The 55,909-nt window shown below is 65.8% G+C and overlaps 2 protein-coding genes across 2 annotated transcripts; both read left to right on the top strand.

Annotated features, from left to right (window-relative positions):
- The first annotated feature begins 744 nt into the window (after window positions 1-744).
- Window positions 745-5,231, top strand: CYB5D1 (cytochrome b5 domain containing 1). The gene is made up of 4 exons (XM_088539220.1): window positions 745-904; window positions 1,362-1,438; window positions 2,174-2,392; window positions 5,010-5,231. The coding sequence occupies exons 1-4, from the start codon at window positions 787-789 to the stop codon at window positions 5,229-5,231; spliced, it is 636 nt and encodes a 211-aa protein (XP_088395346.1). The 5' UTR covers window positions 745-786.
- Window positions 5,232-11,969: 6,738 nt separating this feature from the next.
- On the top strand, window positions 11,970-55,904 carry LOC104575054 (ATP-dependent chromatin remodeler CHD3-like; the record flags this gene model as incomplete). Its single annotated transcript, XM_088539219.1, is given in 32 exon segments — window positions 11,970-12,198; window positions 16,394-16,515; window positions 17,364-17,546; window positions 18,795-18,919; window positions 20,409-20,716; window positions 21,731-21,861; window positions 22,812-22,938; window positions 23,034-23,096; window positions 24,246-24,418; window positions 25,413-25,646; window positions 26,589-26,665; window positions 26,667-26,775; window positions 29,280-29,500; window positions 32,352-32,483; window positions 33,356-33,455; window positions 33,958-34,149; window positions 35,170-35,370; window positions 36,358-36,495; window positions 36,886-37,007; window positions 38,249-38,422; window positions 38,779-38,920; window positions 39,528-39,659; window positions 40,639-40,756; window positions 41,677-41,801; window positions 42,870-43,101; window positions 45,277-45,443; window positions 46,395-46,572; window positions 47,802-47,867; window positions 48,270-48,355; window positions 50,212-50,345; window positions 55,137-55,281; window positions 55,815-55,904. Coding segments are annotated over 32 exon segments (4,764 nt in total), but the record flags the coding sequence as incomplete, so codon positions are not given.
- Window positions 55,905-55,909: the final 5 nt, after the last annotated feature.

Below are 55,909 nucleotides of genomic sequence, written 5' to 3'. Positions count from 1 at the left end.
CCCCAACCCCCGCCGGCCCCTGAACTTCCCCCCCCCGCCCCCTCGACCCCCTGAATCTGCCCCACGCCCCCGCCCCGACACCCTCCGAGTCTCTCAATCTACCCCCCAGCCCCTGAACCTGCCCCACGGCCCCCCCGAGCCCCCCCGGTCCCTAAAGCTGCCCCCGCGCCCCCCCCCCCCACCGGAGCCCCCCGGCCTCTTTGGGCCCTCGTGGCCCCTAGACCCCCCCCCCTCCGGCCCCTCCGGCCCCCCAGCCCCTCCCCGGCGCGCAGGCCCCGCCCCTATCCCCGCCCCTCACCGCCGGGCCCCGCCCCCGCGCGCCGCCGCCGCTCTCGCCGCGCGGCTCCGGCGGCTCCGCCATCGCGCCCGGCTCTCGCGAGAGCCGCGGCTGCAGCTCCCGGCAGCCCCCGCGGCGCCGCGGGAGGGGCGGGGCTAGCGCTGTCCCGGCAGGCCCCGCGCCCGCCCCGGGGCTCCCGCCATGCCCCGCGCGCCATCATGGCGGCGGCCGGACTGCATTTCCCGTCGCGCCTCGCGCGCAGCCGCCTTTCCCGGCAGGCCCCGCGCACTGGGGCGGGGCGCGCGGCCGGGGCGTTGCCGTGGGAACGGCGCTTCCCGGCAGCCCCCGGGGGCGGCGCGTTGCCACGGGCGCCGCTCCTCCCGACAGCCCCCGCGCGCGGCGTTGCTAGGACACAGGCGCTCCCGGCAGCCCCGCGCGCGGCGTTGCTAGGACACCGGCGCTCCCGGCAGCTCCCGCGCGCGGCGTTGCCCTGGCGACGCGTCCCCGCCATGGAGCCGCGCTACTTCACGCCGCGCGAGGTGGCGGCGCATGCGCGTCCCGGGGACCTCTGGGTCAGCTGCCTGGGCCGCGTGCTCGACCTGACGGCGCTGGCGCGGGAGCACCGCGGTACGGGGACACCGAGCCGGGACAGGGACACCCGAACCGGGATAGGGACACTCGAACGGGGACAGCGACACCCGAATGGGGACAACGACACCCGAGCCGGGACAGCGACACCCGAACGGGAATAGCAACACCCGATCCGGGACTGCACCCGAGCTGGGATAACAACACCTGAACCGGGACAACACTTGAGCCGGGATAGCAACACCCGAGCCGGGACAGCAACACCCGAACGGGGAGAACAGCACCCGAACGGGGACAGCAACACCCGAACGGGGACAGCAACACCCGAACGGGGACAGCAACACCCGAACGGGGATAACAACACCCGAACGGGAATAACAACACCCGAACGGGAATAACTACACCCGAACCGGGATAGAAACACCCGAACCGAGTCACCCCCCCCGTTTCTTTTTCTTGCGGGGGGGCAGGACCGTCTCCCGTCTCCCCCCCCCAGGTGACCCCTCCCTGCGCCCCCTGCTGGAGGCGGCGGGCGGCGACATCAGCCACTGGTTCGACCGCGACAGCCACGACGTGAGGGGGCGGGGGACGCCCAGGGGGTCCCCGTGTCCCCTTAGGGCTCCCTGTGGGGGGGGGGGTCCCAGGGGACACCCAGAGGGTCCCATTGTCCCCTTAGGGCCCCCCCCGGGGGGGTCCCAGTGTCCCCTTAGGGCTCGGGGTGGGGGGGGGCGGGAGACATTCAGAGGGTCCCCGTGTCCCCTTAGGGCCCCCTGTGTGTATGAGGGGGGTCCTAGGTGACACCCAGAGGGTCCCTATGTCCCCTTAGGGCTCCCTATGTGTGTGGGGGGTCCCAGGGGACACCCAGAGGGTCCCCGTGTCCCCTTAGGGCCGCCCGGGGGGGGGGGGTTCCAGTGTCCTCTTATGGCCTCCATGTGTGTGTGTGGGGGGTCCCAGGTGACATCCAGAGGGTCCCCGTGTCCCCTTAGGGCCCCCTGTGTGTGGGGGGGGGTCCCAGGGGTCACCCAGAGGGTCCCCGTGTCCCTTAGGGCTCCGTGGGGGGGTCCCAGGTGACGTCAAGAGGGTCCTAGTGTCCCCTTAGGGCCCCCTGTGTGTGGGGGGGGTCCCAGTGTCCCCTTAGGGCTCCCTGTGTGTAGGGGGGGTCCCAGAGACACCCAGAGGGTCCCCATGTCCCCTTAGGGTCCCCATGTCCCCTTAGGGTCCCAGTGTCCCCATAAGGGTCCACCCGTGGGGGGACGGGTCACGGCAGGGGGGCGGGGGCTGTCCCCAACCCCCCCGTCCCCCCCCCAGCTGCTGCAGCGCGTGGACCCCCCCACGGGGCTGCGGGGCTACCGGGCGCCGGGGGGGCCGGTGCCGGGGGCGGCGCCGCTGTCCCCCCGCTCCGACTGGGTCCCCCCGGCCGGCCCCCCGTGGTGGCGGGACCCCCGCTACGAGGTCGGGCGCCTGAGCGCCCACGTCCGCCTGGTCCGCCTGGTCAACACCCTCACGGGACACCAGGACGTCCTCGAGGTGACGCGCGGGCGGCTGTCACCCCTGAGCGGGGGTGGGTGCGTCCCCGTCAGGCGGCGGGAGGGTTGTTGTTTGGTCCAGGGGGACGGGGGGTGTCGTCAGGCGGAGTGGGAGGCCCAGGGACTTGTCAGGCGGCGCGGGAAGAACTGGGGAGTTGTCAGGCGGTGCTGGGAGGACGGAGGTGCTGTCAGGCGGCGCGGGGAGGAGCGGGGTCCTGTAGGAGCACGAGGGTCCCATTGGCCTGTCCTGCTCACGGTGTTGTCGGTGCGGGTGTGCACAGAGGAGCTGCTGCTCCAGCGCAGCGGGGGGTGCTGCTGTCACCCCGTCACTCACGGTGTTGTTGCCAGGTGTGTGCGGAGAAGTCACCGTGCATGTTGAGGTGCTCCATGTTGCGGTGTTGTCCCCAGGTGTGCGCGCTGTCCCCCCATCTGCCGCGCTGTTGTCGGTCCATGTGTGCATGGATCAGGGTCCCCATCACTCATGGTGTTTTCTCCGGATGTGTATATGCTGTCACCCTGTCACTCGTGGTGTTGTTTGCCAGGTGTGCACGAAGGAGCTGCTGTGCACGCTGTGGCACCACGCGCTCCACGTTGCAGTGTTGTCCCCAGGTGTGCGCGCTGTCACCCCATCCGTCGCGCTGTTGTTGGTCCAGGTGTGCGCGAGTCAGGGTCTCCATCACTCACGTTGTTGTCTCCGGGTGTGCGTGTGCTGTCACTCTGTCACTCAAGGTGTTGTCCCAGGTGTGTGCGCTCCACGTCATGCCGTTGTCGCTCCAGGTGTGTGCGGGACAGGGCATCCATGTCGCACTGTTGCCCCCAGGTGTATGCGCTCCATGTTGCGCTGTGGTTGCAGGTGTGTGTGCTCTGCATTGTGCTGTTGTCCCAGTTGTGCACCCCACATCAAGCTGTTGTTCCAGGTGTGTGTGCTCCATGTCGTGCTGTTGTTGCTCTGGTTGTGCGTGGGACAGGGTGTCCATGTTGTGGTGGTGTTCCAGGTGTGCACGCTTCGTGTCGCGGTTTCCTCACTCCAGGTGTGTGCTGCATGTTGCGCTGTTGTCGCTCCAGGTGTGCGTGCTCCATGTCCCAGTGTTGTCACTCCAGCTGTGTGTGCTTTTCATTGCACTGTTGTCCCAGTTGTGCGCCCCGCATCATGCTGTTGTTCCAGGCATGCGTGCTCCACGTCGTGCTGTTGTCACTCCGGGTGCGCGCACTCCACGTTGCGCTGTTGTCCCAGGTGTGCATGCTCCTCATTGCGGTGTTGTTGCTCCACGTGTGTGTGGGACGGTGTCTATGTTGTGGTGGTGTTCCAGATGTGCGCGTTCCGTGTCGCGGTGTTGTCACTCTAGGTGTGCGTGCTCCTCGTTGTGCTCTTGCCCTAGTTGTGTGCCCCACGTAATGCTGTTATCCCAGGTGTGTGTGTTCTGTGTTGTGCTGTTGTCCCAGTTGCGCGCCCCACGCTGCACTGTTGTCTCTCTGGCTGTGCGTCCCATGTTGCACTGTTGTCCCAGTTGTGCACCACACGTCACGGTGCTGTCGCTCTGGCTGTGCGCCCCACGTCAGGCTGTTGCTCCGGCTGTGCACCCCATGTCATGCTGTTGACCCAGTTGTGCATCACACGTCACGGTGCTGTCTCTCCGGCTGTGTGCCCCGCGTCGCGCTGTCGCTCCAGCTGTGCGCCCAGCGTCGCACTGTTGTCTCTCCGGCCGTGCGCCCCGCGTCGCGCTGTCACTCCGGCTGTGCGCTGCGCATCGCGCTGTTGTCACTCCGGCTGTGCGCCCCCTGTTGTGCTGTTGTCACTCTGGCTGTGCGCCCCGTGTCGCGCTGTCGCTCCGGCTGTGCGTCCCGCGTCACGCTGTCGCTCTGGGTGTGCACCCCGTGTTGCGCTGTTCCGGCTGTGCGCCCCGCGTCACGCTGTCGCTCCAGGTGTGCGCCCCGCGTTGCGCTGTTGTCGCTCCGGCTGTGCCCCGCGTCACGCTGTCGCCGCTCCAGGTGTGTGCGGAGGAGCCGCTGTCAGCGCTGCGGCTGTGCACCCCATGCCATGCTGTCGCTCCGCGTTGCACTGTTGTCGCTCTGGGTGTGTGCCCCAAGCCGCGCTGTCGCTCCAGGTGTGCGCCCCGCGTCGCACTGTTGTCACGCTGGGTGTGCGCCCCACGTCGCGCTGTTGTCGCTCCGGCCATGCGCCCTGCGTCGCGCTGTCACTCCGGCTGTGCGCCCCCTGTTGTGCTGTTGTCACTCTGGCTGTGCGCCCCGCGTCACGCTGTCGCTCCAGGTATGTGCCCCGTGTCGTGCTGTTGTCACTCTGGCTGTGCGCCCCGCGTCGTGCTGTTCCGGCCATGCACCCCGCATCACGCTGTCACTCTGGGTGTGCGCCCCGTGTCGCGCTGTTGTCACTCCAGCTGTGCCCCGCATCGCGCTGTCTCTCCGGCTGTACGCCCCGCGTCGCACTGTTGTCACGCTGGGTGTGCGCCCCACGTTGCGCTGTTGTTGCTCCGGCTGTGTGCCCCGCATCACGCTGTTGCTCCGGGTGTGCGCCCCACGTCGCGCTGTTGTCGCTCCGGCCGTGCGCCCCGCGCTGTGCTGTCGCTCCGGCTGTGCCCCGCGTCACGCTGTCGCTCCAGGTGTGCGCGGAGGAGCCGCTGTCGGCGCTGCGGCGCCGCGCGCTCCCGCTCAACGCCCACGCCGGCTCCTACGTGTTCCGGCGCGGCGCCGCGGAGCTCCCGGCCGCGCGGCCGCTGCCGGAGCCGGACGAGGCCCCGGCCCTGCGGCGCCTGGGCCTGGAGGGGCCCCGGCTGCTCCCGGGAATCACCCTGCGCTTCGGGGACGACTTCACCGAGCGCTAGCGGTGCCGGGGGACCGGGAATGGGAATGGGAATGGGGGGAGTGGGAATGATGGGGGGAACTGGGAATGGGGGGGGACTGGGAATGATGGGGGGTGGGATGGGGGGGAATGGGAATGGGGGGACTGGGAATGGGGGAATGGGAATGATGGGGGGTGGGAATGGGGGCGACTGGGAATGATGGGGGGTGGGAATGGGGGGCCATGGGAATTGGGGGGGACTGGGAATGGGGGGAATGGGAATGATGGGGGGTGGGAATGGGGGCGACTGGGAATGATGGGGGGTGGGAATGGGGGGTCATGGGAATTGGGGGGGACTGGGAATGGGGCAACTGGGAATGGGGGGGACTGGGAATGATGGGGGGTGGGATGGGGGGGTCTGGGAATGGGGGGAATGGGATTGGGAGGGGCTGGGAATGGGGGGAATGGGAATGATGGGGGGTGGGATGGGGGGAATGGGAATGGGGGGAATGGGAATGATGGGGGTGGGATTGGGGGGACTGGGAATGGGGGAATGGGAATGATGGGGGGTGGGATTGGGGGGTCGTGGGAATTGGGGGGGACTGAGAATTGGGGGGACTGGAAATGGGGGGAATGGGAATGATGGGGGGTGGGATTGGGGGGTCATGGGAATTGGGGGGGACTGGGAATGGGGGGGACTGGGAATGGGGGGACGGGGAATGATGGGGGGTGGGATGGGGGGGTCTGGGAATGGGGGGAATGGGATTGGGGGAATGGGATTGGGAGGGGCTGGGAATGGGGGGAATGGGAATGATGGGGGGTGGGATGGGGGGACTGGGAATGATGGGGGTGGGATTGGGGGGTCATGGGAATTGGGGGGGACTGAGAATTGGGGGGGACTGGGAATGGGGGGGACTGGGAATGGGGGGACTGGGAATGGTGGGTGGTGGGATTGGGGGAGCATGGAGGGGGACTGGGAATGGGGGGATGGTTTTGGGATTGGGGGCTCCTGGGAAAGGGGGGGACTGGGAATGGGGGAGCCTGGGATTGATGGAGGGGTGGGATTGGGGGGGGGCTGGGGAATGGGGGGGCTGGGAATGGGAGGTTCCCAGGATCATGGAGGGGTGGTTTGGGGGTTGGGGGGTCTTGGGAATGGGAGGGCCGGGAATTGGGGGTGGGATTGATGGGGGGGTCCTGGGAATGGGGAAGATTGAGATTGATGGGGGTTGGGATTGAGGGGTCTTGGGAATGGGGGGGGTTCCCAGGATCATGGGGGGGTGGTTTTGGGGCTGGGGGGTTCTGGGATTGGGGGGGGTTACTGGGATCGGGGGGGGCGGGATTGGGGAGTCCTGGGAATGGGGAGGTCCCAGGATATTGGGGGGGGATCCCAGGATCCAGGGGGTGGGGCCGGGATTGGGAGGGGCCTGGAGTGGGGGGTGGGGCTGTGAGGTGGGCGGGGCCGGGAACCGGGGCGGGGGGGAGGGTCCCAGGATTAGGAGGGGTCCTGGGAGCTGGGGGGGGGGGGACCTGGGATTTGGGATTGTCCCTGGATTCGGGAGGCCTTTCCTGGGATTCGGCTTCAGGGGCTGTTTCTGGGATTTGGAGGCCTTTTCCCAGGATTTTGGGGCCTTTTCCATGGATTCCAGGGTCCTTTCTGGGATTTATGGGCCTTTTCTGGGATCAGGGGCCTTTTCCTGGGATTTGGATGCCTTTCCCACAGATTCAGGGGCCGTTTTCAGGATTCGGGGTCTTTCCCCTAGACCCGGGGCCTTTCCTGGGATTCGGGGGCCCTTTTCAGGATTCCGGGGCCTTTCCCGGGATTCGGGGCCCTTTCCATGGCTGGGGAGGACCCCGGTCCCCCCATTCCCTGCCCGGCTCCGTCACCTCCCGCCTCCTTTCCAGGCCTGCGGCTCCATCCGGCCCTTTCCCGACGGAGGATCCGTCTTTCCCAAGGGAGATCCCGGTGCGGAGCGGGGGCTCCGGCTCCTGTTGTGTTTTTGAGGAGAAATAAAGCCGGATTTGGCCTCTCCCAGGGGATCCCCACGGGATCCGGGCGCTTCCCAATGGGGAAACGGGGACGATGCTGCGGGAAGGAGGAGCCCGGAGCATTCCCAGAGCCCCATCCCAGTGGGAAGGGATTCCGGATAAGGGGCCCCTGCAGCCGTAACCCCCCCCCCAAATCCGCCCCGTTCCCCCCAAATCCAGGGGGCTCCGGACCCGCCATCCCGGTGATTTTCCTTGGGGATCGGCTCCCCCGAGCGCCTCGTCCCGAGTGTCTCTCCAAGCCGGAATCCTCATCCGGATTCAGGAAAATGGGGGGAAAGGAGCCCGAACGGGGGCGTTTCGCTGCTCCGCTCCGAACGCGGCGAGGACGGAGCCACCGGAGCATCCGCACGTGGGGTGGGAGGAGCCTTTGGGAATGACAGGGATCCTTTGGGAGCACCAAGGAGCCTTTGGGAATGACAGGGATCCTTTGGGAGCACCGAGGATCCTTTGGGAATGACAAGGACCCTTTGGGAATGACAGGGATCCTTTGGGAGTACCAAGGAGCCTTTGGGAATGCTGCGGATCCTTTGGGAGTAACAAGGATCCTTTGGGAATGACAGGGATGACAGAGATCCTTTGGGAATGACAGCGATCCTTTAGGAGCACCGTGATCCTTTGGGAGCACCAAGGAGCCTTTGGGAATGACAAGGATCCTTTGGGAGCACCATAATCCTTTGGGAATGCTGAGGATCCTTTGGGAGCTGCGTCTCTCCCGGAGCGGGTGCCTTCCCGCCGCCTTTCCCAACCCAATTCCCAAGGCTCCAGGCACAATCCCATTCCGGGAAGCGGCTCTTTGGATCTCTCCAGCAGCCGGCACAGGCGGGATCAGCTCCAGACCCCGCGGCTCCCATGCGGCTTTTCCCTAAGTTTTCCTTTATCCCGGGATTTGGGGCTGGAGCGGGAGCGCTGCTGCCGCTTCACCGGTGTCTCCTATGGGACTGACCCCATCAATCCCACGGGATAAGAAGGAGCCGGAGCTTGGCATTCCCGGCGCCTTTCCCGGAGGCCAAACGCTCCCACGGGATGCGGAGCCGCTCCGGGAGCTGGGAAGCACCAGCCGGAAAAGGGAACCCCCGGGAACGCGGAGCAGCCGCCGCTCCGGAGGGTGTTTGGAGCCGCTGGGATGGAGCAGCTGGAAGCGGCGCCACCGGGATCAATGGATAAATCCCGGGAGCGGCCGGAGCGGGGGCCGGCTCCGGACGGATTTGGGGAAGGAAAGGCGGGATTTGGCGCCGCCGGCTCCTTGGATGCGGAGCTTCCCGCAGGATCCCAGCTCCTTTGGGAATCGCGGCGGCAGATTCCCCAATGCCGGCGGGGAAGCGACCGCGCGGCAGGGGAGGGTCGGGATTCCGCTGGAAATCCAAGGCGGAAAACGCGGAGGCGCGGGCGCATCCCGCGGGATTCCTGCTCCGGAGGAGGAGCCGCGGGCAGTGTTCCCGGCGTTCCCGGCGGAGCGGGGCCGGAGCCGCCCCGGGCGGGGAATCCCGGCGCCTGGAGCGGGGCCGGGGAACGCGGCCTTCCCGAGGCCGGAACGCGATCCCGGCTCCGGACAGCCCCGCTCCTGGCTGCCATCCCAGCTCCATCCGGCTGCCATCCCGGCCGCGATCCCGGCCAGGATCCCGGCCACGACCCCGGTCACGACCCCGGCTGGGATCCCGGCTCCACCCGGCTGCAATCCTGGCTCCAATCCCGCTATGATCCCAGCTCCATGCAGCTCGGATCCCAGCTCCGTCCCAGCCGGGATCCCGGCTCCGGCTGCAATTCCAGCCACAATCCCGGCCATGATCCCGGCTCCATCCCGCTGTGGTCCCTGCTCTGTCCAACCGCAATCCCGGCCATGGTCCCAGCTCCATCCAGCTGTGATCCCGGTTCCGTCTGTCTGCAATTGCAGCCGTAATCCCATCTGCAATCCCAGCTCCGTCTGGCTGCGATCCCGGCCGCGATCCCGGCTCCGTCTGGCCGGGATCCTGGCCACGACCTGGGCCATCCATCCGTGATCCCGGCTCCATCCAGCTGCGATCCCAGCCAGGATCCCGGCTTCCATCTTGTCTCCAGCTGGCCATGACACTGCCCGTGATCCCGGCTCCATCCAATCATGATCCCAGCTCCATCCAATCATGATCCCGGCTGTATCCGGCCGTGATCCCGGCTCCATCCGGGTATGATCCCGGCTCCATCCAATCATGATCCCGGCTGTATCCGGCCGTGATCCCGGCTCCATCCAATCACAATCCTGCCTCCATCCAGCCATGATCCCGGCTCCATCCAGCCATGATCCCAGCTCCATCTGGCTGTGATCCCGGCTCCATCCGGGTATGATCCCGGCTCAATCCAATCATGATCCCGGCTCCATCCAATCATGATCCCAGCTCCATCCAGCCATGATCCCTGCTGCCATCTCAGCCCCAATCCCGACCCTTCCCAACATGATCCCGGCTGCAATCTGGGATGCATCCGGATGCCATCCGGGCCATGATCTCGGCTCTATCCGGCTGTTATCCCGGGCCGTGATCCGGGCGCCATCCGCACGGAGAAGGCCAGGAGCCGGGAAAAGGGAGGGAAAATAGGTCAAATTCATGGAAATGTGGGATAAAAAGGAATGCGGGGGGGGGAACATCTAAAAAAGGGGGGCACAAGATCCAGCGTCTCCCTCCGGTGTCCGGATCCCTGCGGAGCCTCCGCCGGGAGCCCATGGGATGCGAGGCCCCGGAGGGGGTTTTGGTGCTAAAGCGCTGGGATTTCTCTTCCTGGAGTGTCGTTTTTCCAAAAAAATGGTCTTAAAAATTTTCCGGGGGCCAAAAAAGCCCCTAAACGGCCCCAAACGGGGGGAAAAAAACTGGGCCCGGGAGGGCGAGTGGGAGCTGGGCCGGAGCCGGCGCCTTTTTGGGGGGAATTGGGTTTTTTTTGGGATTGTTCTTTTTTTTTTTGGGGGGGGGGGGACCCCCTGTGGTTCCGGCTTCGTTTGGGTCCATGGAGGGGGGTGGAAAATCCCACCCGGAAAAGGGGATTTTTGTCCCCGGAGCGGAGGGACTGGCAGGTCAGGCCTGGCCGGAGCACCAAGGCCTCGGAGAGGGCGGAATTGGGGCCATTTGAGGGGTTTTGGGGCAAAAAGCGCTGCAAAGGAGCCCCCCGGCGGCTCCTTTCCCCCCTCTCCGCTTCGGGGTGACAAAATCACCCCTTTTTCCCCAAAAAGCCGCAGTCCGGAGCGGCGCCTTCCCCCCCTCCCTGCGGCCGCAGCAGTTTTGGGGGTTTCGCTCCTTTTGGGGGATTTTCCAGGCAAGCGGGGGGAGCAGAATTCCCTATTTTTTTAAGGCATCCCGGAGGGAAACGCGCAGTTAAAGCGCTCCCGCAATTCCCGGGATTCGGAGCCGGGAATTCACCCATTCCCAAGGCTGCTCCTTTCCCCCCCTTTTCTTCTCCCCCTTTTTTTTCCCCGGCTCTTCCTTGCCCTGAAGAAAGAGCCGCAAAAAAAATCCCACCCGGCACCACTCCCTTCCCAAGTATTCCAAAGTGAGCAAGGAGGGGGGGAAACTTGGGGGGAAAAATGCAATTTTTCCTTTTTTTTTTTTCTGTTTTTTTGGGTTTTTTTTCACTCTTTTCGGCGGGGAGCAGTAAAACGAGGGGAAAAGGCGGGGAAAAAAATCCCACCGCACCCGGCGGGCGCCCTCGCGTGCGGTTACTAGTATGGAACTAGTTAACCTTTAACAATTTATGCTGATGTCATTCCGAGCAGGAGTCCTGATTAATCCAGCCTTTTTCTTGGCCCCCCCCCCGCAAAAAATATTTTTATTGAGGGGGAGCCGAAGGGGGAGGAAAAAGGGAAAAAAAAAAAAGCAATAATTTGGAGCAGCCATCTTTGTTTTATGCAGGAAAAAAAAAAATCTTTCTCTTTCGGTTCCCCCCAGCGCCGGGAATATCCAAATATTGTTCATCTCTGCCCCGCGCGCCGCCGCGGAGATTATGCCTTAAAAAAGGAGAAAAAGGGGGGAAAAAAAAGGGGGAAACGGAGGGAAATTGCAAGAGAGAAAGGGAAGAAAAGGGAGGCGGCGAGCCAAAAAAATCCGAATTATTTGATAGCGCCGGGCTCGCCAACCCGAGCAGCAGCGGCGGCGGCGACAAAAAAAAAAATAACGGGGGGGGGGGGTCAGGCTGATTTTTTGGGTTCTTTGCCTGATTTTTGAGCTTTTTTTTTTTTTTTTGGAAATTCTTTGATTTTTTTTTTTTTTTGCTTTTCTAAACCTGAAGGAGGAGGTGTGTGTTTGGGGGGGGCCAGCGGGGGGGGGTTAAAAAAAAACCCAAAGCCGGCCATTCTGTGGGTTTTTTTTTGCATTTTTTTAAAGGGGGGGATTTTTAATTTTTTTTTTCTAAAAACCCCTCCTTTGGGGAAGAAGGAGGTGGTGGGTGGGGAGGGGGGGGGCCTCGTTTTTAAAAATAATTTCGGGGCGGCCATTTTTGCTCCTCGGCTTCGCGGGGAAAATATTATCCGCGGGGGCCCCCTCCGCATCTCCGGGGGGGGGGGCTCTTTTTATAACCCCCCCCATCCCACACGCGGGGCAAGTTTATGTTTTATTTATATGTATTCTATGTGTTTTTTTTTAAGGCGGGGTGGGGAGAGGGCGGCGGGGGGAAAAGTTTTGGGGAGTTTCGGGCGTTTTGGGGTTCCGCGGGGGGGCGGGTTTTTGGCGCGTGCCGCGGGGGGGCTCCCTCCCGCGCTCACCGCCCCCCCCCGCCCCCCCCCAGCGCCGCCATGGCTTCCCCTCTGCGGGAGGACGAGGAGGAGGAGGAGGAGATGGCGGTGTCCGAGGCGGAGGGGGACGAAGAGGACGAGGAGGAAGAGGAGGAGGAGGAGGAGGACGGCGGCGGCGGCGACAACAACGGCGGCGCCGGCGACATTTTCCTGGCGGCGGCGGCGGCGCTGCCGCCCGCGCCCGCAGCAGCATCCGCGCCCGCTGAGGCGCCGCCAGGTAAACAGCGCGCGGGCCCCCCCGCCCGCCAAAATAACGGCCACGGCGCGGGGGGGGGGGGAACGGCCACCGGGGGAGGGGGGGCAACGGCTACCGGGGCGGGGAACGGTAATGGGGGGAGCGGCTACCGGGGGCGTTGAGGGCTATAGGGGGTGTTGAGGGTATAGGGGGTGTTAACGGCGCGGGGGGGGGGCCGTGTTTGTAAACAAGCGCCGAGGGGCCGAACCGCCCGCCCCCCCCCCCCCCTCGGCCGCCGCCAACGGCCGCGCGCGCTGCCCAACGGTCGCCGGGAGGGGGGGCGGTTTCCAGGCCCCCCCCCGCCACTAACGGCCGCCGGGAGGGGGGGCGGTTTCCAGGCCCCCCCCCGCCACTAACGGCCGCCGGGAGGGGGGGCGGTTTCCAGGCCCCCCCCCCCGCCACTAACGGTCGCCGGGAGGGGGGGCGGTTTCCAGGCCCCCCCCCCCGTTCCGGTCCGTTCGGGCGGGGGGGGGCGGTTTCCAGGCCCCCCCTTCCCCGCGGTCTCCCGCGTTAACGCGCCCTCCTCGGCGGTGAGTGGATGGGGGGGGCGGTTCGGCCTCCCCCCCCCCGCCCCCAACGACGGTTTTAACGGTTCTGTGCGGGGGGGGGCACCGTCCTGGCCTCCCCCCGCGACGGATTTTTTTTTTTTTGGGGCGGGGGGGGCGGTTCCCCGCCGGTTTTAACGGTTCTGTGTGTGGGGGGGTGGCACCGTCCGGGCCTTCCTCCCCCGGCCCGGCTCTTCCTTCTCCTCAGCGGCTCCGGGTTGGGTTTTTTTCGGGGGGGGGGGCTCTAGGCCTCTTTCCACCCCCCGCGGCCATCGGTTTCGTGTGTGTGGGGGGGCCCTTAGAACCGCCCCCCCCCGTTTTAACGGTTTTTTTTTTTTGGGGGGGGGGGGGGGCACCGTCCCGGCCTTCCTCCCTCCTCCCTGGCTCTTCCTCCTCGCCTCGTTGTGGGGGGGGGCGCTTCTTTTCCCACTCTCCCCTCCCATTTTAACCGTTATTGGGGGGGGACGCTCTGAGTTCCCCCCCTCCATTTTAACGGTTATGGGGGGGGGGGGGGGGAGGGGGAAGGCCTGAGCTTCCCCCCTCCATTTTAACGGTTACGGGGGGGGGGCACGGTCTGAGCTCCTCCCCCCTCCCATTTTAACGGTCATTGGGGGGGGCCCGTGACGTTTTGCCCCCCCCTTCCCCTCTAAACGCGGGAGTTTCCGCCCCTCCCCCCCCCCCGCCGCCGTTAGCCCTGCGGGGGGGGAGGGGCGAGGGGGGAGGGGAAGGGCGCCCCTCCCCCACCCCGGGGGGCCCGGCCCCGCCCTGCGCGGGGGGGCGGGGGAGGGAGGGGGCTGCTGGCTCCTATAGGTGCCACATAGTGGGTCTATAGGTGCATCAGGTCCCATAGGTGCCTTATGGGGGATCTATGTGTCCTTCCGGGTCCTATAGGTGCCCCATAGCGGGTCTATAGGTGCCCCATAGTGGGTCTATAGGTGCATCAGGTCCCATAGGTGCCCCAGAGGAAATTTATATGTCCTCCTGGGTCCTATAGGTGCCTCATAGAGGGTCTATAGCTGCTTCAGGTCCCATAGGTGCCCCAGAGGGAATCTGTGTGTCCTCCTGGGTCCTATAGGTGCCTCATAGTGGGTCTATAGGTGCATCAGGTCCCATAGGTGCCCCAGAGGGAATTTATCTGTCCTCCTGGGTCCTATAGGTGCCCCATAGTGGGTCTATAGGTGCATCAGGTCCCATAGGTGTTCTATGGGGGATCTGTGTGTTCTCCCAGGTCCTATAGGTGCCCCATAGTGGGTCTATAGGTGCCTCAGGTCCATAGCTGCCCCAGAGGAAATTTATGTGTCCTCCTGGGTCCTATAGGTGCCTCATAGTGGGTCTATAGGTGCCTCAGGTCCCATAGGTGCCCCAGAGGGAATCTGTGTGTCCTCCTGCGTCCTATAGGTGCCCCATGGTGGGGGTCTGTAAGTGGCCTTGTGATCTATGGGTGCCTCAGGTCCTATAGGTACCCCATAATGAGTCTGTAGGTGCGTCAGCTCTTATATGTGGTTCATGGGGAGAGTATAAATTGTCTCAGGGCCTATAGGTGCCTCATGGGGGGAGGTCTGTAAGTGGCCTTGGGGCGTATGGGTGCCCCACGGGGGTCTGTGGGTGCCCCGAGTCCTATGGGTGCCCCATGGAGGGTTCCTAAGTGCCACTGAGCCCTATAGGTGCCCTGTAGTGGGTCTGTAGGTGCCCTGTAGTGGGTCTATAGGTGCATCAGGTCCCATAGGTGCCCGGGGGGGATTTATGTGTCCTCCCGGGTCCTATAGGTGCCCCGGGTCCTATGGGTGCCCCATGGAGAATCCCTAAGTGCCACTGAGCCCTATAGGTGCCCTGTAGTGGGTCTATAGGTGCCCTGTAGTGGGTCTATAGGTGCATCAGGTCCCATAGGTGCCCGGGGGGGATTTATGTGTCCTCCCGGGTCCTATAGGTGCCCCATGGGGGGGGGTCTGTAAGTAGCCTTGGGACCTATGGGTGCCCCATGGGGAGTCTGCGAGTGCCTCAGGTCCTGTAGGTACCCTATAGTGAGTCTATAGGTGTGTCAGTTCTTATATGTGGTTCATGGGGAGTATATAAGTGGTCTCAGGTCCCATAGGTGCTTCATGGCGGGGTCTGTAAGTGGCCTTGGGGTGTATAGGTGTCCCATGGGGGTGTCTGTGTTTGTCTGAAGTCCTATAGGTGCCGCATGAGGGATTCCATACGTAGCCTTGGGTCCTATGGACGCCCCATGGGGGTCTGTGGGTGCCCTGGGTCCTATGGGCGCCCCATGGAGGGTCCCTAAGTGTCACTGAGCCCTATAGGTGCCCCATGGCGGGTCTATATGTGCAGCAGGTGCTATAGGTGGCCCTGCGCCCGCGGGGATGTGGCACGCGTGCCCATCCCCCCATGTCCCTCCTGTGTCCCCCCAGGTGTCCCCCATGTCCCCCTGTGTCTCCCGTGTCCCTCTTGTTCCTCCCTGTCCCCCATGTCCCCTCATGTCCCCCCCATGTCCTCTCTGTCCCTCTCATCTCCGTGTTTCCTCCTGTCCCCCCATCCCTGTCCCCAGCGCTGAGGGTCCCCCCCGCTGTTGCACCCCGGGCTTTACTTTTTTTTTTTGACGCTTTTTCTCCGGTTTTGCCCCCAAAGCGCCGCTGCGTTGTCCAATTTGAGGCTGTTTACCCCCATTTTATCCCTTCTTTTTTTCTTTTCCCCGCGTTTTTTTCATTTTGTCAGAAATAAAATGGAGGCGGGGGGGGGGTCCCGAATCCGTGGAAACAGGGAGGGAGGGAGATTTATGATGGGGGGGGGGGAAATTCCAGCCTGTGGGAATGGGAAAAGAGTAGGGAAGGGAGTGGAAAGAGCAGGGGAAGGGAGCGGGAAGGGATTGGGAAGGGAGCGGAAAGGGAACAGGAAGTGAGCAGGAAGGAAGTGGGAAGAGATGCTCAAGGAAGCCGGAAGGGCCTGGGAAGCGCTTGGGAAGCGCTCGTGCTGCCAGCAGGGATTGGGATGGGATTGGGATGGGATGGGGACGGGATTGGGAAGCACTGCGGATGGGAGTGGGAGCGGGCCGGGCTCGGGAAGGGCTTGGAAAGCGTGGGGGGTGGGCTGGGAGCGGGAAGGGATTGGGATGGGAGGGTGCTGGGATTGGGAATTGTGGCTGGGATGGGATGGGGTCTGGGTGGGGAATGATGGGATGGAATCGGGAGTGGCGGGATGGGCTGGGAATGGTGGGATGGGCTGGGAATGGTGGGCTGGGAATGGCGGGACGGGCTGGGAATGGCGGGACGGGCTGGGAATGGTGGGATGGGCTGGGAATGGCGGGATGGGCTGGGTAAGCTGGGATGGGAATGGCAGGATGAGCTGGGAATGGTGGGATGGTAACGGCGGAACGGGCTGGGAATGGCGGGATGGGAATGGCGGGACGGGTGGGGAATGGTGGGATGGGCTGGGAATGGCGGGATGGGCTGGGAATGGTGGGATGGGAATGGTGGGACGGGCTGGGAATGGTGGGACGGGCTGGGAACGGCGGGCTGGGAATGGCGGGCCGGGCTGGGAATGGCGGGATGGGCTGGGAATGGCGGACGGGGAATGGCGGGGCGGGCTGGGAACGGCGGGGCGGGCTGGGAACGGGCTGGTAACGGCGGCGCTGGCGGCAGCTCCGTGTCCCCCAGCAGCCCAGGGGCTCCCCGCGGTGCTCGGCGGCCCCAGGAAGAAACGGGGACCCCGGCGGCAGCGGGAGCCCAAGGCCGGGAAGCCCCCGCGGAAGAGGAAGCAGCTGGTGAGCGCCCGGATCCGGGGAACGGGAATGGGAGCACCCGGGGAACGGGAATGGGGGCGCCCGGGGAACGGGAATGGGAATGGGGGCACCCGGGGAACGGGAATGGGGGCACCCGGGGAATGGGAACGGGGGCGCCCGGGGAACGGGAACGGGAATGGGGGTGCCTGGGGAACGGGAACGGGAAAGGTGGCGCCCAGACCTGGGGAACGGGAACGGGGGCAGCCGGGGAACGGGAATGGGGGCACCCGGGGAACGGGAATGGGGGTGCCTGGGGAACGGGAATGGGGGCACCCGGGGAACAGGAACGGGAACGGGGGTGCATGGGTCCAGGGAATGGGAACAGGAATGGGGGCACCCGGACCTGGGGAATGGGAGCGGGAATGGGGGTGCCCAGAGCTGGGGAATGGGAGTGGGGGCGCCTGGGGAACGGGAACAGGAAGGGGAGTGCCCGGATATGGGGAATGGGAATGGGAATGGGGGAGAGCGGGAATGGGGGTGCCCGGACCTGGGGAACAGGAATGGGGGTGCCTGGATCTGGGGAACAGGAGTGGGGGCACCGAAGCCTGGGGAACGGGAACGGGAATAGGGGCGCTTGGGCCCAGGGAATGGGAATGGGGGCGCCCGGACCTGGGGAACGGGAACGGGAATGGGGGCGCCCGGATCCAGGGAATGGGAACAGGAATGGAAGCACCCGGACCTGGGTAATGGGGGTGGGGGTGCCTGGGCCTGGGGAATGGGAGCGGGAATGGGCGTGTCTGGGCCCAGGGAATGGGAATGGGGGCACCTGGACCCGGGAGGCAGGAGCGGGAACGGGGGTGCCCGGGCGCGCGGTGACGCGGGCGCCGCAGGGCAGCGAGGATGAGCTGGAGTCGGAGCGCGAGGAGCCGCGGGAGAAGTCGGAGAGCGGCGGGAGCGACTGCGGCGCCGCCGCCCCCAAGAGGCGCCGCAAGCACCGCGAGCGCAAGGACAAGGACAAGGAGAAGAGCCGGCGGCGGCGGCGCCCCGACGACGATGGTGCCGGACGGGCCAAGGTACCGGGACCGGTGCGGGGACGGCAACCGAACCGGGGGGGACAGCAACCGAACCGAGACAGTGCCTGAACCAGGGGGACAGCGCCTGAACGGGGGCCCTGGGGGTCCCTGGCACCCAGACCGGGGTTCTGGGTGTCCCTGGCACCCACGTGGGGGCTCTTGGGTGTCCCACACACCGTGTTGGGTCTCCCGGCGGCTCCTGGGTGTCCCCCGCATCTCCGTGGGGTTCTCCCGGGGGTCCACGTGGGGGTTCCTGGGTGCTCCATCCCCACGCTGGGGACGCTGCTGTCACCCGGGGACGGGCTGGTGGCGCCTGTGGCTGCCACTGATGTCACGGTGTGTCCCTGTCCCCCTGTCCCCGCCCTCCCCCTGTCCCTGTGTCTCTCTGTCCCCACGTTTTTGCCTTCCCCTATCCCTGTGTCTCTCTTGTCTCCTTGTGCTCGTGTCCCTGCATCCCCGTGTCCCCATCACCCCTGTTCCACTGCCCGTGTCCCCGTGTCCCTGTGTCCCTGCATCCATGTGTCCCTGCATCCCTGTGTGCCCGTGTCCCTGTCCCCCTTGCCCCCTTGTCCCTCCCTGTCCCCCCATTCCCCTCGCTTTTCTCTCCCTGCCCATCCCTCCCTGTCCCCCCGTGTCCTCCCCGTGTCCCCCCATGTCCCTCCATGTTCCCCTGCCTGTCTCTGCCCCCCGACCGTCCCTGTCCTGCCGTGTCCCTGTCCCCCGCTGTCCTTCTCTGCTCCCTTTCTGTCCCTGTCCCCACCATGTCCCCGTCCCCCCGTCCCTCCCTGTCCCCCGTTCCGCCCTGTCCCTCCTTGTCCCCCCGTGTCCCCCCCGCCCCCTCATGCTCCCCTTCTCTACCCCCTGTCTCTCCCTGTCCCCCGTTCCCCCTGCCCCTCTATGCCCCCCTGCCCCTCTTTGCCCCCCGTCCGTCCCTGTCCCACCATGTCCCCGTCCCCCGCTGTCCCTCTCTGCTCCCCCTCTGTCCCTGTCCCCACCATGTCCCTGTCCCCCCTTTCCCTCCCTGTCCCCCGTCCCCCCTGTCCCTTCCTGTCCCCCCCGTCCCCCCTTCCCTCCCTGTCCCCGTCCCCCCTTTCCCTCCCTGTCTCCCCCCATGTCCCCGTCCCCCCTGTCCCTCCCTGTCCCCCCCGTCCCCCCGTCCCTCCCTGTCCCCCGTCCCCTGTTTCCCTCCCTGTCCCCCCCCATGTCCCCGTCCCCCCCGTCCCTCCCTGTCCCCGTCCCCCCGCGCAGCCGGTGGAGCAGAAGTCGTCGGCGCAGCTGCTGGGCGCGTGGGGGCTGGAGGACGTGGAGCACGAGTTCACGGAGCGCGACTACCACACGCTCACCAACTACAAGGCGTTCAGCCAGTTCATGAGGTGGGAGCGGGAACCGGGAACGGGAGCGGGAACCGGAGCGGGAACGGGAGCGGGAGCCAGAACGGGAGCAGGAGCCAGAGTGGGAATGGGAGCGGGAGTTGGAACGGGAGCCGGAACGGGAGCCGGAACGGGAGCCGGAGCAGGAATAGGAATGGGAGCAGGAACGGGAGCGGGAGCCAGAACGGGAGCAGGAGCCAGAGCGGGAATGGGAGCGGGAGCCAGAGTGGGAATGGCAGTGGGAGCAGGAACGGGAGCGGGAGTTGGAACGGGAGCCGGAATGGGAATGGGAGCGGGAATGAGAGCCAGAATGGGAGCGGGAGCTGGAATGGGGACAGGAGCCAGAACGGGAATGGCAGCCGGAGCCAGAGTGGGAACGGGAGCAGGAAGAGCAGGAACGGGAACAGGAATGGGAACGGGAACGGGGGGCGCCCAGGACGCAGCACAGGGACTGAGGGGCAGCCAGCACCCAGAATGGGGCGCGAGGGGTGTCTCTGGCACCTGCAGCGGGGCACGGGGGGTCCCTAGCACCCACAGCGGGCACCCAGGGCTGTCCCGGCACCCGCAACGGGGCGCGTGGGCACCCTAAAAAGCGTTCCTGGAGCTTGCGGGGGTCCCAAAGGCCTGGGCAGGGGCTCACGGGTGCCCTGAGCGCCCGTGCGGGGGGTTGTGGGTGCCCCCAGGGCCGCATGAGGGCTCCTGGGTGCCCCAGGGGGAGCACCCTTGGGGGGGGACACTTTTGGGTGACGGGGTGGACAATTTTAGGTGATGGGGGGCACCCTTGGGTGGCAGGGAGCACCCTTAGGTGATGGGGGGCACCTTTGGGTGATGGGGGGCACCCTTGGATGGGTGCGGGTTGGGGGCGACCGTTAAGTTCGGTGGTACCCTTGGCTATGGGGGCACCCTTGGGTGGGGAGGGCACCCTTGGGTGACGGGGGGGCACCTTTGGGTGACGGGGGGGGCACCCTTGGGTGGGTGTGAGTTGGGGGCAACCCTTGAGTTTGGGGGTAGCCTTGGGTATGGGGGCACCATTGGGTGGGGGGGCACCCTTGGGTGGGGGGACCCTTGGGTGGGAGGGGGCACCCTTGGGTGGGGGGGCACCGTTGGGTGATGGGGGGCATCCTTGGGGGGGCACCTTTGGGTGATGGGGGGCACCTTTGGGTGGGTGCGGGTTGGGGGGCGACCCTTGAATTCGGGGGGACCCTCGGGTATGGGGAGGGGGCACCCTTGGGTGGGGGGGTACCGTTGGGTGGCAGGGGGCACCCTTAGGTGATGGGGGGCACCTTTGGGTGACGGGGGGGCGCCCTTGGATGGGTGCGGGTTGGGGGCGACCCTTGAGTTCGGGGGTACCCTTGGGTATGGGGGCATCGTTGGGTACGGGGGACCCTTGAGTGGGAGGGGGCACCCTTGGGTGGGGGGGCACCCTCGGGTGGGGGCTGCCCCCGCCGGGGCTCCCTGCGCCCGCGGCGCCCGCAGCCCCCGCTGCCCCCAGGCCGCTGATCGCCAAGAAGAACCCCAAGATCCCCATGTCCAAGATGATGACGATCCTGGGCGCCAAGTGGCGCGAGTTCAGCGCCAACAACCCCTTCAAGGGCTCCGCCGCCGCCGTGGCCGCCGCCGCCGCTGCCGCCGCCGCCGCCGTGGCCGAGCAGGTGGCGGCCGCCGTGCAGGCCGTGGCCGCCGCCGCCCCCGCCGGAGCCGCCACCGGAGCCGGAGCCGCCGCCACCGGAGCCGCTGCCACCGGAGCCACCGCCGGAGCCCCCGCGCCGCTGCGCCGCGCCAAGACCAAGGAGGGCAAGGGTGAGCGCGGGGCACCGGGGACACCGGGGACACCGGGGACACCGCGGCCCCGCGATGGGGAGAAGAGCCCTGGGGACACCGGGGCCTGCGACAGGGAGGAGCCTGGGGACACCAGGGCCCTGTGACCGGGAGAAGAGCCCTGGGGACATTGGGGTCTGTGACGGGGGGGGAATCTGGGGACACCAGGGCCCTGTGACAGGGAGAAGAGCCCTGGGGACACCGGGGCCCTGTGACGGGGGGGGAATCTGGGGACACCAGGGCCCTGTGACAGGGAGAAGAGCCCTGGGGACACCGGGGCCCTGCGACAGGGGGGAGCCTGGGGACACTGGGGCCCTGTGATGGCAGGGAGCCTGGGGACACCACGGCCCTGTGATGGGAAGAAGAGCTGTGGGGACACTGCGGCCCTGTGACGAGGCGGAAGAGCCTTGGGGACAGGGGAGAGCCTGGGGACACAAGGGCCCCGTGATGGGGAGAAGAGCCCTGGGGACACCGGGGCCCTGCGGCACAGGGGAGCCTGGGGACACCAGGGCCCTGCATTGGGGGGAGGAGCCCTGGGGACACCGGGACCCTGTGGCAGGGGGAGTCCTGGGGACACCGGGGCCCTGTGACCGGGAGAAGAGACCTGGGGACACTGGGGCTTGTGACAGAGGGGAGCCTGGGGACATGGGGCCCCATAATGGGAGACTGGGGACGCTGCGGCGGGGGGGAGCTTGGGGACACTGGGGCCCCACAATGGGGGAAGGGAAGAGCCCTGGGGACATCAGGGCTCCGCAGCGGGGGTGACCCTGAGGACCCCGTGTCCCCAACATCTGCAGCGGGGACAGGGGTGGGAAGCGCCTGGACACTGGGGCCATGAGACCTGGGCGGGGGGAGCCCGGACGCCGGGGCCCTGCTCTGGGCAGGGGGGTGGGAAGCGCCCGGACGCCGGGGCCCCCCGCCAGGTCCCGGGGGGCTCGAGGGGCACCCGGACGCCAGGGCCCCGCTGAGGCGGCCCCGTCATGTTGTCACCGGCAGGGCCCGGGCACAAGAAGCGCAGCAAGAGCCCGCGCGGCGGAGAGCTCAAGAGGCGCCTCAAGGGCCGCAGGATGGCACCGCTCAAGATCAAACTGGGAGCGCTGGGCGCCAAGCGCAAGAAGAGCAGCTCGGTGAGCGCCCGTCCGGGAATGGGGAGAGACACCGGGAATGGGGAGAGACACCGGGAATGAGGGAGAGACACCGGGAATGAGGGAGAGAGAGAGACACCGGGAACGGGGAGAGACACCGGGAACGGGGGAGAGAGAGACACCGGGAACAGGGGAGAGACACTGGGAACGGGGAGAGTCACCGGGAACGGGAGGGAGAGACACCGGGAATGGGAGGGAGAGGGACACCCCTGGGAACGGGGAGAGACACTGGGAATGAGGGAGAGAGAGAGACACCGGGAACGGGGAGAGACACCGGGAACGGGGGAGAGAGAGACACCGGGAACGGGGAGAGACACTGGGAACGGGGGAGAGAGAGACACCGGGAACGGGGGAGAGAGACACCAGGAACGGGGGAGAGACACCGGGAACGGGAGGGAGAGACGCTGGGAATGAGGGAGAGAGACACTGGGAATGAGGGAGAGAGACACCGGGAACGGGAGGGAGAGGGACACCCCTGGGAACGGGGAGAGACACCGGGAACGGGGGAGAGAGAGACACACACCAGGAACGGGGAGAGAGACACTGGGAACAGGGAGAGAGAGAGAGAGAGACACACCGGGAACAGGGGAGAGAGAGACACCCTGGGAATGGGAGAGACACCGGGAACTGGGAGACCCCCCAGACCAGAGCCCTCCCTCCAGTGCCCATTTTCCCCCCCGGTGTCCCTGTCCCATGGATGCCCCCCACGCCCTAGTGCCCCCAATGTCCCCCTCCCCTGGTGTCCTCACCCCTCCGTGGTGTCCCCAATGTCCCCCCTGGTGTCCCTGTGCCCCCTGGTGCCCCCAGCCCCCCCCCCAGTGTCCCTGTGGTGCCCCTGTGCCCCCTGGTGCTCCATGTCCCCCAGGGTCCCCATGTCCCCCCGGTGCCCCGTCCCCCCGCAGTGTCCCCATGTCCCCGCGGTGTCCCCGCAGAGCGACGAGGCGCCGGAGGCGGAGGACGACTCGGACGGCGGCAGCGGGCAGAGCTCGGCGCGCTCCGACGCGTCCGCGCGCGCCCGCGGCCTCAAGCGGGGCCGCCCCGGCCGCAAGAGGAAGAAGGGTGCGTGTCCCCCGCCCCGGCGCGTCCCCGCCGTGTCCCCAACGTCCCCCCTGCCGCCCTGTGACCCCCGGCCCCGGCCCTGCCCTGTCTTGCAGCCCCCGGCGCCATCCTGACCCGGGAACGGGGCCCGCCGGGACCTGGCGCCGCCGCGCCGCACGGTGAGACCGGCACCCTGTCACCCCCCCGTGTCACCCCCTGTGTCACCCTGTCACCCCGTGGCACCCTGTCACCCCCCGTGTCACCCCGCGGCACCCTGTCACCCCCTGTGTCACCCTGTCACCCTGTGGCACCCTGTCGCCCCCTGTGCCACCCTGTCACTCCCCCTCGGCACCTCATCACCACTGTGTCACCCCATGTCACCCCCTGTGTCGGCCCGTCACCCCCACAGCACCTTCTCACCCCCTTGTCACCCCACCACCTCCCATGTCACCCCTGCAGTACCTCGTCACGCCTGTGTCACCCTGTCACTCACCCTGTGTCACTCCTTTGTGTCACCCCATCACCCCTGCGACACCCTGTCACCCTGTGTCACCTCCCTCTGTCACCCTGTCATCCCCCCATGTCACCCTGGCACCCTCCGATGTGTCACCCCGTGTCACCCTGTCATCCCCATGTCATCCCCACTGTCCCCCTGTGTCACCCTCTCCTCCCATGACGCCTTGTCAGCCCCATGTCACCCTGTCACCCCCCTTTGTCACCTTGTCACCCCGTCAATCCTCAACACGTCACCCTGTCACCCCCTTGCGTCACCCTGTCACCCTGCCCTCTGTCACCCCCCTGGGGGCGCTGTGGGGGACATGGGGGATCTCTGGCCCCATGGCTCCTACCCTGGGGGTCCCGGGGGATCCTGGGGGGTCCCCAGTCCCACATCCGCTCCCTTCAGGCCCCGTCCCGGGTCCATCCCTCTGTTTTTGGGGTGTCCCAACGTGGGTCCCCCCCGTCCCTTTGTTTTGGTGTGTCCCAACGTGGGTCCCCCCGTCATCCTGTTCTTGGGGTGTCCCAATGGGGGTCCCCCCCATCCCCCTGTTTTTGGGGTGCCCTAACGTGCCCCCCCCGTTTTTGGGGTGTCCCAACATGGATCTCCCCCTTCCTTTTGTTTCGGGGTGTCCCAACGTGGGTCTCCCCCTGTCCCTTGGTTTTTGGGGTGTCCCAACGCGGGTCCCCCTGTCCCTTTGTCTCAGGGTGTCCCAACATGGGTCTCCCCCATCCACCTGTTTTTGGGGTATCCCAATGTGGGTCCCCCCTGTCCCTTTGTTTCGGGGTGTCCCAACACGGGTCCCCCCTGTTCTCGGGGTGCCCCAACGCAGGCGCCGAGGCCGACGGCGACGGCTACGAGACCGACCACCAGGACTACTGCGAGGTGTGCCAGCAGGGTGGCGAGATCGTGCTGTGTGACACGTGTCCCCGCGCCTACCACCTGGTGTGCCTGGAGCCCGAGCTGGAGCGCGCGCCCCACGGCCGCTGGAGCTGCCCCCACTGCGTGAGGACACGGGGGGACACGGGGGACACGGGGGGGACACGGGGGACACGGGGGGGGACACGGGGGGTGACACGTGTCCTACCACCTGGTGTGCCTGGAGCCCGAGCTGGAGCGCGCGCCCCACGGCCGCTGGAGCTGCCCCCACTGCGTGAGGACACGGGGGGACATGGGGACACGGGGGGGACACGGGGGACACGGGGGGGGACACGTGTCCTACCACCCGGTGTGCCTGGAGCCCGAGCTGGAGCGCGCGCCCCACGGCCGCTGGAGCTGCCCCCACTGCGTGAGGACATGGGGGGACATGGGGGGGACACGGGGGGACACGGGGGACACGGGGGGTGACACGTGTCCTACCACCTGGTGTGCCTGGAGCCCGAGCTGGAGCGCGCGCCCCACGGCCGCTGGAGCTGCCCCCACTGCGTGAGGACACGGGGGGACATGGGGGGGACACGGGGGGGACACGGGGACATGGGGGGAACCACAGCAGCAGGCTCCGAGGTGCCCTCGGGCCCCGCGGGTGTTATGGGGGTTCAGGTGTCCCCGGCAGTTCGGGTGTCCCTGTCCCACAGCAGCAGGCTCCGAGGTGCCCTCGGGCCCCGCGGGTGTTGCAGAGGTTCGGGTGTCCCCAGGGTGTCCCCGGCAGTTCGGGTGTCCCCGTCCCACGACAGCAGGCTCCGAGGTGCCCTCAGGCCCCGCGGGTGTTGCAGGGGTTCGGGTGTCCCCGGCAGTTCGGGTGTCCCCGTCCCACAGCAGCAGGCTCCGAGGTGCCCTCGGGCCCCGCGGGTGTTGCAGAGGTTCGGGTGTCCCCAGGGTGTCCCCGTCCCACAGCAGCAGGCTCCAAGGTGCCCTCAGGCCCTGCGGGTGTTGCGGGGGTTCGGGTGTCCCCGGCAGTTCGGGTGTCCCCATCCCACAGCAGCAGGCTCCAAGGTGCCCTCGGGCCCCGCGGCTGTTGCGGGGGTCCCCGGGCCGCGCTGACGCCTGTCCCCGTCCCCAGGAGAAGGAGGGGGTGCAGTGGGAGGCCAAGGAGGAGGAGGAGGAGTACGAGGAAGAGCTGGAGGAGGAGGGCGACAAGGAGGAGGAGGACGACCACATGGAGTACTGCCGGGTGTGCAAGGACGGCGGCGAGCTGTTGTGCTGCGACGCCTGTATCTCCTCCTACCACATCCACTGCCTCAACCCGCCGCTGCCCGAGGTCCCCAACGGCGAGTGGCTCTGTCCCCGCTGCACGGTACGGGGACCGCGTGGGGACACGGTGTGGGGACACGGGGACATGGTGCGGGCGGGCGCCTGTAGCTCCTCCAACCACAGCCGCTCTCCGATGTCCCCATGTGCGAGTGGCTCTGTCCCCGCTGCCCATGGGGGACAAGGACAGGGATGGGACAGGGACAAGGGACAAGGTGCAGTCCTGGTGGTGACAGGGATGAGGGTGACACAGGGATATAGGGACAGGGGGAGAGTTGGGACGGAGGGACAAGAGAGGGGAGGACGGGACAGGAGATAGGGACAGGGACGAAAAGGGACAGGGACAAAGGCGTATGAAGAGAGATGGGGACAAGGAGAAATGGGGGTAGGGATGAAGGGAGATGAGGACAAAGGGGGACGGGGAGAAATCGGGGCAGGGACAAAGTGGAGTGGGGATAAAGGGGGACAGGGATAAAGATGGGGACAGGGAGAAATTGGGACAGGGAGAAATGGGGATGGGGACAAAGGGGGATGGGAATAAAAAGGGGCAAATAAATGAAAACAGGGAGAAAGGGATAGGGACTAGTGAGAACAAGGATAAAGGGGGATGAGGACAAAGGGGGACGGGGATGAAGATGGGGACAGGAATGAAGGAGGACGGGGACGAAGGGGGCTGGGGACAAAGGGGAGTGGGGATAAAGATGGGGCCGGGGACGAAAGAGGACAGGGACAAAGGGGGATGGGGTTAAAGATGGGGACAGGGATGAAGGGGGACGGGGACAAAAGGGGACGGGGATAAAAATAGGGACAGGGACGAAGGGAGATGAGGACGAAGGGAAACAGGGACAAAGGGAGATGGGGACAAAGGGGGATGGGGATGAAGATGGGGACAGGGACAAAGGGGGATGGGGACGAAGGGGGCCGGGGATAAAGATGGGGACAGGGACGAAGGGGCCAGGGGACGCGGTGGTGACGCGTGTCCCCGCAGTGCCCCGTGCTCAAGGGCCGCGTGCAGAAGATCCTGTACTGGCGCTGGGGGGAGCCCCCCGCGCCCGCGGGCGCCGCCGCCGCCCAGGGCCACCCCGGGGCGCTGGCCGGGGCGCTCCGAGCGCGAGTTCTTCGTCAAGTGGGTCGGCCTCTCCTACTGGCACTGCTCCTGGGTCAAGGAGCTGCAGGTGAGCGGGGGCGCCGGGGGGGACCGCGGGGACACCCGCTGTGCGGGGACACCCACTGCGCGGGGACACCGCGGGGACACCCGCTGTATGGAGACACCGCAGGGACACCGCGGGGACACCCGCTGCATGGGGACACCCGCTGCGCGGGGACACCGCGGGGACACCCGCTGCATGGGGACACCCACTGTGCGGGGACACTGCGGGGACACCCACTGCGCGGGGACACCGCGGGGACACCCGCTGTATGGAGACACCGCAGGGACACCGCGGGGACACCCGCTGCATGGGGACACCCGCTGCGCGGGGACACCGCGGGGACACCCGCTGCATGGGGACACCCACTGTGCGGGGACACTGCGGGGACACCCACTGCGCGGGGACACCGCGGGGACACCCGCTGTATGGAGACACCGCAGGGACACCGCGGGGACACCCGCTGCATGGGGACACCCGCTGCGCGGGGACACCGCGGGGACACCCGCTGCATGGGGACACCCACTGTGCGGGGACACTGCGGGGACACCCGCTGCGCGGGGACACCGCGGGGACACCTGCTGTATGGAGACACTGCGGGGACACTGCGGGGACACCCACTGCGTGGGGACACCCACAGCATGGGGACACCGCGGGGACACCTGCTGTATGGAGACACCGCGGGGACACCCGCTGCGCGGGACACCCACTGCGCGGGGACACCACGGGGACACCCACTGTGCGGGGACACCGTGGGGGCACCCACTGCATGGGGACACCGCGGGGACACCATGGGGACACCCGCTGCCTGGGGACACCCACTGTGCGGGGACACCCGCTGCGTGGGGACACCCGCTGCGTGGGGACACTGCAGGCACACCACGGGGACACCTGCTGTATGGAGACACCACAGGGACACCCACTGCACGGGGACACCTCAGGGACACTGCGGGGACACCCACTGCGTGGGGACACCCACAGCATGGGAACACCGCGGGGACACCCACTGCGCGGGGACACAGGGACACCGCAGGGACACCCACAGCGCGGAGACACCCACTGCATGGGGACACCACAGGGACACCTACTGCGTGGGGACACTCACTGCACGGGGACACCACGGGGGCACCTGCTGCATGGGGACACCGCGGGGACATGGGGACACCCACTGTGTGGGGACACCTGCTGTGGGGACACTGCGGGGAGACCCACCGTGCGGGGACATGTGCTTCGTGGGGACACCACGGGGACGCCTGCTGCACGGGGACACCCACTGCATGGGGACACCGCGGGGACACTGCGGGGACACGAGGACACTGTGGGGACACCGCGGGGACACCCACCGCGTGGGGACACCCAGTACATGGGGACACCCACTTCACAGGGACACCGCGGGGACACCCAGTGCGCGGGGACATGGGGACACCCACGACATGGGGACATGGGGATACCCGCTGCACGGGCACAGCATGAGGACACGGGGACACTGCGGGGACACCCACTGTATGGGGACATGGGGACACCCGCCGCATGGGGACACCGCGGGGACATGGGGACCCCAGGTTCGCAGGGACACCATGGAGACACCCACTGCATGGGGACACCGTGGGGACACCTGCTGGGCGGGAACATGGGGACACTCACTGCATGGGGACACTGCGGGGACACAGGAACACTGTGGGGGCACCCATTGTGCGGGGACACCATGGGGACACTATGGCATGGGGACACCGCGGGGACACGGGGACATTTGCGGGGGCATGGGGACGCAGGGACACCCACAGCCACGTGGGGACACAGGGACACGTGCAGTGTGGGGATGCAGGGACACGGCCGCATGGGGACACGGGGGCAGCCACAGCCGGGCCTTGGGCTTTGTCCCCAGTGTTGGGGACACTTGTGTGGCCCTGCGGACACCCAGCTGTGGGCCATGGTGTCCTGGGTGTCCCCATCCCTGGGTGACACTCGTGTGGCCCTGGGGACACCCCCATGCAGTCCATGCTCTCCCAGGTGTCCCCATCCCCAGGTGACACCCGTGTGGCCCTGGGAGTGTCCCCATTCCTGGTGACACCTGTGTGGCCCTGGGGACAACCCCCTGAAGCCCTTGCTCTCCCGGCTGTTCCCATCCCCAGGTGACATCTGTGTGGCCCTGGGGACACCCCCATCCAGCCCCTGCTCTCCCAGCTGTCCCCATTCCCGGGTGACACCCATGTGGCCCTGGGTGTGTCCCCATCCCCGGTGACACCTGTGTGACCCTGGGGGTGTCTCCATCCCTGGGTGACACCCGTGTGGCCCTGGGGACACCCCCATGCAGTCCCTGTTCTCCCAGGTGTCCCCATCCCCGGGTGACACCCATGTGGCCCTGGGGGCGTCCCCATCCCCGGTGACACCCTCACACCCGCAGGGAGCCCCTCATGGCTCCCGCTGCCCCCTGCATTACCAGTGTCAGCGTCGCGGTCACCGGTGCCGGTGTCGTTGTCACCGGCGTCGTCACCGGCGTCCTTGTGACGTCCCCGCGTCCCCTCCCGCAGCTGGAGATCTTCCACCTCGTCATGTACCGCAACTACCAGCGCAAGAACGACATGGACGAGCCGCCGCCGCTGGACTACGGCTCCGGGGACGATGACGCCAAGGGCGTCCCCAAGGGTGACCCGCGCGCGGGCGCGCGCCGCGCCGGCGCCATGGAGGAGCGCTTCTACCGCTACGGCATCAAGCCCGAGTGGATGACGGTGCACCGCATCATCAACCACAGGTGGGCACCCGCGGGTGCCGCCCGCGCGGCCTCCCCGGGTGGCTCTGGCACCGCGCGGGGTCCCCGGGTGGCTCCGTCCCCGCGCGCGGCACCGGGATGGGGGTAATTGGGGGTACCCACCGGTCCTTCCAGGGAGCCTCGGGGGCTTCCTGGCACCCGCGGGGCCTCCTGGGCACCTTTGGGTCCCTCTGGGCGCCCTTGGGGCTTCCTGGGCACCTCTGGGTGCCCTTGAGCATCTCCTGAGCACTTCTGGGTCTCCTTGGGCACCTCTGGGTGCCCTTGAGAACTTTCTGGGCACCCTTGGGGCTTCCTGGGCACCTCTGGCTGCCCCCGAGCATCTCCTGGGCACCCCTGGGGCCTCCTGGGCACCTTTGGGTCCCTCTGGGCGCCCTTGGGGCTTCCTGGGCACCTCTGGGTGCCCTTGAGAACTTTCTGGGTGCCTTTGAGAACTTTCTGGGCACCCTTGGGGCTTCCTGGACACCTCTGGCTACCCCCAAGCATCTCGGGCACCCCTGGGTCCTCCTGGGCGCCTCTGGGTCCCTTTGGGCACCCCTGGGGCTTCCTGGGCACCTTTGGGTCCCTCTGGGCGCCCTCGGGGCTTCCTGGGCACCTCTGGGTGCCCTTGAGCATCTCCTGGGCACCTCTGGGTCCTCCTGGGCGCCTCTGGGTACCCTTAACAACTTCTTAGGCACCGCTGGGGCCTCCTGGGCACCCTTGGGTCCCTCTGGGCACCCTTGGGGTTTCCTGACCACCTGTGGGTGCCCTTGAGAACTTCCTAGGCACCCCTGGGTCCCCTTGGGCACCCTTGGGGGCTTCTTGGGCATCTCTGGGGGCCGCTGAGACCCTCCTGGGTACCTGTGAGTGCCCCTGAGCATCTCCTGGGCACCCCCTGGGCACCTTTAGGGTCCCCTGGCCACCCTTGGGTGCCCCTGAGAACCTCCTGAGCACCCTTGGGTCCTTCCAGGGAGCCTTGGGGGCTTCCTGGCACCCTTGGGTCCTCCTGGGCACCCTTGGGGCTTCTTGGGCACCTCTGGGGGCCCCCGAGACCCTCCTGGGCACCTCTGGGTGCCCCTGAGCATCTCTTGGGCACCCTTGGGTCCCACCTGGACACCCTTGGGCCCCCTTGGTCCCCCTTCCAGCAGCTTTGGGGCCTCTCGAGCCGCCACGGGCACCTCTGTGTCCCCTTGTGTCCCCCTGCACCCGCCGGTGTCCCCAGGGCAGGGGCCGGGCATGCGGGGACCTCCTGGGCGCCCCTGGGGACACCCTGGGGACCCCGTAGCCCTGCGGGGCCTCCCGTGCCCAGGCGGCCCCGGTGCCACCCGCCGCCCTGTCCCCAAGTGCCCCCGGCTCCCGCCGGGCTGTCCCTGTCCCCGAGTGACCCCGGCTCCTGGCCGACTGTCCCTAGCGGTGGCTCTTGGTCTCTGTCCCCAAGTGACCCCCGGGCCTGACCGAGTTCCACTGTCCCCAAGTGACCCCAGCTGCTGTCTGGGTGTCCCTGTCCCCAGGTGACCCCAGCTCCTGTCCGGGTGTCCCTGTCCTGGGTGACACCCCCCAGGATGTCCCCATGCCCCCCCCCCCGTCCCGTGCCATCTTATGGTGGCAGCTGGTGCCACCTGCTGACGCGTCTCCTGCATGACACCCTGTCTGCTCCGGTCACCCCGGAGCGTCACCCAGGGGTGTCCCCAGTGACACAAGAGTGACCCGTGGGTGTCCCCCGTCACCCGTGGATGTTCCCATCATCCGTGGGTGTCCCCTGTCACCCGTGGGCATCCCTGTCACCTGTGGCTTCTCATCACCCTTGGGTGTCTGGTGTCACCCCTGGGTATCCCCATGTCCCCACAGTGTGGACCGCAAGGGGCAGTGCCACTGCGTGACATGGCTTGCGGGTGTCATTGTCACCCGTGGGTATCACTGTCCCCATGTCCCCGCAGTGTGGACTGCAAGGGGCAGTACCACTGTGTGACACTGCCCGTGGGCGTCATTGTCACCCGTGAGTGTCACTGTCCCCGTGTCCCCGTAGTGTGGACCGCAAGGGGCAGTACCGCTGTGTGACACCGCTCGTGGGTGTCCCCGTGTCACCGTGGTGTCACTGTCCCCACAGTGTGGACCGCAAGGGGCAGTACCACTGTGTGACACCGCTCGTGGGTGTCCCCGTGTCACCGTGGTGTCACTGTCCCCGCAGTGTGGACCGCAAGGGGCAGTACCGCTGTGTGACACCACCTGCGGACGTCATCGTCACCCGTGGGTGTCACTGTCCCCGTGTCCCCACAGTGTGGACCGCAAGGGGCAGTACCACTGTGTGACACCGCTCGCGGGTGTCCTCGTGTCACTGTCCCCACAGTGTGGACCGCAAGGGGCAGTACCACTGTGTGACATGGCTCACAGGTGTCATTGTCACCCGTGGGTGTCACTGTCCCCGTGTCCCCACAGTGTGGACCGCAAGGGGCAGTACCACTGTGTGACACCGCTCGCGGGTGTCACCGTCACCCGTGGGTGTCACTGTCCCCATGTCCCCGCAGTGTGGACCGCAAGGGGCAGTACCGCTGTGTGACACCGCTCGTGGGTGTCATTGTCACCCGTGGGTGTCACTGTCCCCTGTCCCCGCAGTGTGGACCGCAAGGGGCAGTACCACTGAGTGACACAGCCCACGGGGTCTGTCACTGTGGGTGTCACTGTCCCCGTGTCCCTGCAGTGTGGACCGCAAGGGGCAGTATCGCTGTGTGACGCCACCCGTGGGTGTCACTGTCCCCGTGTCCCCGCAGTGTGGACCGCAAGGGGCAGTACCACTGTGTGACACGGCTCGTGGGTGTCATTGTCACCCGTGGGTGTCACTGTCCCCGTGTCCCCGCAGTGTGGACCGCAAGGGGCAGTACCACTACCTGGTCAAGTGGCGGGACCTGCCCTACGACCAGGCCACGTGGGAGGAGGACGAGATGCCCATCCCGGACTACGAGCTGCACAAGAGCAGCTACTGGCGCCACCGGTGGGTCACGGGGACACGGGGGACACTGAGGACACGGGGGACAGCGCGGACATGGCGGGAGACGGGGACATGGGGGACAGTGGGGACACAGGGGCAGACAGGGACACAGGGGAACAAGGGCTGCACAAGAGCAGCTACTGGCGCCACTGGTGGGAACACGGAGGAACAGCGGGGACATGGGGGACAGTGAGGACGTGGGGGACAGCGGTGGAGATGGGGACACGGCTGCACAAGCTGAGCCACTGGAGGCACCGGTGGGGACAGGGGGGACACGGGAGGGACAGCAGAGACACGGAGGAGACAGGGGGAGATGGGGACACGGGCGGGACACAAGGGGAGATGGGGATACAGGGGACGGGGGACACAAGGGCTGGCCAAGAGCAGCTACTGGTGACACCAGTGGGGACACTGGGGACAGTGGGGACATGGCGGGGCACGGGGACATGGGGGCTGCACAAGCTGAGCTACTGGAGGCACCAGTGGGGACATGGGGGGACATTGGGGATATCGGGGACACGGGATCATGCAGGGACACAGGAGGACATGTGGGGGGACAGGGGACAAGGCCACTGAGGAGGCCACAGAGAATGTGATGGGAGGCAGGGGCTGATGCGCCCTGCTGTGTCCCCCATGTCCCCCCGTGTCCCTCTGTGTCCCCCTGTGTCCCCCATGTCCCTCTGTGTCCCCTCATGTCCCCCTGTGTCCCCCATGTCCCCTCATATCCCCCCCCATGTCCCCCCGTGTCCCTCTGTGTCCCCCTGTGTCCCCCATGTCCCTCTGTGTCCCCTCATGTCCCCCTGTGTCCCCCATGTCCCCTCATATCCCCCCCCATGTCCCCCCATGTCCCCCCATGTCCCCGTGTCCCCGCACAGGGAGGTGTTCATGGGCGAGGACCCCGCTCAGCCCCGGCGCTACAAGAAGAAGAAGAAGGAGACGCCGGGAGAGGGACCCCCCGAGTCACCCACCAATGACGTGAGTGCGCCTGGCCACCAGGACCCTCCTCTGGGCCCCCGGGACCCTCCTCCGGGCCACCGGAGCCATCCCGGCCACCGGGACCCTCCTCCCGACCACCGGGACCCTCCTCCCGGCCACCGGGACCCTCCTCTGCGCCACTGGGACCCGCCACCGGAGCCATCCCAGCCACTGGGACCCTCCTCCCGACCACCGGGACCCTCCTCTGGGCCACCGGGACCCTCCTCCGGGGCACTGGGACCCTCCTGTGGGCCACCAGGACCCTCCTCCCGGCCACCGGGACCATCCCAGCCACTGGGACCCTCCTCCCGACCACCGGGACCCTCCTCTGGGCCACGGGGACCCTCCTGGCCACCGGGACCCTCCTCTGGGCCACCGGAGCCATCCTGGCCACCGGGACCCTCCTCTGGGCCACCGGGACCCTCCTCCGGGCCACCGGGACCCTCCCGGGCACTGGGGCCGTCCCGGTGGCACCGGGCGCTGACGCCGCGTCCCGCCGCAGCCCACGGTGAAGTACGAGGCGCAGCCGCGGTTCATCTCGGCCACGGGCGGCACCCTGCACCTCTACCAGCTGGAGGGCCTCAACTGGCTGCGCTTCTCGTGGGCGCAGAGCACCGACACCATCCTGGCCGACGAGATGGGGCTGGGCAAGACCATCCAGACCATCGTGTTCCTCTACTCGCTCTACAAGGAGGTGGGGACACGCGGGGACGCGTGGGGACACTGTGGGGACACTGTGGGGATACATGGGGACACATGGGCACACGTGGGGACACCATCCTGGCCGGCGAGATGGGGCTGGGCAAGACCATCCAGACCATCGTGTTCCTCTACTCGCTCTACAAGGAGGTGGGGACACATGCGGGGACACGCGGGGACACTGCGGGAACACGTGGGGACACTGCGGGGATACACGGGGACAATACGAGGGGACACGGGCACACGTGGGGACACCATCCTGGCCGACGAGATGAGCCTGGGCAAGGCCATCCAGACCATCGTGTTCCTCTACTCGCTCTACAAGGAGGTGGGGACGCGTGGGGACACTGTGGGGACACTGCGGGGACACGCGGGGACACCTGGGGACACCGCAGGCCCCTGCGAACACATGGGGATACAGCAGGGACACCATGGGGACACTAGGGGACACACAGGGACACTGCGGGGACACACTGTCCCTGCAGGTGACATGCTGTCCCCACGAGTGACAGTGACATGCGTCCCCATGGGTGATGCCCTGTTCCCATGGGTGACAGTGACATATGTCCCTGTGGGTGACAGTGACACGGGTCCCCACATGTGGCACCCTGTTCCTACAGGTGACAGTGACACATGTCTCCGTGGGTGATGTGCTGTCCCCATGGGTGACAGTGACATGGGTCCCCATGGGTGATGCCCTGTCCCCACGGGTGACATGCTGTCTCGACGGGTGACAGTGACACGTGTCCCCGCAGGTGACAGTGACACATGTCCCTGCGGGTGACAGTGACATGGGTCCCCATGGGTAATGCCCTGTCCCCGCGGGTGATACGCTGTCCCTGCGGGTGACAGTGACACGAGTCCCCACAGGTGACACCCTGTCCCCACGGGTGACGCCTTGTCCCCAGGGGCGACAGTGACGTGTCCCCGCGGGCGACGCGCTGTCCCCGCGGGCGGCAGCGACGCATGTCCCCGCGGGTGACACGTGTCCCCGCGGGTGACGCGCTGTCCCCAGGGCCACACCAAGGGCCCCTTCCTCGTCAGCGCCCCCCTGTCGACCATCATCAACTGGGAGCGTGAGTTCCAGATGTGGGCGCCCGCCTTCTACGTGGTCACCTACACCGGGGACAAGGACAGCCGCGCCATCATCCGCGAGAACGAGTTCTCCTTCGAGGACAACGCCATGAAGGGCGGCAAGAAGGCCTTCAAGATGAAGGTGAGCCCGGACGCCGGGGCCCTCCAGGAGTGTCACCTGGATGCCGGGGTCCCTTGTGGGGGTGTCACCGAGCCACCGGGGTCCCTCAGTGGGGGGTGTCACCTGGACGGGGGGCCGCTTTGGGGGGGGTGGGTCTCACCCAGACACCGGGGTCTCTCAGGGTGTGCCTGGACACCAGGACCCCTTGGTGGGGGGGTGTCACCCGGACACCGGGGTCCCTTGGGGGTGTCACCTGGACACCAGGACCCCTCGGTGGGGGCTGTCACCCAGACACTGAGGCCCCTTGGGGGTGTCACTCGGACACTGGGGTCCCTCGGTGTGGGGTATCGCCCGGCCACCCGGGGCCCTTCGGGGGCGTCACCCGGACACCAGGGTCCCTCGGTGAGGGGTGTCGCCCGGATGCCAGGACCCTTCGGGGGTGTCACCCGGACACTGAGGCCTCTTGGGGGTGTCACTCGGACACTGAGGTCCCTTGGGGAATCACCCGGATGCCAGGGCCCTTCGGGAGTGTCACCCAGACACTGAGGCCTCTTGGGGGTGTCACTCGGACACAGAGGTCCCTTGGGGAATCACCTGGATGCCAGGGCCCCTTGGGGGTGTCACCTGGACACTAGGGTCCCTTGGTGGGGGTATCGCCCGGCCACCCGGGCCCCTTGGGGGTGTCACCCGGACACCGGGGTCCCTCGGTGGGGGGAATTGCCCGGGTGCCAGGGCTCTTTGGGGGTGTCACCTGGACACTGGGGTCCCTTGGGGGTGTCACCCGGACACCAGGGTCCCTCGGTGGGGGTATTGCCCGGTCACCTGGGCCCCTCAAGGGTGTCACTCGGACACTGGGGTCCCTCGGTGGGGGGAATCGCCCGGGTGCCAGCGTCCTTTGGGGGTGTCACCCGGACACCGGGGCCCCTCGGGGGTGTCACCCGGCCGCGGGGACCCCTCGGCGCGGGGTGTCACCCGGCCGGCCGGGCCCCGCGCTCATGCCGGCGGCAGCGGGAGGCGCAGGTCAAGTTCCACGTGCTGCTCACGTCCTACGAGCTGGTCACCATCGACCAGGCGGCGCTGGGCTCCATCCGCTGGGCCTGCCTCGTTGTGGACGAGGCCCATCGGCTCAAGAACAACCAGTCCAAGGTGCCCGCGGGGGCGGCGGGGGGCACCCGGACGCCTGGGCCCCTTGTGGGGGAGCCCTCGGACGCCTGGGCCCCAGGGTGGAGGGGACCCCCGAACACCTGGGCCCCGTGGAGGGGGGCACTTGGACATCTGGGCCCTGTGGAGGGGAACACCCAGACACCTGGGCCCTGCCGGGGTGGGAGGGGACACCCGGACGCCTGGGCCCCATGGGAAGGTGACACTTGGACACCAGGGTCCTTGGGGGAATTGGGGCGCCGGGGCCCGTGGGGGCACCTGGACCTCGAGGCCCGTGGGACGCCCGGACACCAGGGCCCACGGGGACACCCGGACATTGGGCCCTCGGGATCACCCGGACGCCGGGGCCCCGCGCTGACGTGCCCGTCCCCGCAGTTCTTCCGGGTGCTGAACGGCTACAAGATCGAGCACAAGCTGCTGCTCACGGGGACGCCGCTGCAGAACAACCTGGAGGAGCTGTTCCACCTGCTCAACTTCCTCACGCCCGAGCGCTTCAAGTGCGTCCCCGGGTCCCCCCGTGTCCCCCTGTGTCCCCTCATGTCCCCTCTCCCCCCCCCCCAGTATCCCCCGTGTCCCTCTGCTCCCCCCTTGTTTCCCCTCTGCATCTCCTGTTCCCCCTGTGTCCCCACATCCCTCCCTGTCCCCCTGTGTCCCCTGATGTCCCCTTGTGTCCTCCAGGGTCCTCTCATATCCCCCAAGGCCCCCTTGTGTGCTCCATGTCCCCTCGTGTCCCTTGGTGTCCCTGCTGTCCCTATGTTTTCTCCATCCCCTCCATGTGTCCTGTCCCCACATCCTGTGGGTCCCCGGGATCCCCATGTCCCCAGTGTCTCCCTGTCCCCTGGGCCTCCACATCCCTGTGCATCCCCGCGTGTCCCCCGTGTCACCTGCATCTCTGTCCCCACATCCCCATGCGTCCCCGTGTCCCCACGTCTCCCATGTCCCCTGTGTCCCCGCGTGTTCCCATGGCCTCATATGTCCTCTTGTCACCTGCATCGACATGTGTCCCCATGTCCCCTCCATGTTCCTGCATATCCCCAGATCTCCATATTCCCCATGTCCCCCTGTGTGTCCATGTCCCCCAATGTCCCCCGTGTCCCCATGTCCCTCATGTCCCTCATGTCCCCATGTCCCCTCCACGTTCCCCACGTTCCTGCACACCCCCATGTCTCCATATCCCCCATGTGGCCATGTCCCCCCATGTCCTCCAATGTCCCCCGTGTCCCCATGTCCCCTCCATGTTCCCCACGTTCCTGCGTATCCCCATGTCCCCCCGTGTGTCCATATCCCCCCATGTCCCCTGTGTCCCCATGTCCCCTTCATCTCCCTGCGTGTTCCCACGTGCTCATGTCCCCTCTTGTCACATGCATCGTCATGCGTCCCCATGTCCCCTCCACGTTCCCCACATTCCTGTGTATCCCCAGGTCTCCATATTCCCCGTATCCCTCCATGTACCCATGTCCCACAATGTCCCCCATGTCCCCTCCATGTTCCCCACCTTCCTACGTATCCCCAGGTCTCCATATTCCCCATGTCCCCCCGTGTGTCCATGTTCCCCTATGTACCCCAATGTCCCCCGTGTCCCCATGTCCCCTCCATGTTCCCCACGTTCCTGTGCATCCCCATGTCTCCATGTCCCCTGTGTCCCTCGCACATCCCCACATCCCCTGCGTCCCCCGTGTCCCCCACGTGTCCCCGTGCCCCCCCCATGTCCCCGGTGTCACTCCGTGTCCCCGCGCAGCAACCTGGAGGGCTTCCTGGAGGAGTTTGCCGACATCTCCAAGGAGGACCAGATCAAGAAGCTGCACGACCTGCTGGGCCCCCACATGCTGCGGCGCCTCAAGGCCGACGTCTTCAAGAACATGCCGGCCAAGACGGAGCTCATCGTGCGCGTGGAGCTCAGCCCCATGCAGAAGTACGGCCGCCCGGACGCCGGGGCCCCGGGAGCGGGGACGGAGAGCGCCCGGACGCCGGGGAATGGGGAGGGAGAGCGCCCGGACGCCTGGGCCCCGGGAGTGGGGATGGAGAGCACCTGGATACTGGGGAATGGGGAGGGAGAGCGCCCGGACGCCTGGGCCCCTGGAGCGGGGAGGGAGAGCGCCCGGACGCCTGGGGAATGGGGAGGGAGAGCGCCCGGACGCCTGGGCCCCTCCTGGACACCTGGGCCCTTCCCGGACTCCTGGGCCCCAGGGAGGTCCCAACCCCGGGCCCCTGGGCCCCCCCGGACGCCGGGGCCCCCCGGACGCCGGGGCCCACGCCGCGTCCCCGCAGGAAGTACTACAAGTACATCCTGACGCGCAACTTCGAGGCGCTCAACTCGCGCGGCGGCGGCAACCAGGTGTCGCTGCTCAACATCATGATGGACCTGAAGAAGTGCTGCAACCACCCCTACCTGTTCCCCGTGGCCGCCATGGTGCGGGGACGCGCGGGGACACGGGGACATGGAGGGACATGGGGGGACATATGGACATGGGGGGACACGGGGACATGGAGGGACGCGGGGGGACATATGGACATGGAGGGACACGGGGCAGTGGGGGGACCTGAGGATGTGGGGACATGGCGGGACAGGGGGACATGGGGACAGTGGGGGACGCGGGGACATGGGGACAGGGGGACATGGGGACATGGAGGGACACAGGGCGATGCGTGGGGATATGGGGCCCCGGGGGGCATGCGGGGACATGGAGACATTGGGGAATTGGGTATTGGAAGACATGGGGGACCGAGGGACAGCATGGGGCCACACAGGGACATAAAGGCATGTGGGGACACGTGAACGAGGGGCAGGATACGTGGGGACATAGGGACATGGGGGGACACGGGAGAACGGAGGGAGATGGGGGAATGGGGACATTGGCGAATTGGGGGGGGTTGAAGGAACATGTAGGGATATAGGGGGGACATTGGGGTTCGAGAGTAGCCCTGCTGAGAGGGGGTCCCGCCCTGACGCTGTCCCCCTCTGCCCCTTGTCCCTTGTGTCCCCTGTGCCCCCTGTCCCTTGTCCCCCCTGTCCCCAGGAGTCCCCCAAGCTGCCGAGCGGCGCCTATGAGGGGGGGGCCCTCATCAAGGCCTCGGGGAAGCTGCTGCTGCTGCAGAAGATGCTGCGGAAGCTGAAGGAGCAGGGCCACCGCGTGCTCATCTTCTCCCAGGTAGCACCCAAGGGTGCTGGGGACACACGGGGACCCACAGGGACCCCAGGGACCCACAGATCCCCATAGGGACCCACAGACACCCCTGGGACCCACAGAGTCCCACAGGGACCCACAGCTCCTGCAGGGCCACCACGTGCTCATCTTCTCCCAGGTAGCACCCACGGGTGCTGGGGACACGTGGGGACCCATGGGGACCCACGGGGACCCCTGGGACCCACAGAGCCCCATAGGGACCCATAGCTCCTGCAGGGCCACCGCGTGCTCATAATCTCCCAGGTAGCACCCACGGGTGCTGGGGACACACGGGGACCTATGGGGACCCACAGAGCCCCATAGGGACCCACAGCTCCTGCAGGGCCACTGCATGCTCATCTTCTCCCAGGTAGCACCCAAGGGTGCTGGGGACACACGGGGACGCACAGAGCCCCACAGGGACCCACAGACACCCCTGGGACCCCCAGAGCCCCATAGGGACCCACAGCTCCTGCAGGGCCACCGCATGCTCATAATCTCCCAGGTAGCACCCACGGGTGCTGGGGACACACGGGGACCTATGGGGACCCACGGGGACCCCTGGGACCCACAGAGCCCCATAGGGACCCACAGACAAGCCTGGGACCCACAGAGTCCCACAGGGACCCACAGCTCTTGCAGGGCCACCACGTGCTCATCTTCTCCCAGGTAGCACCCAAGGGTGCCCCTAGGGGCCCATGGGAACACATGGGGACCCACAGACACCCCTGGGACCCACAGAGTCCCACAGCTCTTGCAAGGCCACCACGTGCTCATCTTCTCCCAGGTAGCACCCAAGGGTGCCCTGGCACCCACAGGGATCCACAGAGCCCTATAGGGACCCCTGAGACCCCCAGGGGACCCCTGAGGCCTCCAGTGCTCCCAGCGCCACCAACACCCCCTGCCAGCACCCCCAGCCCCGCGCCGGGTGCCCCCCAGCACCCATGGGTGCCCCGTCCCGCAGATGACCAAGATGCTGGACCTGCTCGAGGACTTCCTGGACTACGAGGGCTACAAGTACGAGCGCATCGACGGTGGCATCACGGGCGCCCTGCGCCAGGAGGCCATCGACCGCTTCAACGGTACGGCGCCGGGGGCCCAGGCGTCCGGGACGGGGGACCCACGCGTTTGGGTGCAGACGGGCGGTTTTGGGGTCTCCCTGACACCCCCGGGGGCAGTTTTGGGTGCAGATGGGGGGGGTTTTGGGTCCCTCGTCACCCTGCGTCACAGTTTCGGGTGCAGATGTGGGGTATTTGGGTCCCTCCGCTGCCCTGGGGGCACTTTTGGGTGCAGACAGCGGGGTTTTGGGTCTCCCTGACACCCCAGGGGCAGTTTTGGGTGCAGTCGGGGGGTATTTGGGTCTCCCTGACACCCCAGGGGCAGTTTTGGGTGCAGCTGGGGGGTATTTGGGTGTCCCTGACCCCCAGGGGGACAGTTCTGGGCACCACTGGGGGGTATTTAGGTCTCCCTGACACCGCAGGGGCAGTTTGGGTGCCGCTGGGGGGTATTTGGGTCTCCCTGATACCCTGGGGGGCAGTTTTGGGCACCACCAGGTGGGTATTTGGGTGTCCCTGACACCCCAGGGGGCAGTTTCAGGTGCAGCCAGGGGGTATTTGGATCTTCCTGACACCCCAGGGGCAGTTCTGTGCGCAGTCGGGGGTATTTGGGTGTCCCTGACACCCCAGGAGCAGTTCAGGGCACCACCGGGGGGTATTTGGGTCTCCCTGACGCCCTGGGGGCAGTTTCAGACACAGCCGGGGGTATTTGGGTGTCCCTGACGCCCCGGGGGGCAGCTCTGGGCACCACCGCGGGGTGTTTGGATCTCACTGACACCCTAGGGGGAAGTTCTGGGTGCAGTCGGGGGGTATTTGGGTCTCCCTGACGCCCCGGGGGCAGTTTCAGACACAGCCGGGGGTATTTGGGTGTCCCTGACCCCCCGGGGGGCAGTTGGGGCGCCGCGGGCGGGCGCCGCGGTCCCCGTCGCCCACGGGTGCCCCCGCAGCGCCCGGCGCGCAGCAGTTCTGCTTCCTGCTGTCCACGCGGGCCGGCGGCCTCGGCATCAACCTGGCCACGGCCGACACCGTCGTCATCTTCGACTCCGACTGGAACCCGCACAACGACATCCAGGTGCCACCGCCTGTCCCCGCCCCCCGCGGCCCTCCCGATGTCCCCGCGGTGGCCCTCAGGGTGGCCCCGCACCAACGTCCCCGCTGCCATCTCCCCGCTCCCGGGTCCCTCCCGGTGTCCCCACATTGTGGTGGCCTCCACAACGTCCCCGCTCCCATGTCCCTCCCGATGTCCCCACATCACGGTGGCCTCTGTGAAGTCCCCACTCCCATGTCCCTCTTGGTGTCCCCAGATCATGGTGACCTTCATGGTGTCCCCGCTCCCATGTCCCTCCCGGTGTCCCCACATCACCATGTCCCCACTCCCTTGTGGTGACCTCCATGGTGTCCCCGCTCCCATGTCCCTCCCGATGTCCCCACATCACGGTGGCCTCTGTGAAGTCCCCACTCCCATGTCCCTCTTGGTGTCCCCAGATCATGGTGACCTTCATGGTGTCCCCGCTCCCGTGACCCTCCCGGTGTCCCCACATTGTGGTGGCCTCCACAACGTCCCCGCTCCCATGTCCCTCCCCGTGTCCCCACATCACAACATCCCCACTCCCTCGTGGTGACCTCCATGGTGTTCCCACTCCCGTGATCCTCCCGGTGTCCCCACATTGTGGTGGCCTCCACAACATCCCCACTCCCGGGTCCCTCCCCGTGCCCCCACATCACGATGTCCCCACTCCGTCGTGGTGACCTTCATGGTGTCCCCACTCGCCTGTCCCTCCCAGTGTCCCCACATTGACATGGCCTTCATAGTGGCCCCACACCAATGTCCCCACCTTCATCTTCCTGCTCCCGTGTCCTTTCTGGTGTCCTCACATTGTGGTGGCCTCCACAATGTCCCCACTCCCACATCTTTCCCCCTGTCCCCACATCATGGTGGCCTCCATGACGTCCCCGCTTCCATGTACCTCCTGGTGTCCCTACATCATGGTGACCTTCATGGTGTCCCTGCTCCCTTGTCCCTCCCGGTGTCCCTACATCGTGGTGACCTTCATGGTGTCCCTGCTCCCGTGTCCCTCCCGGTGTCCCCACGCTGCGGTGGCCTTCCCGGCGTCCCCACCGCTGTCCCCCTTGCACGCAGGCCTTCAGCCGGGCGCACCGCATCGGCCAGGCCAACAAGGTGATGATCTACCGCTTCGTGACGCGGGCCTCGGTGGAGGAGCGCATCACGCAGGTGGCCAAGCGCAAGATGATGCTCACGCACCTGGTGGTGCGTCCGGGGCTGGGCTCCAAGGCGGGCAGCATGTCCAAGCAGGAGCTCGACGACATCCTCAAGTTCGGCACCGAGGAGCTCTTCAAGGACGAGAACGAGGGTGAGTCGGGGCGTCCGGAGGCCGCGTCGCGTCGCGGTGGGGGTGACGAGGCCACGTTGGATTGCGTGAAGACACATTGGGTCATCCAAGGCCACGTTGGGTGTGTGAGGCCACGTTGGGTCATCCAAGGCCGCGTTGAGTGGCATGAAGACACATGGGGCATCCAAGGCCACATTGGGTTGTGTTGGGTGTGTGAGGCCATGTTGGGTCATCCACGACCTCATTGGGTTGCGTGAAGACACGTTGGGGTGTCCAAGGCTACGTTGGGTTGTGTTGGGGCCGTATGATGCCCATGTTGGGTCATCCAAGATCTCATTGGGTTGCGTGAGGATGTGTTGGAGTGTCCAAGGCCATGTTGGGTTGCGTGGAGACACATGGATCATCCAAGGCCACATTGGGTTGTGTTGGGTGTGTGAGGCCATGTAGGGTCATCCAAGGCCACGCTGGGTTGTGTTGGGGCTGTATGATGCCCCTGTTGGGTCATCCAAGGCCATGTTGGGTTGCGTGAAGACACGTTGGGTCATCCAAGGCCACATTGGGTTGCATGAAGACACATGGGGCATTCAAGGCCACGTTGGGTGGCGTGAAGCCATGTTGGGTCATCCAAGGCCATGTTGGGTGTATGAGGCCATGTTGGGTCATCCAAGGCCATGTTGGGTTGTGTTGGGGCTGTATGATGCCCATGTTGGGTCATCCAAGGCCACACTGGTTTGCGTGAAGATACGTGGGGCATCCAAGGCCACATTGGGTTGTGTTGGGTGTGTGAGGCCATGTTGGGTCACCCAAGACCTCACTGGGTTGCGTGAAGATATATTGGAGTGTCCAAGGCCATGTTGGGTTGTGCTGGGGCCGTATCATGCCCATGTTGGGTCATCCAAGGCCACATTGGATTGTGTTGGGCTGTGTGGAGACACGTTGGGTCATCCAAGGCCACGTTGGGTTGCGTGAAGACGCATTGGGTCATCCAAGGCCGCGTTGGGTTCCGTTGGGTATGTGAAGTCATGTTGGGGCATGCAAGGCCGTGTTGGAGCACATGAGACCACATGAGGCCGTGTTGGGGCCATGTGATGCCCATGTTGGGCGTTACGAGGCCACGTGGGCTGTGCAAAGCCATGTTGGGTCATGTAAGACCACATGGGAGGACGTTAGACCACGCGAGGCTGTGTCGAGGCCATATTGGGCATGTGAGGCCTTGTTGGGCCATGTTGGGGCATGTGAAGCCCTATTGGGCCATGCTGGTCCATGTAGGCATGTGGGGACCGTGTTGAGGGTGTGTTGAGGCATGTGGGGCCATATTAAGGCCATATCAGAACACATGAAGACGTATTGGTCCATGCTGGTGCATTGTGGGGCATGTTGGTCTGTGGGACACGTGGGGCCATGTTAGGCCGTGTTGGGCCTTGCTGACCTTGGCGATGTGTGATGGTGACACATCAACGTGTGGCGGTGACATGGCGCGACAATGACACAACGTGACGGTGACATGTCAGCGCGTGGTGGTGACACATCAACGTGTGGCATTGGCGCGTCAACATGTGGCAGTGAAGCATCAATGTGTGGCGGTGACATGTCAGTCGGTGGCGGTGGCCCATCAAATGTGACGGTGACACATCAGAACATGGCAGTGACATGTCAATGTGTGGTGGTGACATGTCAAAATGTGGTGACGTCAGCACGTGGTAGTGGCACATGGTGGTGACACATGAACACGTGTTGGTGACAGATCAACGTGTGGTGGTGACATGTCAGCGCATGGCGGTGGCCCATCAACATGTGTTGGTGACGCCTCAACACATGTTGGTGCCACATCAACATGTTGGCGCCCCGTCAATGTGTGTTGGTGCCACATCAACGTGCGGCAGTGCCACGTCAAGACGTGGTGGCACCACGTCAATGCGTGTTGGTGCCACGTCAATGCGTGTTGGCACCCCATCAGTGCGTGACGGTGACATGTCAACGCGTGTTGGTGCCACATCAACATGCAGTGGTGCCACGTCAACGCGTGTTGGTGCCATGTCAACACATGTTGGCTCCCCGTCAACAAGTGTTGACACCCCGTCAACGCGTGACCGTGACATGTCAACGCGTGGCGGTGACACGTCACCGCGCGGCGCTGGCGGGGCCACGCGTGGCGCTGGCGCGGGTCCCGCCAGCGGCTGACGTGGGGCGGCGCAGGGGACAACAAGGAGGAGGACAGCAGCGTCATCCACTACGACAACGAGGCCATCGCGCGGCTCCTGGACCGCAACCAGGACGCCACCGACGACGCCGACGTGCAGAACATGAACGAGTACCTGAGCTCCTTCAAGGTGGCCCAGTACGTCGTGCGCGAGGAGGACAAGGTGGGCTCCCGCGCCGGGGACGTGGGCACGGGATGGGGGAAAAGAGGGTGATGGAGATGGGGATGATGAAGATGGAGGTGACAGAGCTGGGGACAAGGAGGTGACGGAGCTGGAGGGGATGGAGCTGGAGGGGACGGAGCTGGGGACAAGGAGGTGATGGAGCTGGAGGGGATGGAGCTGGAGGGGACGGAGCTGGGGACAAGGAGGTGACAGAGATGGGGACAATGGAGCCGGAGGTGACGGAGCTGGAGGTGGCGCAGTTGGAGGGGACAGAGCTGGGGACAAGGAGGTGACGGAGCTGGGGGTGACGGAGCTGGGGACAAGGAGATGATGGAGATGGGGACGGTGAAGCTGGAGGTGACGGAGCTGGAGGTGATGGAGCTGGGGACGAGGAGTTGACAGAGGTGGGGACAATGGAGCTCGAGGTGGTGGAGCTGGAGGTGGCGGACCTGGAAGTGATGGAGTTGGGGATAAGGAGGTGACAGAGATGGGGATGGTGGAGCTGGAGGTGACGGAGCTGGGGACGAGGAAGTGACGGAGATGGGGACGAGGAGGTGACGGAGCTGGGGAGAAGGAGGTGACGGAGATGGGGACAACGAGATGATGGAGCTGAGGACAGGGAGGTAACAGATTTGGAGGTGGCAGAGCTGGAGAAAAGGATACCACAGAGACGGGGACAAGGAGGTGATAGAAGTGGGGACAGTGGAGCTGGGGACAAGGAGGTGACGGAGCTGGGGATGATGGAGCTGAAGGTGACAGAGCTGGAGGTGACAGAGCTGCGGGTGACAGGATGATGGGGCAGGGGCCAATGGGGGTGACAGAGCCAGGGCCAACAGCAGGAGACCGCAGGAGTGCAGCGGAAGCCACCCTGTGCCCACGGCCACCCCCCCAAGTGGCCCGGCAACCTGGAGGGGCCGCCGCGAGGGTCACATCACCCATGGGTGCCCACAGATCGAGGAGATCGAGCGGGAGATCATCAAGCAGGAGGAGAACGTGGACCCCGACTACTGGGAGAAGCTGCTGCGGCACCACTACGAGCAGCAGCAGGAGGACCTGGCGCGCAACCTGGGCAAGGGCAAGCGGGTGCGCAAGCAGGTCAACTACAACGACGCCGCCCAGGAGGACCAAGGTGGGCGCGGGGACACCGGGGGACGCAGGGGACACGGGAAAGGGGTCTAGGGGACACTGGGAGGACCAGACAAGCAGATGTTCAGAACAGGTCAACTACAACGACACCGCCCAGGAGGACCAAGGTGGGCGCGGGGACACCGGGACATATTGGGGACATGGGGGAGGGGGTCTAGGGGACACCAGGAGGACCTGGGAGGGCTTGGGAGAACCTGGGAGGACCAGACAAGCAGATGTTCAGAACAGGTCAGCTACAACGAAGACATCCAGGAGGACCAAGGTAGGTGCTGGGGACATCGGGGACATGGGGAAGGGGTCTAGGGGACACTAGGAGGACCTGGGAGGACCAGACAAGCAGGTGTTGAGAACAGGTCAACTACAGCGACGCCGCCCAGGAGGACCAAGGTAGGCGCGGGGACACCAGGGCACACAGGGCACATGAGAAAGGGGTCTAGGGGACACTAAGAGAACCTGGGAGGACCAGACAAGAGGGTGTTGAGAACAGGTCAGCTACAACCAAGACCTCCAGTAGGACCAAGGTGGGCGCTGGGGACACCGGGACACATGGGGGACAGGGGGAAGGGGTCTAGGGGACTCTAGGAGGACCTGGGAGGACCAGACAAGCAGATGTTCAGAACAGGTCAACTACAACCAAGATGTCCAGTAGGACCAAGGTGGGTGCTGGGGACACCGGGACATATGGGGGACATGGGGAAGGGATCTAGGGGACACTAGGAGGACCTGGGAGGACCTGGCAAGCAGATGTCGAGAACAGGTCAACTACAGCCATGACGTCCAGGAGGACCAAGGGGGTATTTACGGTGACAAGGGAGTATTGGGGGTCATGGGGTGTATTTGGGGGTGTGGTGTTGTGTGTGACGGGGACAGTGTTGAGGGGGACATGGAGGTGGCAAGGGGAGGCTCTTTGGGGTGGTTGTATTTGGGGCAACGAGAGACCTTTGAGGGTGACACTGTTTCGGGTGACAAGCACCACAGGTGACAAGGGAGCTCTTGGAGGTGACAAAAGGGACATTGGGATGGCTAAAGGGACATTGGGGGTGACCAAGGGGGCACTGGGGGTGACAAGGGAGTATTTGAAGTGACTGGGGGAGTTCTTGTGGTGACACAGGCCACCGGGAGTGACCAGGGAGTGCTGGGGTGACAAGGAGGGTGTCCGGGTGACGGGGTCCCTGGGGTCCCTGTGCCCATGGGTGTCACTGTCCCCTGCAGACAACCAGTCCGAGTACTCGGTGGGCTCCGAGGAGGAGGACGAGGACTTCGATGAGCGGCCCGAGGGTGAGTGTCCCCTCCGTGTCCCCTCTGCAACCCTCCATGTCCCCTGTGTCCCCTCCGTGTCCCCTTCATGTCCCCTGTGTCCCCTCTGTGTCCCCTCTGCAACCCTCCATGTCCCCTGTGTCCCCTCTGTGCCCCCTCCGTGTCCCCTCTGCAACCCTTCATGTCCCCTGTGTCCCCTCTGTGTCCCCTCCGTGTCCCCTCTGCAACCTTCCATGTCCCCTGTGTCCCCTCTGTGCCCCCTCCATGTCCCCTCGGTGTCCCCTCGGTGTCCCCTCTGCATCCTCTCTGTGTCCCCGGGGTGGCCCGGGGGACACTGGCGGTGGCCCCGGGAGCCCAAGGGCAGCCCCAGGGCCCGTGTCCCCTCCGTGTCCCCAATGTCCCCAATGTCCCCAATGTCCCCAGGCCGGCGCCAGTCCAAGCGGCAGCTACGGAACGAGAAGGACAAACCGCTGCCCCCGCTGCTGGCCCGCGTGGGCGGCAACATCGAGGTGAGGACGCGGCCCCGAGCCCCCGTTTCTGCCCGTTTCCACCCGTTTTTGCCCGTTTCCGCAGGTTCTGGGGTTCAACCCATGACACGCAAGGCTGACGCCCCATTTCTGCCCATTTTTGCCCGTTTCCGCTGGTTCTGAGGTTCAACCCATGACAGCGCAGGGCTGACGCTCCGTTTCTGCCCGTTCCTGCCCGTTTTTTCCCGTTCCCGCAGGTTCTGGGATTCAACACGCGGCAGCGCAAGACTGACGCTCCGTTCCTGCCCGTTTCTGCCCGTTTCTGCCCGTTCCTGCCCGTTTTTTCCCGTTTCCGCAGGTTCTGGGGTTCAACACGCGGCAGCGCAGGGCTGACGCCCCGTTCCTGCCCGTTTTTGCCCGTTTTTTTCCATTTCTCCAGGTTTTGGGGTTCAACACGCGGCAGCGCAGGGCTGACGCCCCGTTTCCTCCCATTCCTGCCCGTTTTTTCCCGTTTCTCCAGGTTCTGGGGTTCAACACGCGGCAGCGCAGGGCTGACGCCCCGTTCCTGCCCGTTTTTGCCCGTTTTTTCCCATTTCTCCAGATTTTGGGGTTCAACACGCGGCAGCGCAGGGCTGACGCCCCGTTCCTGCCCATTTTTGCCTGTTTTTTTTCCCATTTCTCCAGGTTTTGGGGTTCAACACGCGGCAGCGCAGGGCTGACGCCCCGTTTCTGCCCATTTTTGCCCGTTTTTTCCCATTTCTCCAGGTTCTGGGGTTCAACACGCGGCAGCGCAGGGCTGATGGGGCGTTCCTGCCCGTTTCCTCCCGTTCCTGCCCGTTTTTTCCCATTTCTCCAGGTTTTGGGATTCAACACGCGGCAGTGCAGGGCTGACGGGGCGTTCCTGCCCATTTTTGCCCGTTTTTGCCCGTTTCCGCAGGTTCTGGGGTTCAACACGCGGCAGCGCAGGGCTGACGCCCCGTTCCTGCCCGTTTTTGCCCGTTTTTGCCCGTTTCCGCAGGTTCTGGGGTTCAACACGCGGCAGCGCAGGGCTGACGCCCCGTTTCTTCCCGTTCCTGCCCATTTTTTCCCGTTTCTCCAGGTTTTGGGGTTCAACACGCGGCAGCGCAGGGCTGACACCCCGTTTCTGCCCGTTCCTGCCCGTTTTTGAGCGTTTTTTCCCAATTCTCCAGGTTTTGGGGTTCAACACGCGGCAGCGCAGGGCTGACGGGGCGTTCCTGCCCGTTTCTGCCCGTTTCCTCCCGTTTTTGCCCGTTTTTTCCCGTTTCCGCAGGTTTTGGGGTTCAACGCGCGGCAGCGCAGGGCTGACGCCCCGTTCCTGCCCGTTTTTGCCCGTTTTTGCCCGTTTCCGCAGGTTTTGGGGTTCAACACGCGGCAGCGCAGGGCTGACGCCCCGTTCCTGCCCGTTTTTGCCCGTTTTTTCCCATTTCTCCAGATTTTGGGGTTCAACACGCGGCAGCGCAGGGCTGACGCCCGGTTTCTGCCCGTTCCTGCCCATTTTTTCCCGTTTCTTCAGGTTTTGGGGTTCAACACGCGGCAGCGCAGGGCTGACACCCCGTTTCTGCCCGTTCCTGCCCGTTTTTGAGCGTTTTTTCCCAATTCTCCAGGTTTTGGGGTTCAACACGCGGCAGCGCAGGGCTGACAGGGCGTTCCTGCCCGTTTCCTCCCGTTCCTGCCCGTTTTTTCCCGTTTCCGCAGGTTCTGGGGTTCAACACGCGGCAGCGCAGGGCTGACGGGGCGTTCCTGCCCGTTTCCTCCCGTTCCTGCCCGTTTTTTCCCGTTTCCGCAGGTTCTGGGGTTCAACACGCGGCAGCGCAGGGCTGATGGGGCGTTCCTGCCCGTTTCTGCCCATTTTTGCCCGTTTTTTCCCGTTTCCGCAGGTTCTGGGGTTCAACACGCGGCAGCGCAAGGCCTTCCTCAACGCCGTCATGCGCTGGGGGATGCCGCCCCAAGACGCCTTCAGCTCCCAGTGGCTGGTGCGGGACCTGCGGGGCAAGAGCGAGAAGGAGTTCAAGTGGGTGACGGCGCGGGGACAATGGGGACAATGCGGGGACAGCTTGGGGACACGGCGAGGACAATGTGCGGATGAGGGGGACAATGGGGACAATGCTGGGACAGCTTGGGGACAGGGCGAGGACCATGCGGGGATGATGGGGACATCGCGGGGACAGTGCGGGGACAACTTGGGGACATGGCGAGGACAATGCGGGGACGATGGGGACAGCGCCAGGACAGTGTGGGGACAATGCAGGAATGATGGGGACAATGGGGATAGCGTGGGGACAATGGGGGGCAACTTGGGGACAGGGTGAGGACAATGCAGGGTTGATGGGGACATCGCGGGGACAATGGGGACCGTGGAGGGACAACTTGGGGACAGGGCGAGGACAATGCGGGGATGATGGGGACAGCGCTGGGACAGTGTGGGGACAATGCGGGAATGATGGGGACAGTAGGGACAGCGTGGGGACAATGGGGGGACACCTTGGGGACAGGGCGTGGACAATGCAGGGATGATGGGGACAGCACGGGGACAGTGTGGGGACAATGCGGGAATGATGGGGACAATGGGGACAGCGTGGGGACAATGGGGGGCAACTTGGGGACAGGGTGAGGACAATGCAGGGTTGATGGGGACAGCGCTGGGACAATGTGGGGACAATGCGGGAATGATGGGGACAATGGGGACAGCGTGGGGACAATGGGGGGCAACTTGGGGACACAACGAGGACAATGCGGGGACGATGGGGACATCGCGGGGACAATGGGGACCGTGGAGGGACAACTTGGGGACAGGGCGAGGACAATGCGGGGATGATGGGGACAGCGCTGGGACAGTGTGGGGACAATGCGGGAATGATGGGGACAGTAGGGACAGCGTGGGGACAATGGGGGGACACCTTGGGGACAGGGCGTGGACAATGCAGGGTTGATGGGGACAGCACGGGGACAGTGTGGGGACAATGCAGGAATGATGGGGACAATGGGGATAGCGTGGGGACAATGGGGGGACAGCTCGGGGACACGGCGAGGACCATGCGGGGATGATGGGGACAGTACGGGGACAGTGTGGGGACAATGCGGGAATGATGGGGACAATGGGGATAGCGTGGGGACAATGGGGGGCAACTTGGGGACAGGGTGAGGACAATGCAGGGTTGATGGGGACAGCGCTGGGACAATGTGGGGACAATGCGGGAATGATGGGGACAATGGGGGGCAACTTGGGGACACGGCGAGGACAATGCGGGGACGATGGGGACATCGCGGGGACCATGGAGGGACAACTTGGGGACAGGGCGAGGACAATGCGGGAATGATGGGGACAATAGGGACAGCGTGGGGACAATGGGGACACAACTAGGGGACAGGGCGAGGACAATGCAGGGATGATGGGGACAGCACGAGGACAGCGTGGGGACAATGCGGGGACGATGGGGACAGCACGGGGACAGCTTGGGGACAAGTTGGGAACAGGGCAAGGACAATGCGGGGATGATGGGGACAGCGTGGGGACAATGGGGGGACACCTTGCGGACAGGGCGTGGACAATGCGGGGATGATGGGGACAGCACGAGGACAATGTGGGGACAATGCGGGAATGATGGGGACAATGGGGACAGCACGGGGACAGCGTGGGGACAACTTGGGGACAGGACAAGGACCATGCGGGGATGATGGGGACAGCACGGGGATGATGGGGACAGCATGGGCACAGCGTGGGGACATGTAGGGACAGTGCAGGGACAATGGGGACAGCGTGGGGACAATGCGGGGACAGGGCGGGGACAATGGGGACAGCATGGGGACAATGGGGGGACAATGCAGAGGGAGCACAGGGACAGCAGGGGGACAGCATGGGGGGACCGGGGACAGCACAGGGACAGCGTGGGGACAATAGGGGGACAGCGAGGATGGTGCGAGGAGGAGGAGGCTGAGGATGAAGATGGAATGAGCATGATGACGATGACGATGACAATGACGATGACAATGATGATGACGATGAGGATGATGATGACGAGGAGCATGAGGAAGAGATTGAGAGCAAGGTTGAGGATGGGGATGAGGAGGAAGATGGGGATGAGGATGATGAAGATGGCGAGGATGAGATTGAAGACAAGGATGAGGGTGAGGATGAGGAGGGGGCTGAGATGAGGATGACGATGACGAGGATGAGAGTGATGATGACGATGAGGACGATGATGGCAATGAGGATGATGATTAGGAGGAAGAGATTGAAGACAAGGTTGAGGTTGGGGATGAGGATGGGAATGAGGATGATGACGATGAGGATCCTGATGATGATGAGGATGAGGATGGCAATGAGGATGATGACGATGAGGAGCATGATGATGATGAGGATCATGATGATGAGGATGATGATGACAATGGGGATGATGAGGAAGAGATTGAAGACAAGGTGAAGGTTGAGGATGATGACGATGATGACGATGAGGAAGACATTGAAGACAAGGTTGAGGTTGAGGATGAGGATGAGGATGAAGATGGGATGAGGATTGAGATGAGGACAAGGACGGGGCTGGGGCGGTGCCACCACAGGGGCCCCACGATGGCCCTGGCAAGTGGCACCAGGTGGCCCTGTGGTGGCCTGTCCCCTCCCGCCGTGTGTCACCACGTGCTCGTGGGTGTCCCCATGGCTCCAGGGCTGTCACTGGGTGGCTCTGCATGTCCCCAGGTTGCAAGGCTGCGCATGTCCCCATGTCCCTGGGTGTGTCCCCATGGGTGTCCCCGTAGGTGTCCTCATGTCCCCTTGGGTGTCTGTGTGTCCCCATGGGTGTCCCCATGTCCCTGTGTGTGTCCCCGTGTCGCTGTGTGTGTCCCCATGTCCCTCCGTGTCCCCCCGTGTGCCCCCCATGTCCTCCTGATGTCCCCATGCCCTCCATGCCCCGTATTCCCCCGATATCCCCATGTCCCCCATGTCCCCTTGTGTCCTTGTGTCCGCCCGTGTCCCCCGATGTCCCCCCATGTCCCTCCATGTCCCCGTGTCCCCCCAGTGTCCCCATGTCCCTCCATGTCTCGTATTCCCCCGATATCCCCATGTCCCCCCATGACCCCATGTCCCCTCGTGTTCCCCCGTGTCCTTGTGTCCCGCCATGTCCCCCCAATATCCCCATGTCCCAGTGTCCCCATGTCCCCCCATGCCCCCGTGTCCTTGTTTTCGCCGATGTCCCCATGTCCCCCCATGTCCCCCCAATGTCCCTGTGTCCCCCCATGTCCCTGTGTCCCCCCAATGTCCCCATGTCCTCCCATGTCCCTCCGTGTCCCTGTGTCCCCCCATGTCCCTGTGTCCCCCCAATGTCCCCATGTCCTCCCATGTCCCTCCGTGTCCCCCCAATGTCCCCATGTCCTCCCATGTCCCCGTGTCCCCCCCATGTCCCCGTGTCCCCCCAATGTCCCCATGTCCCCCCGATGTCCCTGTGTCCCCCCAATGTCCCCATGTCCTCCCATGTCCCTCCATGTCCCCTCAATGTCCCCATGTCCCCCCAATGTCTCCGTGTCCCCCCATGTCCCTCTGTGTCCCCATGTCCCCCCGTGTCCCCCCAGTGTCCCCATGTCCTCCCATGTCCCTCTGTGTCCTCATGTCCCCTCAATGTCCCCGTGTCCCCCGATGTCCCCGTGTCCCCCCAGTGTCCCCATGTCCCCATGTCCCCGCGCCACGTGATGACCCCCCTTACTCAGCCGAGCGCCCGCGGGCGCCGGTTGTTCCTGGGGGCCGGACGAGGCCGCGACCCCCCTCAGCCCGGCGCAGAGCCACCCCCGCGGTGACGTCACCGGTGACGTCACCACCCCCGCGGGGGGCGGGGCCCGGCACCCCCACCCCGGGGGACGTCGGAGCGGTGACGTCACCCGGCCGGGCCCTGCACAGCCCCACGCGCGGGCGGGCGCCGCGATGACACGGGCAGGCTGATGGCGGCGGGGACACCGGGGACATTGGGGACACCAGGGACACTGGGGGTATCGGGGGCACTGGGGACGTTGGGGACACTGGGGACGTTGGGGACACCAGGGATACTGGGGGTATCGGGGACACTGGGGACGTTGGGGACACTGGGGACATTGGGATATGGGGAGGCTGCAGGTAGGGACACTGAGGGACGCATGATATGGGGACGCTGGTGCAATGGTATCTTGGTGCGGTGGTACCTTGGCATGGTGATTCATGGTGTGGCGGTACCTTGGTGCGGTGGTACCTTGGTGCGGTGGTACCTTGCTGTGGCTGGTGGTGCTTGGTGTGCGTTGGTGGTCACTGGTGGGTTGACAGGCGGCGGTGCAGGGTGATGCAGTGAGGTGGGTGACATAGGTGATGGGGGTGACATAGGTGATGCAAAGTGACACAGGTGCCGTGGGGTGACATGGGTGCTGCAGGTGATGCAGGTGATGGGTGACGTGGGTGACGTAGGCTGACACGAGTGACACAGGTGCTGCGGGTGACGCAGGTGACACGAGATGACACAAGTGATGGGTAACAAGGGTGCTGCGGGTGATGCAGGTTGACACAGGTGATGGGTGACGTGCATGCTGTGGGTGACGTGGGGTGACACGAGTGACACAGGTGATGGGTGACGCGGGTGACACAGGTTGACACAGGCGATGGGTGACGTGCATGCTGCGGGTGACGTGGGGTGACACGAGTGACACAGGTGATGGGTGACGCGGGTGACACAGGTTGACACAGGCGATGGGTGATGTGCATGCTGCGGGTGACGTGGGGTGACACGAGTGACACAGGTGATGGGTGACAGCGGGTGACACCGGGTGACGCCGGGTGACGCCGGCCCCGCAGGGCCTACGTGTCGCTCTTCATGCGGCACCTGTGCGAGCCGGGCGCCGACGGCTCCGAGACCTTCGCGGACGGGGTCCCCCGCGAGGGCCTCTCGCGGCAGCAGGTGCTGACCCGCATCGGCGTCATGTCCCTGGTCAAGAAGAAGGTACCGGCCGGACGCCGGGGCCCCTTTTGGGAGATTCCCGTCCCGGACGCCTGGGCCCCTTTCAGGGGGTTCCTGTCCCAGACACCTGGGCCCCTTTGGGAGGTTCCTGTTCCGGACGCCTGGGCCCCTTTCAGGGGGTTCCTGTCCCGGACGCCTGGGCCCCTTCGGTGGGGGCGGGTTCCCGTCCCGGACGCCTGGGCCCCTTTGCGGGGTGGCTTCCCATCCCAGACACCTGGGCCCCTTCGAGGTGGGAGCGGTTCCCGTCCCGGACGCCTGGGCCCCCTTGGGGGAGTTTCTGTCCCGGACGCCTGGGCCCCTTTGTGGGGTTCCCGTCCCGGACACCTGGGCCCTTTCGGGGGGCAGTTCCTGTCCCGGACACCTGGGTGCCATTGAGGGGGGGGTTCCCATCCCGGACACCTGGGCCCCTTTGTGGGGTTCCCGTCCCGGACGCCTGGGCCCCCTTGGGGGAGTTCCTGTCCCGGATGCCTGGGCCCCTTTGTGGGGTTCCCGTCCCGGACGCCTGGGCCCCGCAGGTGCAGGAGTTCGAACACATCAACGGGCGCTGGAGCCTCCCGGAGGCGGCGGCCGAGGCCGGCGCCGACTCCAAGCGCTCGTCCCGGGCATCGTC

This window comes from Tinamus guttatus, unplaced genomic scaffold (genome assembly GCF_059628265.1).
Source record: "Tinamus guttatus ecotype Peru unplaced genomic scaffold, ASM5962826v1 Tinamus_guttatus_pri_ptg001492l, whole genome shotgun sequence".
Taxonomy (NCBI): Eukaryota; Metazoa; Chordata; class Aves; order Tinamiformes; family Tinamidae; genus Tinamus; species Tinamus guttatus.
Note: the sequence above shows the minus strand (reverse complement) of the source record. Positions and strands in the feature narration are given on the sequence as shown.

Bases quoted from the DNA above. Each gene is read 5' to 3' on its own strand.
- CYB5D1 (XM_088539220.1), top strand. From the start codon at position 787: ATGGAGCCGCGCTACTTCACGCCGCGCGAGGTGGCGGCGCATGCGCGT. The intron at 905-1,361 runs GTACGGGGACAC...TCCCCCCCCCAG, and splicing joins GCTGGCGCGGGAGCACCGCG to GTGACCCCTCCCTGCGCCCC. The intron at 2,393-5,009 runs GTGACGCGCGGG...CTGTCGCTCCAG, and splicing joins GACACCAGGACGTCCTCGAG to GTGTGCGCGGAGGAGCCGCT.